At 41.6% G+C, this 72,089-nt stretch overlaps 1 protein-coding gene and 1 pseudogene across 1 annotated transcript; both read left to right on the top strand.

The window, feature by feature from the left end:
* The first annotated feature begins 32,914 nt into the window (after positions 1–32,914).
* LOC101838157 (40S ribosomal protein S4, X isoform-like) lies at positions 32,915–33,790 on the top strand. The gene has a single exon (XM_005080518.4). The coding sequence runs from the start codon at positions 32,915–32,917 to the stop codon at positions 33,704–33,706; it is 792 nt and encodes a 263-aa protein (XP_005080575.2). The 3' UTR covers positions 33,707–33,790.
* A 30,099-nt stretch (positions 33,791–63,889) lies between these two features.
* LOC121139425 lies at positions 63,890–65,663 on the top strand (annotated as a pseudogene).
* Positions 65,664–72,089: the final 6,426 nt, after the last annotated feature.

The raw sequence follows: 72,089 nt of genomic DNA, 5'->3' as shown, positions 1-72,089 counted from the left end.
AAGAAGCATTATACAGACTGAAAAGGTTATATTTAGTAATGTATATGTGCATATATATGCATATGTGCATGCAATAACAGTGAAAGTAGAGGTATAGAATTTGAAAGAGAGCAAGCAGGGGTATATGGGAAGATTCAGAAGAGGAAGGGGAAAGGAGAAATGTAATTACAATCTCAAAATTTTTTAAAGGTTTGAAAAGAATCGAACAAAATCTTTGCCTGTGACTGAATTAAGACATACTGTACAATCAATGGCAACATCAGACCAATGTATCATCATGCTGTTTTAATTCTGTGCATAATAAAGCAGGCAATGATTGTTTGATGCATCTTGTGGGCTGGGGATGATTCTAAATGTATTATCTATAGCATCTCATTTTACCCTCAGAATAGCTCTAGGAGGCAGGTGTTGCTGAGGGTGATGTAATGGGAGCCAGAAAGCTTGGAGAGCTGCCCTCCATCATGCACATAGTGGGTGGCAAAATCAAGTTCAGAAAAAGTAACATCTCCCAGTTGCCAGTTAGTTGTAGTCAAAGGTACCCTGGCTGAAACCTGAAGTGATGGTGATGCCTTGAGTTCATAAACTACAGGCAAGAGTGTCAATTGATACAACCTTTTTGGGAGAAACTTATTAATTTTTATCAAAAGCCTTATAATTGCAGAAATTGAACATGCATAGAAATGTGTGTTCAGCAATGACATTTGAAGCAATGTAAACAAAAAGCCAAAAACAAAATTATCTGTATCACAACATTGGAGACTTGATAAGGAAATAATGATTGTAAAATAATGGTGAAGTTACTGTGCAGTCAATCAAAACTATGATTTAATTTTTATAAACATAAAGGGCTAGCCTAGTTTACTAAAATGTGTTATGAAACAGTATCTAAAATACAATATTTTATAACATGTACACACACATACATTGATAGATACCTTTTAAAGCTCAGTACTATACAAACTAAAACAATATAAAAACAGTCAGCATTATTAAATTAATAATTGTTCTCCATTATAATTACCTGTAGTTTTTCATTTTTGACATGGACATGTATTGTTTGTACTAGAAAACAAATATTACTTCTTACATTTTTAGATTTATTGCATTTTAATTATGTATGTGCTAAAGGTACTGAGAGGTAACGGTGTGAGTGTCTGGGAACATGTGCCTATATAAGTGCAGTTTCCTCAAGAAGTCTCAAGGGGATGTTATTTCCTTTGGAGCTGGAATTTCAGGCAGTTATGAGCTGCTTAATGTGGGTGCTGGGAATCAAACTCAGGTTCTCTACAAAAGCAATATTCTGTCTTCACAGGCTTCACAGACAGGCCACCTTTCTAGCTGCCCAATTTGTCCTTTTTTTTTAGGTTAAAATTTGCTAGGCAATGGGGGTGCATGGCTTTAATCCCAGCACTTTGGCAGGCAGAGGCAGGTGGATTTCTGTGAGTTCAAAGCCAGCCTCTGCCCCTCTGGCTCTCACACTCTTTCTGCCTCCTCTTCCACAGGTTTCCCTGAGCTGTGAGGGAACAAAACTGATGGAGGTATCCAATTTAGGAGTGAATTTTCCAAGGTCTCTCACTCTTCACATTGTCTAGCTGTGGGTTTTTGTATTCGTTCCCATCTGTCGCAAGAGGAAGCATCTCTAGTGATGACTAAGACAGACATTGATCTATGAGTATAGCAGAAGTCATTGGAGTCATTTTGCTGCCTGACTACATTCCATTAGTGGAACAGTAGGATTTGGTTTGCCTCTATGTCCCTGGACTACCTAATCTCAGGTTCTTAGATACCTGAGCTGTTCCTTATCATGAACAAAGTCTTACATTCAACCAGATACTGGTTGGTTAGGTCACACAGGATTTGTACAACCATTGCACCAATAGATCATGCATGCAATTCACCATTGTAGATTGACAGGTATGTAGCTGGGTTGGGCTTTACCTTCCTCTAAGGCAGAGCACCTTCTAGTACCAGAAATATTAGTCACTAGGGTAAAGGCTGTATATAGGTATCACCTTGACTTGCTGCTCAATGAGTTAAGCAAGTGTTGACTTCAATATTAGAGCCTTACCATCAAGTTGTGGAGAGCTGTAACCTTGGCAAAAATCTAGGTGTTTTTGTTGTTGTTGTTTTGGTTTGGTTTGGTTTTTTAATTTTTTTCCTTTTCTTAATTAAATTCAAAACAAGCTTGTTTTACATGTCAATCCCAGTTCCCTCTCCCTCCCCTCCTCCCCTGCCCCCCACCAACCCCCAATTCCATCCCCTTTTTGCTTCCCAGGGAGAATGAAGCCTTCCATGGGTGATTTTCATAGTCTGTCACATTATTTGGAACAGGGCCTACACCCTCCCCTATGTGTCTAGGCTAAGAGAGTATCCCTCTATGTGGAGTGGGCTCCCAAAGGCCATTCTTGTACTAGGTATAAATAATGATCCACTACCAGAGGCCCCATAGATTAATCAGACCTCCAAACTGATATCCACGATCAGGAGGACTAGAGCAGTCCTATGCTGGTTTCCCAGTTAGCAGTCTGTGGTCCATGAGTTCCCCCTTATTCAAGTCAGCTATTTCTGTGGGTTTCTCCAGCCTGGTCTTGACTCCTTTGCTTATCACTCCTCCATCTCTGTAACTGGATTTCAGGAATTCAGCTCAGTGTTAAGCTGTGAGTGTCTGCTTCTGCTTCCATCGGTTACTAGATGAAGGTTATAGGACAGCATATAAGGTAGTCCTCAATCTCATTATCCGAGAAGGGCATTTAAAGTAGCCTCTCCACTAATGCTTAGATAGTTAGATAGAATCATTCTTGTAGATTTTGGGACATTTCCCTAGTGCCAGATTTCTCTTTAAACCTGTAATGGGTCACTCTATTGTGGTATCTCTTTTCTTGCCATTCTCTATTCTTCCCCTGACTCAAATGTCCTGCTCCCTCATGTCCTACTCTCCCTTCCTCCCATGCTCCCAATTAGCTCAAGAGTCCTTGTCCCTTTCAACTTCTCCAAGTAACCATGTATGTCTGTCTCTCTTAGGGTCCTCCTTGTTTCCTTGCTTCTCTGGTGGTGTGAATTGTAGGCTGGTACTCCTACATCCAAAATCCATATATGAGTGAGTACATACCATGTTTGTCTTTTTGTGACTGGGTTACCTCGCTCAGGATGGTTTCTTCCAGCTATCCATTTACCTGAGAATAAACTACCTTGGAGTAATACTAACCAAACAAGTGAAAGACCTGTATCAAAAGAACTTTGAGTCTTTAAAGAAAGAAATTAAAGAAGACACCAGAAAATGGAAAGATCTCTCATGTTCATGCATAGGTAGGATCAACATAGTAAAAATGGCAATCTTGCCAAGAGCAATCTACAGATTCAATGAAATCCCCATCAAAATCCCATCACAATTCTTCACATGCCTTGAAAGAAGAATTCTCAACTTTATATGGAAAAACAAAAGACCCAGGATAGCCAAAACAACCCTGTTCAACAAGGCAATGTCCGGAGGCATCACCATCCCTGACCTCAAGGTCTATTACAGAGCTATAGTCCTGAAAACAGCTTGATATTGGCACAAAAATAGACAGGTAGACCAATGGAATCGAATTGAAAACCCGGGTATTAACCCACACACGTACGAATATCTGATCTTTGACAAAGAAGCTAAAAATATACAATGGAATAAAGAAAACATCTTCAACAAATGGTGCTGGCATAATTGGAGACTGGCATGTAGAAGAATGCGGATCGATCCATGTTTATCGCCATGCACAAAACTTAAGTCCAAATGGATCAAAGACCTCAACATAAATCCAGCCACACTGAACCTCTTAGAAGAGAAAGTGGGTGGTACCCTTGAACGAATTGGTACAGGAGACAGCTTCCTGAACATAACACCAGTAGCACAGACAGTGAGCTCATCAATTAATAAATGGGACCTACTGAAACTGAAAAGCTTCTGTAAGGCAAAGGACACAGTCAGCAAGACAAAAAGGCAGCCCACAGAATGGGAAAAAATATTCACTAATCCCACATTTGACAGAGGGTTGATCTCCAAAATTTACAAAGAACTCAAGAAGCAAGTCTCCAAAACACCAAAGGACCCAATTAAAAAGTGGGCTGCAGAACTAAATAGAGAGTTTTCAATAGAGGAGTCTAAAATGGCTGAGAGGCACTTGAGAAAGTGCTCAACATCCTTAGCCATCCGGGAAATGCAAATCAAAACAACTCTGAGATACCATCTCACTCCTGTCAGAATGGCTAAAATCAAAAACACCAATGACAATTTATGCTGGAGAGGATGTGGTGAAAGGGGGACACTCCTCCATTGCTGGTGGGAGTGCCAACTGGTTCAGCCACTTTGGAAATCAATATGGAGATTCCTCAGAAAAATGGGAATAAACCTACCACAAGACCCAGCAACTCCACTCTTAGGCATATATCCAAAAGATGCCCATTCATACAACAAAGATGCCTGTTCCACTATGTTCATAGCAGCATTATTTGTAATAGGCAGAACTTGGAAGCAACCTAGATGCCCGTCAACCAAAGAGTGGATAGAGAAAATGTGGTACATTTACTCAATGGAGTACTATTCAGCAGAAAAAACAATGGAATCCTGAGATTCGCAGGCAAATGGATGACATTAGAAGAAACCATCCTGAGTGAGGTAACCCAGTCACAAAAAGAGAAGCATGGCATGTACTCTCTCATATATGGATTTTAGACATACATCTGGGGAGTGCCAGGCTATAATCCAATGGCCAGAGAGTCTGGGAAACAGAACCTTCATTCAGTGGCTGATGGAAGAAGAGGCAGACTCCCCTGGCTAAGCACTGAGCTGAACTCAAGGAAGCCAGTAACAGACAGGGAGGACTGATGACCAAAGGGATTAAGACTGGGCGGGTTTAACCCCCAGAAACAGCTGACCTGACAAGTGTTGACTCTTGAATCCCAGGCTGATGCCTGGGAATCCAGCATGGGACTGATCAAGACCCCCTGAATGGGGGTGTCAGTGAGGAGGCCTAGGTAATCTATTGAGCCTTGGGCAGTATTTATCCCCATGTATGCACATGGACTTTGGACTCCCATCCAACAATGTGAGATGCACTCTCACCCTGAACTCTTGGGGGAGGGTCTAGGCCCTGACCTGGATGAAATGACAGACTATGGACACACCCATGGAGGGCCTCACCCTCCCTGGGGAAATGAGGGGTTATTGGGGGGTTGGGGGGAGGGCCCGGAAGGAGGGGAGGGAAAGGGAGAGGGACCTGAACTGACTTGTGAAGCAACCTTGTTTCTAATCTAAATTTAAACTTAAAAATAAATAATAAAAAATAAAAATAGAAGATAAAATTCAAAAAATAACAATAATTTAATTCTGTAAAATGTTAATAGAATATATAGAAAATGGAGTTCAAAAATTAGAAATTTGGTTATTTTTACACTTTGTATGGACTTTGGATCTAGTTAATTTTGGTGTGTGCTATTGATTTTATTTGTAATGTTTTTATAAAAAGATTATAAAATTTAAAAACCAGAAATAGCATACAATGAAAGTCTGGAAAGTACAAAGAAGAGCCAATTCTAAGAGAAATGCCCACAAAAAGCCATGTGGTTCCTGATTTTATCCAGACTAGACAGAATAATCAATTCTTTCTAACCACTTGATTAAATGATTAGAGAACTAAAAATGTCCAGCTTTGCCCACATAAGATTAATGTGTCCCCTTACCAGAAGGAGACCATTTCCAAAATAAATGAGCAAAACAAACAGAGGCCATACAATACAGTGTCATTGCCATGTAAGCAAAGTAGAGAAGGACTTGAAGAAAAACCTTTGTGTTATGTAGTTTAGAACCTGAAACTACATTTTTTTACAAAGTGGGGGGGGAAGAGAGGGGAGGGATGGGAGGGGAGTGGAAGGGATGGGAGGAGACAAGAGAAGCAGAGAAGAAAAGAGGGGAGAAGAGGAGAGGAAAGGGGAGAGGAGAGGAGAGGGGAGAGGAGGGGAAGGAAGGGGAGAGGAGAGAAGAGGAGGGGAAGGGAGGGGAGAGGAGAGAAGGAGAGAGGAGAGGAGGGGAGGGGGGAGAGGAGAGGGGAAGAGAGGAGAGGAGAGGAGAGGAGGGGAGGGGAGGGGAGGGGAGGGGAGGGGCGGGGCGGGGAGGGGAGGGGAGGGGAGGAGAGGGGAGGGGAGGGGAGGAGAGGGGAGGGGAGGGGAGGAGAGGAGAGGAGAGGAGAGGAGAGGAGAGGAGAGGAGAGGAGAGGAGAGGAGAGGAGAGGAGAGGAGAGGAGAGGAGAGGAGAGGGGAGGAGAGGGGAAGAAGAAAAGGCAGGGTATGTCCCTGCAGAAATCCACAGGCGTGATGACACAAAACACAGTGTGTGTGCCTCTGGAGTCAATGGTGACGTGATTGTGAGCCAGGCTAGTCAGAGCTGATGAGAGCAGGGCCACTGACAGGGACAGAAACAACAGCAGACTGGTCGTGTTCCTGTCAGTGGCTGCAAAGTGATGTGCCTTATACCCACCAGGCTAAATATCACAATAAAAGTCACTGTAGGAAAAGTATGCTGTGTCCCTTTCCATATAAATGTTCTCCTGGACCTCTGTCTCATTAGCTGATTTCAGCTAGGAATTCTACTATATTAAGAGGTAATTGCAGAGACAATAGTGAGAGGGTTAGTTCTTCTCATGGCAGACAGCCATGGGTGAAGACTAAAGACTACTGAGTCCCACCAGTCTCTTCTATATGTGTATCATTAAAGTTACTCCACGGATACACTTCTTAGATGCTCGTAGTAAATACAAGTAGGAGAGGAGTTTCGTGTATACTACATGTGGAGGCAGACAACAACTTGCTAGTGCACGTGTGCACACACAGGCACACGCACAAGAACATACACACAAATCACAGATATACAATGAATAAATGTAAACTTTCCAAGTTCAAGTATGGGCCTGGAGAGAGGACTTGGTGGTTAAGAGCACTTGTTGCTTTTCCAGAGGATACCCCTGGTAGCTCACAATCAGCTGTAACTCCAATCTAGAGAATCTGGTGACCTCTTCTGCCCTCCTCGGGCACCAGGCACACATGTGATATACACATACACATGCAGGCAAAACACACATACACATATAATAAAAGTAATATGAAAACTATTTTCATAATAGCAAATAGGAGAAACTCAAGTTTTTCTCAGCTGAGACAGCATCCAGCTGCAAGGGTCAGATCCCTGACTCTCGGGAGAGGGAGCGGGATTAGCTGAAGTCCACTGCAGAGCTGGTGTGCCACCGATGAGCAGTCCCTTCTGTGCATACACTTTGCCTGTCTCGGTGTATGACTTTCTTCCTCACGGTCACAAAGTGCCCACTGCAAATTCTATCTGGTATTAACTGTAGTTATTTAACTACAGTGCTCCTAGGTTCCGAAACCTGTCTTTTTTGTTTCTTTGTTTGGTTCTGTTTTCTGAGGGGGTTGTTTGTTTGTTTGTTTGTATATACAGAGTTTCACTTTATAACTTAGACTGACCTCAAACTTAGTATCCTTCTACTTCAAACTCCCCTATTGAGATTGCAGGTGTAGAACATCGTGCCTCAGTCTATCTTTTAAAGCCTCCTCTTCCATTCTTCCAGAGCAAAATTAGGCCTAAATTTAATGCCAATGTTACTGATTATATTCATTTTCATCCACAGACATAGAATATCCACAGACATAGGACATATTTTCATCCTCATCTAACAGTGGCAACTTTTCAAAAACCACAGCTAGGAAGAGTGGAGCTAGGTTGACACCCAGATTATCTGAGGTTCAGACTCTCATGTTCTGGGTCCCTTCTTCGGATGGACTGTGGCAACAGGTCATGATTTTAGGGAAATGTCTGCGGCTCCTCAAAATGCTGAGACTATTTCCAACAGGGCTGGAAGGGTAGAGGAATAACACAGATTCAAATCAGTCTCTTAGGTTACAAAACTATACATGTAAAGTATTATTCATAAAAAGATGTGCTAAATGTTTCAGAAAGAACTAGAAAAGTTTCCTACCTCAACAAAATGAAAAATAGTCAAGGAAATGGAACTATCAATACCACTATTTGATCATTACATACTTTATGCATGTATGAAGTCACCACACTTGTGTCCCATGTATATGTATGACTATTTTATGTCCATTAAAAATAGTATTGCATAAAATAAAAACATTCTCTACAGTGTTATTCTCCAGATCCAGAAATCCTAAGCCATGGAGATGGAAAAACTTTAAAGAATAATGTTAATACCTAAATGCCTTTGTCTTAAGTGTTAGATCTTCCCATAGGCTAAGTGCAAATGAACAAACGTTTGTCATCATCTTAGTTTAAACACAGCACTTGTGTCACAACTTCAGAAAAGGCCTCTGATCACCACAGCAAAGCATGAATCACATGATTGCTAAACTGTCTTTTTCATAAATAAACATGTATTCATAACATTACAGAGGAAAGAATAAGCAAAGGCACAAATAGAGTCACTAGAGATTTTCGAGAGCTGATTGGATCTAAGGGTCCTAATCTCATACCTGAATAGGCTACTATTGTTCTACTTGGAGCAAGCGGGTCACTGGGTGTGAGATTTGGAAAGACATATCTTATCCCAAGGCAGACATTTTCACCCCCACCCCACCCCCTCACCACTCCTTCACTCCCTCTCTCCAACCTCTCTGCCTCCCTCCTTCTTTGCCACCATGAACTGACTAGTCTCATTTGTCATGAGGTTTGTGCCCTGCCACAGACCTAAGAATAATTTGGACAACCATGAGCTTATCTAACCGTGAGCTAAATGAGTCTTTCTTCCCTTCCCAAGATGGTTATTCGAAGGTGTTTTGTCACCACAGCTGAAAACTGATTAACATCATGCCACCATAAAGCAAGTTAAAGAGAATCCAGTAGTGTAATCAAATCTATCCCTATACAGATAAAAACATCTTTTAATAAGTTCAAGCAATCAGAGCACAAAAACAACACAGACAATGTTGAGAGGGCAGGATCATTGGCAGCACTGAGTTAGCAAAAGCTGGAATTCCTGAGGTCTCCAGCTCCTACTTGGGAGGGGAGGGTAACAAGTCAGGTGCTTGTGTAAAATAAATAGATATGCCTAGAGTTAGGAAGGTGAAAGGGAGACTATATAGATGGCTCAGAGGTTGAGAGCACTGGCTGCTCTTCCAAAAGACCCAGGTTCAATTCCCAGCACCCACATGGCAGCTCACAACTGTCTCTGACTCCAGTTCCAGAGGATCTGACACCTCCACACCAATGCATGTAAAAAAGGATAAGGTCTTTCTATCCATCATTGAAGGGTTTTCTGACCTGTGGTTTAAAACAAACGGAGTATTGTTTTGGTTTAGACCAAGGCTTAAGATGTTGGGACCTGAAAGTTACATCCTTGTTTGCTTTTTCTGAACGGAAGTGATTTTCACATAAAATCAATTATTTTAAAGGAACCAGCTTGGTGGTATTTAGCATGTCTACAGTGTGAACAACTACCACCATTAGACCCACTTGGTACTCTTTCCTCGGGACACCTCTCCCAGGCCCTGACAATCACACACCTGCCTTTTGTTTCAATAATATGTTCGCATGAGTTATCCCAAGAGCAAATATGTTAGCCCTTAATTTTGTGTCAACTAAGTAAGGAGAATAGCCAGACTTACGAAGTTGGGGAAATAATATTAGTTTAGACTCAGCATGTCTAGTGGAATTCCACTGCCTTTCTTTAATATATCTTAGGATTTTGCTCACAAGATGCACAGAGAACATGATATGCTCTGGATGTCAGTGGCTGGAGTAGAACGAGAGAAGGCCATCTGGGCCATAAGGACAACAAGAGTTCTCTACCCTTCCTTTCCATGCCTGCTGCCTCTGTAGCAGGTTCTAATAAGGATGCTATGTGGGCTTTTAGCAATATTCCTGGAACTATTTTGCTTTATAAATATCACTCCATCTCCCAAAACAACTGTGAGCTAAATTGTAACCCACAGTACTCTGTTGCAGAAAACTACCAAAATAAAAGTGCTCAATTCACCCCAGAGTGTGTGGGAAATTGTGGGCAACATGATACCTTCATTTGGTGGAGTTCCCATGTACAGATCATACTGTGACAGCAGACTGTGACAACAACCAAAAGGGAATCAGTCATTCAGCAGGTGCTATGATGTTCTAGCTAAGAGAACAAGCTGGTCGAGACACTTGGATATCAGAAAATAAACATTGTGTGTGTGTGTGTGTGTGTGTGTGTGTGTGTGTGTGTGTGTGTGTGTGTGTGGTTTTGGGAAGACAATCAGAGTAACAGTCTGCCTACTGAAGGAGTTAGCTATGTGCAGGGGCATTGTGGTATATTATGTCACAATTCCCTCACAAAACAGGTGATGTGCGGCAACGCTGGAGTCTGCTTTGTCAGTGTGGAGCACACACGAGAGATGCCATTTGGACTGACTCATGCCATGGTCTGGGAACAATCTTCAAGAATGATGGAAGGGTCTTTATTCTGTGTCTAAGACACAGGTTTAAACCTAGGAATTCTCAAAAATGTAAAAAGAAAGCAACAAATGCTAATAAGCTCCAAACACTGAGAAGAAGCCTGGAGGTCGATCACTACAACAAAACCTGAATCATGGGAGCAGTAAACCGAGGTTAAAAGCACTTGCTTTCCTTCCAGAGGACCTGAGTTCAGTCCCCAACCCAACTGCTTGTAAATCCAGCTCCAATGGATTGGTCACCCTACCCTCTTCCTGCTTCCACAGATACCCACACATTTGTACCACACATGCACACACACACACACACACACACACACACACACACACACACACACACACGAAAGCTTTTTTTTTCAAGTATACTGGAGGCTGACATGTAGAAGACTGCAGATAGATCCATGTCTATCACCATGAACAAAACTTAAATCCAAATGGATCAAAGACCTCAACATAAATCCAGCCACACTGAACCTCTTAGAAGAGAAAGTGGGAGATACCCTCGAACTAATTGGTACAGGAGACTCCTTCCTGAACATAACACCAGTAGCACAGACAGTGAGATCAACAATTAATAAATGGGACCTCCTGAAACTGAGAAGCTTCTGTAAGGCAAAGGACACAGTCAGCAAGACAAAAAGGCACCCCACAGATTGGGAAAAGATATTCACTAACTCCACATCTGACAGAGGGCTGATCTCCAAAATTTACAAAGAACTCAAGAAGCAAGTCTCAAAAACACCAAAGGATCCAATTAAAAAGTGGGCTGCAGAACTAAATAGAGAATTCTCAGTAAAGGAGTTTAAAATGGCGGAGAGACACTTAAGAAAGTGCTCAACATCCCTAGCCATCCAGGAAATGCAAATCAAAACAACTCTGAGATACCATCTTACTCCTGTCAGAATGACTAAAATCAAAAACTCCAGTGACAGTTTATACTGGAGAGGATGTGGAGAAAGGGGAACACTCTTTCACTGCTGGTGGGAGTGCAAACTCATACAGCCACTTTGGAAACCAGTATGGAGATTCTCAGGAAAATGGGAATCAGTTTACCACAAGACCCAGCAATTCCACTCTCAGGCATATACCCAAAAGATGCTCATTCATACAACAAGGATGTCTGTTCCACTATGTTCATAGCAGCTTTATTTGCAATAGCCAGAACCTGGAAGCAACCTAGATGCCCCTCATCTGAAGAGTGGATAGAGAAAATGTGGTACATTTACACAATGGAGTACTACTCAGTGGAAAAAAGCAATGGAATCTTGAAATTTGCAGACAAATGGATGGCACTAGAAGAACCCACCCTGAGTGAGGTAACTCAGTCACAAAAAGAGAAACATGATATGTACTCACTCATATATGGATTTTACACATGAATCAGGGGAGTGCCAGCATACAATCTAACTGCCAGAGAGTCTAGGAAACAGAACCTAAGATCCAGCGATTGATGGAAGCAGAGGCAGACATCCACATCTAAACACTGAACTGTACTCCTGGAATCCAGTGACAGAAAGGGAGAACTGATGAGCAAAGGAGTTAAGACTGGGATGGTTTTACCCACAGAAACATTTGACCTGAACAAGCAGGAGCTCATGGACCCCAAATTGATGAGTGTATGGAAAGCATGGTACTGACCCAGCCAGCCTCAATGTGGGTGTCAGTGAGGAGGCCTAGGTAATCTATGGAGCCTTGGGTAGCATTTATCCCTGTCATACAAATAGACTTTGAGTGCCCACCCCACAACAAGGGATGCTCTCTCAGCTTAGACTCTTGGTGGAGGGCCTAGGCCCTGCCCTGTATGAAATGACAGACTCTGAAGATCCACCAAGGAGGGCCCCACCTTCCCTGGGGAATCAGAGTGGAGATTGTGTGGGGGACTGCGGAGTTTGGTGAGGAGGGTGGGGGAGGAGTGGAAGGAAAGGGAGTTGGGATTGACATGTGAAACAAGATTGTTTCTACCTTAAATTAAGAAAAAGGGAAAAAACATAGGTGAGAATGTTAGCTTAGGCCTTAAAATAACGTACAGGTCTTGGTATGTAACCTAGTTGGTAAAATACTTGCCTAAAATTCACAGAACCATAGGTTTGATGTCATAAAACTAGGGGAGGTGGTGTATATCCATAATCCCTACATTAGGAGATAGAAACAAGGGCATCGGAAGTCAAAGTCATTCTCAACTTACAAGGTAATTTTTGGCCAGCGTGGTCTACATGGCACTCTGTCTCAAAAATTCAGTAGTAACAATATAGAAAAACTTTCTTATAAAATAAACATTGAAAATGTTCTGCTTTATTTCTATAATTTCTAACATTCCCTAGACAAAAGAAAAAAAGTAGCCGAGACCAGATTGATTTTGTGCTGTCAGTTCTGGGAAGCTATCTGTAGTTTCATCACTATCCATTAATATTAACTGTTGATAAGCATCACTAAGTGATTTTAGGGGCTTGCAGAGCAAGGGGTACCTTGGGAATTCCTGGGAATGCTGTGCTTGCACCAAGGATTGGCAGCAGTTCAGGAATGGGGTGGCCAAATCATCCACCTTCCCTCTGACTATGCAGTCAGAGTCCAGAGAGAGTGGTAACCAAAAAAGGCAGAAGCCAGGAATCCTTTATCTTTTTTCTCACAGATGGCATCATCCTCCAAACATTTACTGGCTGAAAAACAATCGTTTTGAAACAAAGCATGAAGAAGAGGGACAACTGCAGGTAGCCCTCAGAATGGCCTTCACCTCCACTGAGGGAGGTTAAAAGGACCAGAAGGCAATAACAGAGCACAGACTCCCGGCGTCTGTGTTCTTCTCCCTATTCCTACATTCTCAACTCCCTGTGTGCCGAGACCCTGTGGAGACTTCCACCCTCTGTGGAAAACATTGTGTTTCAACTCTGTCATCTTCTCCTGCTCCCACTGAGGAGTCAGCCTCCTATAGCAGCCCTCACTGCCACGGCAGGCTAAGGCTATTCATAGCTCCACAGGTTCCCAAGCCAAGGAGACTCCTTAAGTATCTTCTGTGTCATCAATCCACATCTTCAAATAAACAACTGGTCCTGTGAGGCCCAGGTCACTTCTGACTCAGTCATCTACCTACTTGCAAGACATGTCACCAGAGAAGACTTTGATACAAGAATCGCTGCATTCCCCTCTAACTGCCTGCAGAATGGTGCAGCAAAGAAATTTGATTCCGGGATGAAATCAACTGCTAGATCGATGCTGTGTCTGTGACTTCTGATCATCGCCTTGGATACCACTGTGAAGCACCTGTGACCTGGAGGGCTTTTAGCTTGCACAGGAGCCAACATACTGATGGCTGAGTTCCATGTGGACAGAGGGAGATCTCATGGAATGAAAACAGAAGAAGCAAGAATCTACATATCACAGACGAGCAAGGTTCCTCTACTGGGACATCAGCTTGAGCCAGCTGACTTGAGTTAAGGAGGCCAGTGATGACCAGAGGCGAACAGCATGTCCAGGTAACAAAGTAGCAGCAGGTGTTTCTTCTCTTCTGAGGGTGAGCTAACATTTGAGAATTGTACATTAGTCACAGCTACAGTTTCAAAAGATGTTCTTGTACATGAACTTCCTGGCCTTGTGCTTGGGGGGGGGGGGCCTCAACTTAATCCAGGGTCTGCTGAGCTATTCATCATCCTGCAGGACACTCCAGGCTCATGACTCAGCCTGAGCCTCATAATAAGGCCAAGAAGCTACAAGTGTTTGACCTGCAAAGGAAATGCAAGAGTGGAACAAAACACAGATCCACTCCAATGAGCAATGGGCCAAATTCATTCTTCATTATAATCTAGGATAAAACATTTCACAGATGATAGACATGTCTCCATGGATGGTTGAACAAAGTCTGACTCAAAGGCTGAAATAGTACAAGGGACAGACCCAATGTGAAGACAAAAAATTCCAAACCTTTCATTTCAGTTTAGTCATTCATCAAGCAGCAATGGGCTCCAGCAGAGTCAATGGTTTTAGCAAATGCAGCCTTCAAATTTAACCCACACATCAGAGGTATTAGTGAGAAACTAATAATGCATTGCTCAGCTATATGACCTTCAGAATATGTGATTTTTTTTAGGTCAACCAAGAGTAAATGCTGTGATTTTTGCTCTGAGTTTTTATCTGGCATCTGAGCTGATTATATTTTATAGGATGGATTTCCCTTGGTAATAATTCCCCCTTGAATTGTTTGTCATTTGTACAGCCATCGTCAACCCCAACTAGCTTTAGCTTGGCTCACTTACAGGGGCTTTTCATCTATAAACATTCTGGCCTTGTGGCCTAATATGTTGTTTTATGACAAAGCCATTGAGAGTACGAGGATGAGGCAGATAAACGCACACATCCTGCTTTAACAGGTAACAAGCTAAGGGCCCAGAGTTTGTTGACATTGCAGAATATTCATTTACACTGTGTGAAGATGTGTCACTATGATTGGTTTAACAAAGAGTTGAATGGGTAATATCTAGGTAGGAAGAGATTAGGGGAGACTTCTGGGGACAGAGAGGTCTCAGAAAAGAAAAAAGGCAGAGTTGTCAGGCAGACACAGAGGAAGCAGACAACATGGACAAAATGGAGATGAGGTAACGAATGTGTGTAAGAAGTACATTAAGAGATAATGGGTTACAGACTGATGGCTGGGAATCCAGCATGAGACCAATAGAGACCCCCTGAATGTGGGTGTCAGTGAGGAGGCCTGGGCGATCTATGGGGCCTTGAGTAGTAGATCAGCATTTATCCCTGGCATACAAATGGACTTTGGGTGCCCATCCCACAGTGAATGATGCACTCTCACCCTGGACTCTTGGGAGAGGGTCTAGGCCCTGCCCTGGATGAAATGACAGACTATGGACACCCCCATGGAGGGCCTCACCCTTCCTGGGGAAAGGAGGGGGTATTGAGGGTGTTGGTGGGAGGAGGGGAGGGAAGGGGAGAGGGACCTGGGATTGACATTTGAAGCAACCTTGTTTCTAATTTAAATTTAAAAATAAATAAATTTAAAAAGAGAGATATGGGTTAGTTAAAAGAACAAGATAGGAAAAAGTCTAAGCTAAGGCCAAGCATTCATAATTAATAAGAAGTCTCCATGTGGTTATTTGGGAACTGGCAGGCAGGACAAAGAAAGACTGGTTACAGGTTGGCCTTTTCTCTCCTTAATGTGGTTCCTGTGTGACTCTAACTGTACAGTGACAAAGTGTCCACATTTGACTACTTACCACTAATAAATTTGGAGGTCTGAGTTCAACTGAACCAAACAAAGTGTCGTTTGACGTACAGATGTAGTCCCAGCATGTGTGTGGTGGGGTGAGGATGATCAGGAGTTCAAAACCAGCTTCAGTTACATGTAAGTTTAAGACCAGCCTGAGTTACAGGAGATCCTGTCTCAGAAAGCCAAAACCTATGACCCAGCAACCAATGTGTTACCATATCAAGACTCAGGAAAGTGACAGAGTAGGTTATGAGCATGACAAAGGCTGGCAGACAACAGCAAAAGGCCGGAAAGAGGTTTCAAAATCTGTAGCACCCTTCTGGTGTGTTTTCTCAATTGATGTTCCCTATTCCCAGAGAACCTAGCTTGTGTCAACTTGACAAAAACTGTTCATCTCAGTTGTCTATGTAACTGTCCTTTTTCCCACTCAGGTCAATGTGACTTGGTGAAGACTGACCATATTACAGCACCAGGGGTGGCTTCTGCTTAGTCTTAATTGATAATGATAATCCAGCCCCTCCTCAGGGATTGGCTGAGAACCCAAGCTTAGATCTATCAGTGTGTGACAATGTTTTGCAGTTGCTGTTGACGCAGGTGGACCCTAACGCAACCCTGTCATGCAAAGTGAATCTTTCCTCCCTCAGCACTGAATGTGAACAAGGAAGCCTGAGACTCACAAGCAACTGGGATACATCTCTCCACCATGGGGAAAGCCATCGAAAGGTCAGCTAATACATGTAGGAAAATGGGGGAGGGTGGGATGGGGGGGAGTAAAGCAGCTGAGCCAGCCTTGGGCACAGTGGGGGCACTCTGCCTTCAGACTTCCTATTCTGAGCTAACAAATGCGCCCATGAACTAAGCTGGGCTAAATCAACGTTTCTCCCACTTGTAGCTAAATGCATTTTGATTGACAGTATTTTATACAGCACAGATGTTTTATGAGTAAAGGCAGCTATATACTTAAAGTAAATATCTGAAGGTGACCTACAAAACTGAGTTCACATTAACCTCTAGTAAATGATGATAGTCACTGTGGGAGCCAGCACAGCCAGAATAGAGTGCCATGTTCCACGGTATGCATTTCTGATCTTTTATTCTCACAGTAAGTATGTACAGGTTCTTTAAAGGTTTTCTTAAGGACTTTTTTCAGATTTTTAGATTTTATTTTATACTTTACTTTTAGATTTTATTTTATTTTATCTGTGTGTATGTACACCCATGCCTGGTGCCTACAGAGTCTAGAAAAGGGCACCTGATTCCCTGAACCTGGAGTGACAGGAGGTTGTAAGCTGCCATATGGGTACTGGGAACTGAACCCTTTTCTCAGCAAGAGCAACCAGAGCTCTTAACTGCTGGGTCATCTCTCCAGCCCCAGTATGTGAACGCTTTTAATAAGTATACTCTAATAAAAATGGGGGCTGGAGAAATGGCTCAGGGGTTAGGAGCACTGGCTGTTCTTCCAAAGGACCTGGGTTCAATTCCTAGCACCCACATGGCAGCTCACAACTGTCTGTAACTCCTGTTCCAGAGGATCCAACACCCTCACACAGAAATATATGCAAGCAAAACATCAATGTACATAAAATACAAATAAATTTAATTTTAAAAAGTATGGTGAGGAGACTGACTAGTGGACCTTTCAAGAATATCTTCACATTCTATTAAGAGTTCATTATTATTACTATTATTAAAGTAGTTTGAGTCACTAATTTTGAGACAAAGCCATCACAGACAGGCGCTTACAGCAGCTTCCAAACGTAAGCATATTTCAGTGAGAACTATTCCACCTTAACATCTTCTCCTCATCTATCTCCTTTTCCTACTCACCCATACCCTGCTCCAAGAGGGACGCCTACCCAAGACTCCCGGTATCCACATTTATACTACAAACCTTGCTCTCCTGGCCAGAGCTTCCTAGCCTAGTGATAGGCACTTAACCAGACATGCTTCCTGCCCTCCCCCACTGAAAACTTACTCTTTCTACTAATAATAAGATAGAAAAAGACCTTTTTGAATATCAGCAGCAAGAATTTAAGTTAGATGTTAGAATTCCTATCAAGTACACAGACCTAGAAACTGTAGTGTGCTCACCTTGGGGTAGAGTTTCCATGTCCTTCCCATTCTTCCCAAGGATGCTCAGTGATCATCACAAAGAAAAAGGCAGAAACAGTATAAGAGACAGGGGTCATGGAGGACTATCACAAAATAGTGTTTCCTGGACATGACCAGGCTTTGGAACAGATGAACTCACAGAATTCATTAAGTCCCATGCCCCGTAAGTATTGTTTTGATGGCTACCTGGAGAGGGAGTTTTCTTCAGGGATGCTGCCCCTAACAGACTGTCTGTGCTCCAGGGGTGGCCCTGTACCCACGTACATAGAGGTGGCAGTCAGTGGACTAGGTGAGTTTAGAAAGGAGCACATGGAGCTGGGAAGGAAAAAGGTGGGGGTACATAAGGGAAGCTGGAGAGGACAAACTAGTGGTGCATTAGATCAAACCATAGTGTGTGCATGTACTAAATTCTCAAACCATAAACTTTTTAAAAATTCAAGTCTAATTGCTATTGAATTCTATCATTGACTAACCTTGATAAGTATACATTTTACCCCCTGGTTTCTGTCTACTACGTTTCTCCTTCATTTCTAGAAGCATGTGTCATCCTAACACTATTTGACTCTTTCTAGAGAATTGCTTACTTAGAATTAGAGGTGTGTTGCTGGCTGTGGCAATCAAGAATGTCTACTAAGACAACTGAGGAGCATAAAACTAGGTGCCTGTTCATCCTCATAAGCAGTACTTGGATTGTGAAGCTCCAGAGAGAGGAACTTCATCTTCCATTTACTAGGACAGCAAAAACTGACTGTAGGCTCCACATGACTCTTTTGTCCCAATGGCATAGTGCTGGAGCTAAACAGAGAAAAGACACTGCTAAGTGTTTTTTAAATATTAAGTAACTCAAAGAAAAAATCAGATCTTCCTTCCCATTCAGTTTCTATCTTGCTTCAAGTTCAAGAAAATCCTGAAGTGGTATTCTAGTTTGATGTCTGCTGCTGTGATGAAATATCCTGGCCAAAGAAACTTAAAGAAATAAATTATTTATTTTCTCTTGCAGGCTGTCACAGTGCATCATTAAGGGAAATCAGGACAGAAATTCAAGCAGGAACTTCAAACACAAACCATGGAGGAACACTTCTTGCTGGTTCATTCCCAGGTTCATGCTTGGGTAACTTTCTTGTACAGCCCAGGCCTACCTGCCTAGTGGATGATATCACCTACAATGGACTGTACCCTCCCCCAACAATTAACAGTTAAAACATTCCCCCACAGACATGCTCATAGGCCAATTTGATCTAGTCAGTTTCTTAATTGAAACTCTCAGATGACTCTAGGCTGTGCCAAGTTTACAGTTAAAGCTAACTATGACAGAGAGATACAAAAATGCATAAGGTGTTTTACTGGTTAGCCTTACATACCAGTTGGAATGGGTTATGATACCAGGTTATTTGGTCAAACATCTTTCTAGATGTATCTATGAAGATATTTAAGATGCAATCAATGTTTAAAATAATATTTTTCATGGGTGCATATGTGAGTGTTTGCATGTGGCATATGTACATGGAAGGGTGGATGTGCCTGTGTACACATCAGAGGCCAGAAAAGTGGTCCTCCTGCATCACTTTCCACCTGATTTCCTTGAGACAAGTTATCTCGATCCTACTTACCTCACCCTTCATAGCACTAGGATAATAAGCGTGTGCAGCTATGCCCAGAATTTTACATGGAATCTAGACTCAGAACCTCCTACTTATTCTTAACCACTGAGACCTCATTCTATCCCCATAAAATAGTAGACTTTGAGCAAAGCAGAAATGTCAGAGGGTTTCATCCAATCAGTGCAAGGCTTTAGTAGAAAAAAAACTAAGCTTTCCAGAGAAGAGAGAATTCTGCTGCTAGGCCCACCCCCACAGCATTAGCTCCATTCTGGTCCCTAGTCAGCATTCCCTGCACATCCTACATCTGGAAGTTTCCATGACTATATGAGTCTTAAGATGCATAGAGTCAGAAAGACAAAAGAACATTCTGTCGGTTTTATTTCTCAGAAGAATGCTGGTAATATAACAATCAAGAATATAATGGAATCTTAAAAAGGGTCCTTAGGGTTTGTACCAGTGATAGGATGATTGCCTCCATGAGACTCTGGTATCTACCTCCAGTCCCACTAAAAACAAGGAGAAAAACAATAAATCAGTATAGGTGAAAAGAAAAAGCCAAGCATAAAATTACCTTCCAAAATGAAGTCCACAGGTTTCTCATACTTTACTAGATATGAGCAATAATTTTAAATGGAAGCTTCCTTAATGAACTGCTCAGAGCAATAAGCCTACTAATGTACATCACCTCAGAATTACACACACACACACACACACACACACACACACACACACACACCTGACAAGAATTCTTCCCATAGATCTGAGCAATATAGCCAGACTGCTTTCTCAAAAACATTCTTTTTTTAAACAATCAGTTGAATTATCCATCCACATTCCACTATCTTTTTTCAGCCTTCATTGAAAAGGTTGATAAAGCCAAGGTGCCCACTGAAGTCCCAACATCAAACATCTCTCCCCACCACATTGCTCAAGCCACAGATGCACAGGAGTTACTACCACTGTGTTAGACCTTCCTTGGCAGTTTGGTAGACTTTCAGCTGTTCCTGAAATGTGAAACAGCTAAAGGAATAACTGACAAGGCAATCCAAAAGACCCTTAAGACAGAACCATGTGAGTTTTGATTCTACGCTGAAAACAATTTGCTAGGGCTATGTCACAAAGTCTAGAAACATCAAAATTCCAGGATCATAGCTACAATCAATTGGAGATTGGGGTTTTTCCCCTTAATTTCTGTAATTGTTTGAATAGGAATGGCCCCCAGAAACTCGTGTGTTTGAGTACTTGGTCCATGGAGAGTGGTACTATTAGGAAGTGTGGCCTTGTTGGAGTAGATGTGGCTTTGGTGGAGGAAGTGTGTCAGTAGGGAGTGGGCTTTGAGGCCTCAGAAGCTCAAGCCAATTCACTTTCTGCTGCCCATGACTCCAGATGTATAATTCTCAGCTCCTTCTCAAGCACCATGTCTGCCTGCATGTTGCCATGCTTCACACCATGACAAACATGGACTAAACCTCTGAAACCATAAGCCAGCCCCTGTTAAATGTTTCTCTGTATAAAAGTTCCATCATAGTGTCTCTTCACAGCAATAAAAAAGACAGTTTCCTTTTTCTTTAGTTTACAATGACTATTAGGTCCCTTCATAATTCTTCCTACCCAGACAATAATGAAAACTGCATTGCTTGCAGAAGTTGAGCTAAGGTTACGTCATAACTAGTTTAAGGAATGACAAGTCATAGATAATCAGAAAATAGTCAAAATAGGAAGTATGTCGTCTAGACAGTGAAAACATTCAAAAGACTAGAAACAAACTTGTAATCAGAGTCCTTAGTTGGCCATGTAAACATTTTCCTGGCTTGTTTTTTATCCAGTAGTTTAACATGGTATAGAATAAAACTGCCAAGTGTAAAAGCTCTAGACATGTCTGCTGAGCAAGGACAGTCTTTTGTAGTAGCAGTAAGCATGGCACTATAAAAACATAATTTTTATACATTTATTTATTAGGAAGAAAGCATGTGAACACAGTTGGAGGAAGTCGCTTCTCTCCTTTCTATACTGTCCCTAAGATGAAGCTCAGGTAATCAAGTTTGTCACCAAGTGCACCTACCCACTTAGCCATCTTGCTAACCCAAAATAGTAAATTTTGTTGTATCTGTATCACCGAAGAATGCTATGCTATCATTGAGAACTAAAAGGACTTCTTTATGGTATTCAGAAAACATTGCTAACTCCAACATATAAATTTATATCCCAACAAACTGTTTTATCAACTCTAAATGATGCTTAAAATATATGTAAGAGGACCTGTGAGCAAAAATGCTTTGTAGAACAAGCCTGATGACTTGAATTTGATCTCCAAAGCTCACAAGAAGTTGGAAGGACAGAACTAACTCTACCAAAGGTGTTCTCTGACCTCTGTATGCATGTACCATGGCACACTTCCAACTGCACTCAATAATAATATGTATAAGAATTTCCCCCACTCAATTCCATCACCATCATTTCTTATTAATTGCATTTGTTTATTTGAATTACTTATTCAAAACAGCACTTGATTATTCAAAATAGTGTTGCTCTGTCTCTAATTGAATCCTTGCAGCAAGCCAGCATGCAGCTTCTCAGCTTGCATAGTAATTTATCAATATACTTATTATGCATTTGTTATGGGAAGGACATAGAATAACATGGCAGATTTGGTTAAAGCTATGTCTGTTTTTCTTTCGTCGGGACAGAGGTGAAGAAACAATTGAATGTATAAAGGGAATTTTTCCTAAAAACTTTAAATACGTTATCACATCATGTCAACTGTGTTTAACATTATGAGGCATCTTTATTGTAGGGAAGCAAAAATACACCTCCATCTACAACCCCAGTAGTGACATTTTTATATTCAACCAAGACTGAATGAATTGAAGACAGCAACAACTAGTTACTTGACTGAGTCACAGATGGATCAATGGAAGAGAATCTTCCAGAACCCCATGGACCAAATTCCTTTCTCACCCAGCACATTTTCTGTCTTAAACTAAACATGCTGAAGTATAAAAACACAATGAGCAACAGAAAAACCAAATGTCACCCCAAAAGTCCAGAGACCCTACTCCAACAAGAATGGAACACCCCAACACAAATGAACTGGAAGAGAATGACATAAAAAACAACTTCATGGAAATGATAGAGGCCCTCAAAGAGGATATGAGAAAATCCCACAAAGAGATGGAAGAAAAAAACAATTCAAAAAATGTAAGAAATGGAGCAAAAGACAAAACAAAAATTGCAAGAAACAATTCAAACAGTGCAAGGGGTGAAATCTGAAATAGAAACAAAAAAACACAGTCTTAAGGAATGCTTGGAATAGAAAAGTTGGGAAAATGGTCAGGTACTACAGATGCAAGCATAACCAACAGAATACAAGAGATGGAAGAGAGACTTTCAGGTGTCAAAGATACTCTAGGAGAATTAGATTCACCGACCAAAGAAAATCTCAAGTCCAACAAATCCCTAACACAAAAAATCCAGGAAATATGGGACACCATGAAAAGAAGAAACTTAAGAATAATAGGTATAGAAGAAAGTGAAAAAAACCCACCTCAAAGGGCCAGAAAATATTCAACAAAGTCATAGAAGAAAACTTTCCCAACCTAAAGAAAGACGTGCCAATGAAGATGAAAGAAGCTTACAGAATACCAAATAGAGTGGACCAAAAAAAATCCCCTCAACACATAATAATCTAGACCACAAACATACAGAATAAGAAAGAATATTAAGAGCAGCTAGGGAAAAAAGCCAAGTTACATATAAAGGCAAACCTATCAAAATTATACCTGACTCCTCAGTGGAAACTACGGAAGCCAGAAGGTCCTGGATAGATATTCTACCAACATTAAGAGTGAATGGATGGAGCCCTTCCAGGCCCCAACTTCTGGTGACCCCAGCTTCAGGTGGGCTTGGGTCTCCCTGGGGCCACGCTCCATTCCCCGCCCAACACGTATCCCCTCAATCTTCCAGGGGCCAGCTTCTGGCATCTAGAGGACCTGCCCACACAGCAAAGGCATCAGCCCTTCCAGGCCCCAACCTCCAGTGACCCCAACTTCAGGTGAGCTTGGGTCTCCCTGGGGCCACTCTTACATCCCCCACCCAACACCCATCTTCTCAATCTTTGGGGGGACACTCCTGGCATCCAGAAGACCCGCCCACACAGGAAAGGCATCAGCCCTCCCAGGCCCAAACCTCCAGCAACACCAGCTTCAGCTCCTGGCATCCAGAGGACCCGCCCACACTGCAAAGACATCAGTCCTTCCAGACACCAACCTCCAGTGACCCCAGCTTCAGCTTCAGGAAAGAAGGAGACCAGTGGAGACAGAAAGATGCCCACCTGCACCCACTGGAAGAAGAGATGGGAAGAAGACAGAATAAGAGCTCACTCAGCAATACAAAGACCAACATGACTCCATCAGAATCTAGAAACCCAACGCCACCAAGACCTGAAAATCACTACATAGATGAAGCAGAGGAGACAGACCTTAAAAATTATTTTATGAAGATGATAGAGAACCTCAAAGAAGGAGGAAATCCCTTAAAGAAATATAAGAAAAATACAAACAAAAAAATCAACAAAAATGGGGGGAAAGTGAACCAAAAAATTCAAGAAATAAACAAATCTCTCAAAGAATCTAAAGAGTACCAAGAAAAAAACAACTAAACAAATGAAAGAAACAACTCAAACAGTTGAAGGATTTAAAGCTGAAATAGAAACAAAGAAAACACAGAATGAGGGGATGCTGGAAATAGAAAAGCTGGGTAAATGATCAGGAACTAAAGATGCAAGTGTCACCAATAGAATACAAGAGATAGAAGAGAGCAGTGACTGGGGAAGGCCACAGAACTTCTCATCCTTGCAAGAGCCAAACACTCCAGATCCTAGGTCTTCTCTTCCAACAAGGAGGCCAGCAGACCAGGTAAATAAAACAGGCCCTGCACCCGGTTCTGCATTCCAGTTCCTGGGAACTGGACAGAGCTTCCAATCCCAGCAGGAGCCAAGCACCCCAGACTCCAGGTTTTCTCTTCCACCAACGAGACCAGGAAACCAGTAGATCCAGGTAAAGAAGGGTCCGGCATCCTGGCTTGCTTCCTGTAATTAGGGATAGCCACAGAACTTCAAATCCCAGCAGGAGCACCACAGATCCCAAGTATTTTGTTCCAGCAAAGGGACCAGGGGACCAGGTGGGAGGCTAAGCACCCCAGATTCCTGATCTTCTTCTCCACCCACAGGACCAGAATGAGGATGACAAATAGAAGAACTACCAGATTATTGGACTTGCTAGCACCCACCGAAAGGAAACTCTGGTCCCCTAACCACCAGATCAGTAAGGGGCTTTTTCTGCACCCACTAGAAGAAGAGATGGGAAAGAGACAATACAAAAACACACTCAGCAACAGAAAAACAAATATGACACCGCCAGATTCTAGAGACTCCACTACAGCAATACTCCAACATTCCAGTACAAATGAATCAGAAGAGAATGACCTTTAAAACACCTTCATGAAAATGATACAGGCCCTAAAAGAGGATATAGGAAAATCCCTCAAAGAAATGGAAGAAAAAAACAAACCATAAAATGCAAGAAAATGGAAGAAAAAAACAAACCAAAAATGCAATAAATGGAAGAAAAACCAAAGCAAAAAATGCAAGAAATAGAAGAAAGAACAAGCCAAAAAATTCATAAAAGGCAACAAATGGACGAAAAGATAAACCGAAAATTGCAAGAAGCAATGCAAACACTGCAAGGGTTGAAAACTGAAATAGAGACAATAAAAAAAACACAATCTGAAGAAAGGCTGGAAATAGAAAAGCTTGGCAAATGGTCAGGTACTTCCGATACAAGCCTTACCAACAATACAAGAGATGGAAGAGAGAATCTCAAGTGTTGAGGATACACTAGGAGAAATGGATTTATCAACCAAAGAAAATCTTAAGTCCAACAAATCCTTAACACAAAATATCAAGGAAATATGGGACACCATGAAAAGACCAAACCTAAGAATAATAGGTATAGAAGAAGGAGAAGAAAACCACCTCAAAGGGGCAGAAAACATAATCAACAAAATCATAGAAGAAAACTTCCCCAACCTTAAGAAGGACATGCCAATGAAGGTACAAGAAGCTTACAGATCACCAAATAGAGTGGATCACAAAAAAAGTCCCCTCGCCACATAATAATCAAGACGCCAAATATACAGAATAAAGAAAGAATATTAAGAGCAGCTAAGGAAAAAGACCAAGTAACATATAAAGGCAAACCTATCAGAATTACACCTGACTTCTCCATGGAAACTCTGAAAGCCAGAAGGTCCTGGATAGATATTATACCAACACCAAGAGACCATGGATGCCAGCAAAGACTACTATACCATGCCAGCAAAGACTACTATACCTGACAAAGCTCTCAATCACTATAGATGGAGAAAACAAGATATTCCATGACAAAACTAGATTCAAGCAATATGTATCCACTAACCCAGGCTACAGAAAGTTTTGGAAGGAAAATTCCAACCCAAGGAAGTTAACTACAACCAGAAAAACATAGGCATTAGAGAATCCCACTCAACCAACAGCCAAAAGAAGAAAGGGGTGGAATTCCACGCATAATTCCACCAACAAAAACAATTCCAAATCAAAGAAGAATGAGCAATAAATGGTCATTAATATCCCTCAATATTAATGGCCTTAAATCACCCATAAAAAGACACAGGCTAGCAGAATGGATTCGAAGACAGAACCCATCCTTCTGCTGCATACAAAAAACACACCTCATCCTGATTTTAACCCATACACCTATGAGCACTTGATTTTTGACAAAGAAGCTAAAACTATACAATGGAAAAAAGATAGCATCTTCAACAAATGGTGCTGGCATAACTGGGTATTGGCATGCAGAAGACTGCAGATAGATTCATGTCTATTGCCTTGCACAAAACTTAAGTCCAAATAGATCAAAGACCTCAACATAAATCCAACCACACTGAAACTCTTGCAAGAGAAAGTGAAATACTCTTCAACGGTTAGTACAGGAAACTGCTTCCTGAACATAACACCAGTAGCACAGACACTGAGATTGACAATTAACAAATGGGACCTCCTGAAACTAAGAAGCTTCTGTAAGGCATAGGACACAGTCAATAAGACAAAAAGGCAGCCCACAGAATGGGAAAAGATATTCACTAACCACACATATGACAGAGGGCTGATCTCCAAAATTTACAAAGAACCCAAGAAGCAAGTCTCCAAAACATCAAAGGATACAATTAAAAGGTGGGGCACCGAACTAAATAGAAAAATCTCAATAGAGGAGGCTAAAATGGCCAAGAGACACTTAAGAAAGTGCTCAACATCCTTACCAATCAGGAAAATGCAAATGAAAACAACTTTGAGATACCATCTTACTCCTGTCAGAATGGCTAAAATCAAAAACACCGAAGACAATTTATGCTGGAGAGGATGTGGAGAAAGGGGAAAACTCCTCCACTGCTGGTGGGAGTGCCAATTCATACAGCCACTTTGGAAATCAGTATGGAGATTCCTCAGGAAAATGGGAATCAATCTACAACATGACCCAGCAATTCTACTTTTAGGCATATATCCAAAAGAGACAAATTCATACAACAAGGGCATCAGCTCCACTACGTTCATAGCAGCATTATTTTTAATAGCCAGAACCTGGAAGCAACCTAGATGTCCATCAATGAAGAGTGGATAGGGAAAATGTGGTACATTTGCAAAATGGAGTATTACTCAGCATAAAAAAAATGGAATCTTGAAATTCGCAAGTAAATGGATTGCACTAGAAGAAACCATCCTGAGTGAGGTAACCCAGTCACAAAAAGACAAACATGGTATGTACTCACTCATATATGGATTTTAGACATGGATCAGGATAGTGCCAGTCTGCACTTCCACTGATTGAGAGTCTGGGAAACAGGAAAGAACCTCAAAGATATGCATGGTACCCCAGAAAAGAGAAATGAGGCAAGATCCTCTGAACAGATGGGGAACACGGAGAGGGATGGGGGGGAGTGGGAGCTGGGAAGAAGAGAGGGGGAGAAGAGGAAGAGAGAGTAGGTCATGGGGGAACAGGAAGGTTGAGGGGGGTAGAATTGGGGGAAAGGGGAATCATAGGTTAGAAGACAGATCAGGCACCAGTGTGACCTCTAGTGATCTAAAGGGATGACACCAACTGGCAAGCTAAGCAATAGTGGAGAAACCACCTCGAATACCCATTCCTGATAATGAACTTGATGTCTATAACCATCCTAGAACCTTCATCCAGTGACTGATGAAAGCAGAAGCAAACACCCACAGTTAAACACTGAACTAAACCCATGGGACCCAGTGACAGAGAGAGAGGAGCAATGAGCAAATTGGCAAAGAATGGGCTGGTAAAACCAGCAGAGACAGCTGATCTGAACAGGGGAGAGCTCTTGGACCCCAGAGTGACAGCTGGGAGGCCAGCATGGGACTGATTCAGACCCCCTAGTGTGAGAGTCAGTGAGGAGGCCTGGGCAACCTTTGGGGCCCTAGGCAGTGGATCAGTGTTTATCCCTGGAATACAAACAGACTTCGTGTGTCCATCACACAAAGAGGGATGCTCTCTCAGCCTGGACTCTCAGGGGAGTGCGTGGACCCTACCCAGAGTGAAATGACAGACTCTAGATATCCCCTATGTGGAAGTGGCAACAGGATTGGAGGCTGGGGGGGAAGGTGGGGAGTGCAGGAGGAGGGGAGGGAGAGGGAACTGGGATTGACATGTGAGGCAAGCTATTTAAAATTAAAATAATAAAAGAAAAAATGAGAGATGCACTCTCACCCTGGACTCTTGGGGGAGGGTCTAGGCCCTGCCCTGGATGAAATGACAGACTATGGACACACCCATGGAGGGCCTTACCCTCCCTGGGGAAATGAGGGGATATTGGGAGGGTTGGTGGGAGGGCGTGGGAGGAGGAGAGGGAAAGGAAGAGGGACCTGGAATTGACATGTGAAGCAACCTTGTTTCTAATTTAAATTTAAATTTAAAAACTAAAAAAATGAAAAAAAGAAAGAAATTAAAGACACCAGGAAATGGAAAGATCTTCCATGCTCTTGGTTAGGTAAGATCAATGTAGTAAAAATGGCAATCTACAGACTCAGTGCAATCCCCATCAAAATCTCAGCACAATTCTTCACAGACCTTGAAAGAACAATTCTCAACTTTATATGGAAAAACAAAAAAAACAGTATAGCCAAGACAACCCTGCTCAACAAAGCAACGTCTGGAGGTATCACCATCCCTGACTTCAAGCTCTATTATAGAGCTATAGTCCTGAAAACAGCTTAGTATTGGCACAAAAATAGACAGGTAGACCAATGGAATAGAATTGAAAACCTTGAGATTAATCCACAAACATATGAACACATGATTTTCGACAAAAAGCTAAAATTATACAATGGAAAAAAGATAGCATCTTCAACAAATGGTGCTGGCATAACTGGATATTTGGCATGTAGAAGACTGAAGATAGATCCATGTCTATTGCCTTGCACAAAACTTAAGTCCAAATGGATCAAAGACCTCAACATAAATCCAGCCACAATGAACCTGTTAGAAGAGAAAGTAGGAGGTACCCTTGAACAAATTGGTACTATAGACCACTTCCTGAACATAACACCAGTAGCACAAACACTGAAATTGACAATTGACAAATGGGACCTCCTGAAACTGAGAAGCTTCTGTAAGGCAAAGGACACAGTCAGCAAGACAAAAAGGCACCCCACAGATTGGGAAAAGATATTCACTAACTCCACATCTGACAGAGAGCTGATCTCCAAAATGTACAAAGAACTCAAGAAGCAAGTCTCAAAAACACCAATTAAAAAGTGGGGGACTGAACTAAATACAGAATTCTCAATAGAAGAGTATAAAGTGGCTGAGAAATACTTAAGAAAGTGCTCAACATCCTTAGCCATTAGGGGAATGCAAATCAAAACAACTCTGAGATATCATCTTACTCCTGTCAGAATGGCTAAAACCAAAAACACCAATGACAGCTTATGCTGGAGAGGATGTGGAGAAAGGGGAACACTCATCCATTGCTGGTGGAAGTGCAAAATTCGTACAGCCACTTTGGAAATCAGTATGGAGATTCCTGAGGAAAATGGGAATCAGTCTACCACAAGACCCAGCAATTCCACTCTTAGGCATATACCCAAAAGTTGCACATTCATGCAACATGAATATCTGTCCCACTATGTTCATAGCAGCATTATTTGCAATAGCCTGAACGTGGAAGCAACCTAAATGCCCCTCAACTGAAGAGTAGATAGAGAAAATGTGGTATATTTACACAATGAAGTACTACATAGCAGAAAAATTAATGGAATCCTGAAATTTGCAGGCAAATGGATGGCACTAGAAGAAACCATCCTGAGTGAGGTAACCCAGTCACAAAAAGACAAACATGGTATATACTTACTCATATATGGATTTTAGATATGGATCAGGGGAGTGTCAGCCTATAATCCCAGTGCCAGTGAGTCTGGGAAACAGGGAAGTTCCCAAGAGAGATGCATGATACCCCAGAGTAATGGAATGAGGCAAGATCTCCTGAGCAGATTGGGAACATAGGGGGAGGGTAGAGGGAATCTGGAATAAGAGAGGGGGAGAAGAGGAAGGGAGAAGAAGATATGGGGGAGCAGGAAGGTTGAGTCGAGGTAATAATAGAGGAGAGCAGGATGAGAGATACCATAATAGATCGAGTCATTATAGACTTGAGGAGAGAGCTGACACTAGTGAGATCTCCAGAGATCTACAAGGATAATACCAATGGGCAAACTGAGCAATAGTGGAGAGACTACATTAATAGCCCCTCCTTGCTAATAGGGTTGATGACTACCCTATATACCATCCTAGAACTTTTATCCAGTGACTGATGGATGCCGAGACAGATACCCACAGCTAAACACTGAACTGAACTCCTGGAAACTAGTAACAGAGATGGAGGAGTGATGAGCAAAGGGGTCAAGACCATGATGGTGAAACCCACAAAGACAGCTGACCGGACAAGGTGGAGCTCTTGAATCCCAAATTGATGGCTGACAGACCAACAGGGGACTGATCCAGACTCCATCAATGTAGTGTCAGGGAGGAGGCCACAGAAATCACTGGGGCATTGGGTAGTAGATCAGTGTTTACCATGGCATATGAATGAACTTTGGGAGCCCATTCCAAATAGAGGGATGCTTTCTCAACCTAGACACATGGATAGGGACCTAGGTCCTGCCCTGGATGAAATGAGAGACTCTAGAGATCCCCCCAAGGAGGGCCTTACCCTCCCTGGGGAATGATGTGGGGATGGGGTGGGTGCTGGAGGGGAGCTCATGGAGGGACAAGGGAGAGGGAGCTGGGATTGACATGTGAAGAATTCATATTTCTAATTTAAATAAAAACACATATTGAGAGGAAAAAAGATAAGCTTTCTGGAAGAGGCACACATAAGTAAGTGTTAGCCTGCCTATGGGACAGGGGAGGGTTTCTGGAAGGTCTCTGTTGGGATAGGAGTGTTGCACAGCATGTGAATGAGAAGGCATGGGTCACAGGCATTAGTAGGAGAACTACAATGGAGACGGGCCTGATACACCGGGAGAAAGGCAGGTGTAGGAAACTAGGTTGAAAGGAGTGAGCAAACATCACTTCATACCTGGTCTTCCATGCCATACCAGAGATGCTGAACTTTTTCCAAGTGTAATAAAAGCTGTTAACGATTCTTATGCTAGGGAATAACATAATGTCAATTTATACTTCTAAAAATTGAATCTTGGTCCCATATTTAGAATACAGGGTAAAATGGGCCAAAATAGATGAAGATGACACAGATGATAAGGATTTGGTGTTGTAAAGTCCTCAGTACTAACAGTTCAAGCATGAACCACACTTTGTAGCAGGAGCTAAGAAGTGGTCATTTGGGAGGCATTTGCTGGAGGCAGGAGTTACAGAATTTGTTGATGATGTGCAGTTTAAAAGTATATTAGTGGATTCTCAAGAGAAACCTGTAGGCACTGTGGATAAGAATGAGTTGCTAAATTATTGTCCTACATACAATCTGTGGTTCACAACCTGGGGATCCAGTACATTAGTCGGGGTTCTCTGGATGAACAGAATAAATATATTACAGTAATAGAGAGCTTATTAGATCAGCTGACGTGTCAGGGACTAGATGATCCCACCATGATCATCACCTTCAAGCTGGAGGGGCAGCAAAACCAGTAGTTACTAGGTCCTAGAGGCTGGAGCAAGAGGACCTAACGATACAACCCCAGGGCCAGGCAAGAAGCCTGGCAGCACTCTGGTCATCCAGGAAAGACCACGTCATGTTCAAAGGCTGATGATACTACAGCCTATTATCCACGGGTGACAGCAGAAGAAGAAATTGCACCACTAGAGAAAATAAGGCTTGCACAGGTTCCCACTTGTGTTTTTTTGTTCCACCAGACTTTCAGCATTTCCATTCGAGATAATTCTACAGATAATGCCAGTCATCTGTAGAAACATCCTAACAGGGGCTGGAGAGACGGCTCAATGGTTAAGAGCACTAGCTGCTCTTCCAGAGGACCTGAGTTCAATTCCCAGCAACCCCATGGTGGCTCACAACCATCTGTAATGAGATCTGGTGCCCTCTTCTGACTTGGAGGCATACATGCAGGAAGAACACTGTATACATAATAAATAAAATTGTTTTAAAAATCCTAACAGATACACCCAGAAATGTGCTTTACTAATTTTCTAGGTCTCTCCAATCCAGTAAAATTTACAACCAAGATTAACAATCATTCCCAGGAAGGCCATGGTGTAATGCCAATCTTGAGTCTGAAGACATAAGAACCACAAGAGCTAATGCTATAAATCCAAGGATAAGGAAAGGGTAGAAGAAAACTAATGCTCCAGCTCAAACAATCAAAGAGATAGAAAGAAGGAGAGGAAGAAAGAGATGAGAGGAGAGAAAGAACTGAGAGTATTGAGAGTATTCTCCTCAGGGTGCCAGAGTATGCCCCACCCATATTGGGAAGTACAATCTGCTTATCTTTGTCTACAAAGCTGAATGCACTGAACTCAATAACATCTGGAACCATTATGATGGACATTCCTTATGTCCCAGATGCATAAATTGAATATCACAAAGATTAAAAGACAAGTAAGGGTGAATTTAAGGTATTCTGGTTGAGCAACTACACAATTGTGTTGATTCCTAAAGTAAAGAATGCTAAGAGAAGATTGTAGAATAAAATCAAGAGGTAAATTTTCATCAAGCAGATAATGAGATGCTTATTTTACACTTAAATAGAAATAGCTTATAGGAAATTAAGTATACAGTTCCAAGATTTAAGGGAGGAGAGTTATTTGTGTCTATCTGAGAATATAAGTAAAACATCTATGTAATGTCATGAGAAGGGAAAGAAACATCAAGGAACCAAGTGTACATAGAAAAAAGGTCTAAACTCTCTGTTCCCAGCGTGGCCATGGCTCGTGGTCCCATGAAACATCTGAAGCATGTAGCCACTCCAAAACACTGGATGCTGGATAAATTGACTGCTGTGTTTGCTCCTCGTCCATCCACTGGCCCTCACAAGCTGAGGGAATGTCTGCCTCTGATCATTTTCCTAAGGAACAGACTTAAGTATGCCTTGACTGGAGATGAAGTCAAAAAGATCTGCATGCAGTGCTTCATTAAGATTAATGGCAAAGTTAGGACTGACATAACCTACCCTGCTGGATTTATGGATGTCATCAGCATTGACAAGACTGGAGAGAACTTCTGCCTGATCTATGGCACCAAGGATCACTTTGCTGTTCATCATATTACACCTGAGGAGGCCAAGTACAAGTTATTCAAAGTGAGAAAGATCTTTGTGGGCACAAAAGGAATCCCACATCTGGTGACCCATGATGCTCGCACTATTCGATACTCTGATCCCCTCATCAAGGTAAATGACACCATTCAGATTGATTTGCAGACAGGCAAAATAACTGACTTCATCAAGTTTGACACGGGTAACCTGTGTATGGTGACTGGAGGTGCTAACTTGGGAAGAATTGGTGTGATCACCAACAGAGAGAGACATCCTGGCTCTTTTGATGTGGTTCATGTGAAAGATGCCAATGGCAACAGCTTTGCCACCTGGCTTTCCAACAGTTTTGTTATTGGCAAGGGCAACAAACCATGGACTTCTCTTCCCCGAGGAAAAGGAATCCACCTCACCATTGCTGAAGAGAGAGACGAGAGGCTAACAGCCAAACAGAGCAGTGGGTGACATGGTCTCTAGGAGACATGCTGGAGAAATATTTGTAATCTTGCCTTTCTAGGCAACTGTGCTCAATTAAACAGCATGATAAAATTTTTAAAAAAAGAAAAGAGGTCTAAGAAGTAAGAAATAGGGATAAATGACACCACCTAACATTAAGTGTGGCACTGGAGTTATTGTTATTATTACTATTGATGTCATTGCTGCTGATGCTGTTGCTATGGTTGTCATTGTATTTGTTGTTGTTGTCTTCATCATCATTGTTGTCATTATTGTCGTTGTTGTCATTGCTGTCACTATTGTTGTCATTGTTGTTGTTCCACCAGGTCCCCAGACTATTAAACAATGTGACCTCAGAGTAGGTCTTCCGACTCTGAGAATGTCATACCCTGAAAACCAAGTGAAGACTAAGGCGCAGTTGAGAGAAGAGAAAACCAACCTCAACTGGGAACGTCTCTGACTCCACCTCAGAAGACACAGTAAGGGACAGTATGTAGGTTAGATTTTTAGGTTCTTTACAATTAGTTGGAATAAGTGTAATAATACAAGTTAAAAGCTGATGGATATGCCTCAAAAACATGACGAAAAAAGTCAGAAACTTTTCTGATTTTTTTAGCCCATTCTGAACTAAACAAAGTCTTTTAGACAGGGGTTCTGCACAGATCCTGCAGTAAATGACATTTTATTGAGATTTGTAATTCTAAGGAAAATGAAAGGCAGGACTAAATGGCAACAGAGATTCTTTTTTGCAGATCTAACCTTTATGATTCTATTTATGAGTTCCTCTACTTCATCATTTCCAAAGAGTTCCTTTAAGTATTCATTGCTACTTTGTTACTTCTGCTTCTCTCCATTATGGAAGAATAACTGTCAAATCAGGTGGGTAATAGTTGATTTTTTTTCAGTAATCTCACAATAGCCAGTCCTGTGTCCACATTCCTGCAGCAATCAACCTGGAACAACACTCACCATTGCTCTGGATGCTTTGTAACTTCAGTGCAATTTTTTTAACTAACATAATACCTTAAATACACACACCAAAAATAATAGATAGGAAAGTAGATAGGCAGAGGATAGACAGACAGGCAGGCAGGCAGGCAGGCAGGCAGACAGACAGACAGACAGACAGACAGACAGACAGACAGATAGATAGATAGATAAATAGATGATACATTCATATATCACGTTGACCCCCAAAAATAAAACTGCAGTAAACACCACATTAGCTAAATCTGATGAGACAAGCATTTCTGTAGCGATGGCCATTTTTCTCAAGGGATTTAATGATATATGAAGACTAATATACCCATGGGATGGAAACTGTACCTTCTATTTCCAAGTTCACTTGACACAATCCAAAATCAATTTTCCCCTCTTTCTGAAGTTAGTTCCAATCTGTCAAGACCCATCCATTTTTGGCCTCATCTCCAACTACATCCATTTTTCCATCATCTTATTTAATGACTACCATTGCAGATCACAGAGATGAAGATTCAATGAAAGATAAAATGTTGCTGAAAAGTCCAGTATTATCCACATTGATGTTGCCTTACTGGAAGCTCGCAAGCTTATTCCAGAAATAACTCCAAAGGAGATTTCAAGAATCACAGAGATCTGAAATGAAACAAAGCAACAAAGCTGAAGTTATTAAAACCTTTCCTCCTTAAACTTGCTTAGAGCTATGCCTCTGGACGGACTGTGTTAGGGATACCCAGTGGCTTATCCCACTTCCGGATAAAGAATTAAAGGATGAAAGCTGTGGAGAAAATAGAATGATTCACCACACTGGAAGCCCAAGTTCTTTTCCTCTTGCATCCTGACAAATTTGTGCCCTGGCAAATGATCTTTTTAAAGGCAGTGCCAGGATGTAGTAGATATAACTTCTTGTTTTTAAAAAAAAATCCTCCCGGTGAACATGATCAAAGTACACTGTGTGAAATTCTAAAAGAATTAATGAAGAACAGCAGTTTATTTTTTAATCCCCAGGTTAAAAAGTGTCATCACCAAACCTATGAATTGTTTCATGGATCTGTGCTTACTAGCTTCAAGGGTGGGAGAGGAGAGCATATAGAAGAAATTTGAAAGCTAGCAAGTTGCTTGATAAGGGTAATGTCAAAACAAACATCACAAACTATAAAATCCAGCACTTGTGTATCTGCTACAATGGCCATAGAGCTCAGAGTATGTGTGGTGAGTAACAAAGATGGGGTCTTTCTTAGCTTACTATATCCTCAGTTTAGGATAGGTGGACAGGATAGTTCTTTGAGGGGTAGGTCAGATTTCTAACTAGAACATCATAGATGTTAAAAGTGCTAATATTCTGCAGGTACCCTCTGTGTCCCTGTCACTTCTGCCACCTAGCTGGATTTGACACCTGCTCCCTCTGACATCTGCCACATCCTCTTTTCTGCTTTCACCTTGTGCCCCCAAATCCACCGATTGGGCTGGCCCACTTTAGTTCCTAGAACATGCCAAGGACCTACAGCTGCATTGCCCTTGTCTGCTGTTTTCATATTTACAATGTCTACCACATAGTAGCTGACCAATAAACATACGTTCATTCAGTTCGTTGTTTTTCCTCTCCTGATTCGTATGGCTATCGAGGGAACCAGGGGAGGAAGGGAGGAAGGAAGAAAGGATAGATGAGAGGGAGAGAGGAATGGAGGGGAAGGGAAAAACAAGCCAAATCCACTGCTTAAATCATAATAAATTTTTCAGTTACACCAAAGCATTATCTATAGTACCTACTGTTTTTCTGGGTGATAACTAATAATTAAATATGTGTTTCCTTAAACAGTAGAAGCTCTTGTTAACATCCACATAAGGCATTTTGAGTCTTATAGAATAAGCACACATGCTCAGGGAAATACAATGTATACACATGCTCAGAAAAATACAATTTCTTTATGCTGAGGGTAATATTACATCAGTTAAGCTAGCAACATGAATTGACCTTTTTAAAGATTTATTTCTATTTTATGTATATGAGTATTTTGCTTGCATATATGTTTATGCACCTCATAGCTACCTGGTGTCCATAAAGGCCAGAAGAGGGTATCAGACATCCTCTAACTGGAGTTACAGAAGGCTATAAGCCAATATGTGGATTCTGGGAATTGAACACAAGTCCTCTAAGAAAGCAACAAGTACTCTTAACCACTGAGTCATCTTCCCAGCCCCTGGTATGTACTTTGTAATATTTAGCACAATGTCATATTTAGTACACCATGTGATGTATTCTAAACAGAATATTGTTTGTCACCCTTTCCTATAAGTTCTTATTTTCTCTCCTTTTGTTTTTTTTTAAGAATTTTTTAAGCAGCACTTCACAAGAACAGGAAGGTACATGTAACCTGAACAAAAGTAGTACTTTGCCAGTCTGTCAGAAACTGGAACACAGACAATGGAGGGAGGGGAGATTTTTACTCAACAAAGTTGCAAGGATTTCCCTTGGATAAGGTCTGCAATGTACAAATTTGGCTTCATTCAGCACAATAAAACTTTGTTCTCATATAAAACTCCATCTACAATCTTTCTCTAATAATGAAAAATAATATCTTAAGTAGAAAATAAATGCAATTTTAAAAACTTATTTATATTTATATTTGCATGAGTTGTGGGGCAGAAGCACTAATGTGGAGGTCAGAAGACAACTTGTGGAAGTTGGTTCTCTCTCTCTGTCCACCACATGGGTGCTGGGGAATCAAACTCAGGTCACTGGGCTTGGTGGTAAGCCCCTTTACCCACGGAGTCATCTTATCGGCCCAGTAAATGCAATTTTAATAAATAAAGTGAAAATAAAGTTGCCTAAAATTTAACTTACAATTTTTTTTCTAAATCTTTAAGAGACAAGATTTCTCCAAGCACAACACATTGACATCACAGGAGTCATTTCTCTAGGACTACAGCTAACCTTGATAATTCTGTCAGCACTCTTTGTAGCACACACCTGTAATCCCAGCACTTGGAAAGCTGAGACAAGGTGATAATGAGTTCATGACCAGTCAGACTACATAGCAAGACTTCGTGTTTAAAACAAATTCTTTTTCCTGTCAATTTTTTCCTTTTTTTCCCCCTGGCATTATTTATACTGAATTCTTCTCTTCCCGATGTGTTAGCAACAATCCTCTTCTACAGCAAACTAACCAGCTTCATTTTTTCCTCTTCTTACTGAGCATCAAAGATAACACCATGTACCCAACTTTTTAAAATTCAGTGAGTTTACAAATTAAGCTTCTATACTATTCTTAATCAGTGCCTTCTATACAGAGAGAAAATTAGAAAAAAAATTTAAAGATTCAAAATGGCACCATAATTCTGCCTTCAGAAGTTAATCACTGATATTATTTCTGCATGTTCTTTTCTAATTAAGGTATTTCAAGAGATCATTCATGCAGTTAATCAACAAATATTTGTAATTTACCTTGCAAGTGTTATTCATTCCTCTACATATTAGTAACACCATGATAAACAAAACAAAGATGGCTGCAGTAGCAATAGGTAATGAGCAAATTTATAATATAGGAAGACAAATACTGAGAAGTAGAGATATTTAATCTAACTAGTGTCATTTGTAGCAATGGGGGACAATAGAAAAAGAGCACATTAAAGAAAATCGAGAGTCTGGTTGAGACATGTTCAGTTTACACGGTACATTAGTTGTCTGATGGTATGTACTGTTTCTAATGGTTCGTGTGCTGTTTCTCCATTTGACATTTAATGAGTACTTTTCCACTCAAAAATATACAAGGGGCTAGAGAAATGGCTGATCCATAAAGAGCACTTACTGTTCTTGCATAAGACCCAGGTTGGCTTTCCAGAACCCACATGGTGGCTCATAACATCTACAGCTTCAGTTTCAGGATACCCTATGCCTTCTTGTGACCTCTGTAGCTACCACATGCATGTGATGCACAGAAAAATATGCAGGAAAACCACTCATGCACATAAAAAATAAAATGAAAATGAAAATGTGTATTCTGCACAAGTATAATGGCCCATGCCTATAATTCCAACATGCAGCACGGGTAGACTGACATGAGTTCAAATCTATCCTGTGCTGCAAAGTGAGAGCCTGCTTCAAAAAACCAAAAACAACAACAAAAGTATATATGTTCGTGTGTGTGTGTGTGTGTGTGTGTGTATGTGTCTATATTGTGTTCTAAAAAATAGACACATAGCTAAAAATTCACAAAATTGTTGTAACTGATTGCCTATTGCTGAATATTCATTTGTGTTTTGTATAATTACAAGGAACTGTCAGAATAAATTCTCTTCATACATATTTATTAAACCCCTGATTATTTTATTATAGTAATTCCTAAATGTGGAAATACTCGATCAAAGCATATGTATATTTTAATGCTTTTGATTAACACTGCCAATGTTTTTCTCCAGAAAGAGTATACCAATTTTCATAGCCACAACTTGCCATTTTGTATGTTTTTCTTTTGTAGTAAAATAAAGCAGTTTTTCCTCTTTTTAATACAATACAAAACTGGTGGCTAACTTCAAGTGAAAAATTACTACATAAAAAGCCCTATGCTCCAGCAAACATTATTTGAAAATTTCACATCATTTTTGAAAGCTAAGAAATCCAAGCTTATAAAGAGCTAAGTTTGCCAAATGACTCTCAGATATTAATTCAGAACTAAGATTTCAATCCAGGTTATCCAGGTTTCACACCCTTTCCCCACTAAGTCACACCACTATAGGTGATTTACTTAATTGATGACTAATCACTAATGTTTGGTAGTTGTGTTTTTCTTTAAATGTTATATTTGATTTTTTTGCTATAATAACATACTATGACCAAAAGCAACTTACATAAGAAAAAGTTAATTTAGGCCTGTGGCTTCAGAGGGAAAATCCATAACAGCGGAGGAGGCATCAAAGCAGACACCTGGAAAGCTGGCCAATCATGTTTCCATCCACATATGTAGCAGAGAGAGTAAACTGAGTGACACGAGGCTGTAAGCCCACAAAGCCCGCCCCAGGGATGTACTACCTCCAACAAAGCTGTGCCTCATAAAAGTGCCATAGTCGAGAAGAGCCACCCACACAGGAAAGAGATCAGCCCCTCCAAGACGCCAACCCCAACGAGTCCAGCTTCAGGTGAGATTGGGTCTCCGGGTGGGACCGCCCGCCCATGGCCCATCCCCCTCCATCTTCGGGGCTGCTCCTGGCTTCCAGAAGAGCCGCCCACACAGGAAAGACATCAGCCCCTCCAAGACCCCAACACCAGCGAGTCCAGCTTCAGCATCCCCAGCTTCAGCTGCAGTAAGGAAGGAGACCAGTGGAGACGGAAAGACCCCACCAGCACCCACTGGAAGAAGACAGAATAAGAGACCACTCAGCAATAGAAACACCAACATGACCCCACCAGAATCCAGGGATCCAACACCAGCAAGACCCGAAAAGCACTACATAGATGAAGAAGAGGAGACAGACCTTAAAAATTATTTCATGAAGATGATGGAGAGCCTCAAAGAAGAAACGAGGAAATCCCTTAAAGAAATAGAAGAAAAAACAAACAAAAAATCCATGAAATGGGGGAAAAAATTCAAGAAGTAAACAAATCTCTCAAATAATCTAAAGAGCACCAAGAAAAAACAACCAAGAAAATTAAGGAAACAGCTCAAACAGTTGAAGGATTGAAAGCTGAAATAGAAACGATAAAGAAAACACAGAATGAAGGGATGCTGGAAATAGAAAAGCTCGGTAAACAGTCTGGAACTACAGATGCAAGTATCACCAATAGAATATAAGAGATAGAAGAGAGAATCTCAGGTGTTGAAGACTCATTAGAGGATATAGAGTCGTCAACCAAAGAAAATCTCAAAACCAACAAATCCTTAACACAAAATATCCAGGAAATATGGGACACCGTGAAGAAGCCAAACCTGAGAATAGTAGGTATAGAAGAAGGTGAAGAACTTCAACTTAAAGGTACAGAAAACATATTCAACAAAATCATAGAAGAAAACTTCCCTAACCTAAAGAAAGATATGCCTATGAAAGTACAAGAATCTTACAGAACACCAAATAGGCTTGACCAGAAAAAGAAGTCACCTCGCCATATAATAATCAAAACATCAAACCTACAGAGCAAAGAGAAAATATTAAGAGCAGCTAAAGAAAAAGGCCAAGTAACATACAAAGGCAGACCTATCCGAATTACACCTGACTTCTCAATGGAAACGATGAAAGCCAGAAGATCCTGGTCAGATGTCCTACAAACGCTAAGGGAACAAGGATGCCAGCCCAGACTACTATATCCAGCAAAGCTCTCAATTACCATAGATGGAGAAAACAAAATATTTCATGACAAAGCCAGATTTAAACAATACGTATCCATGAATCCAGCTCTACAGAAAATGCTAGAAGGAAAACCTAGAGCCAAGGAAGATAACTACATTCACAAAGACACAGGCAATATATAATCATACTTTACAAAACACTAAAAGAAAAAGGGAGGAGAAACTACACAAAATAACTTCACTAACAATAAATCAACCGCAAACAAGGATCACCAATCAATGGTCATTAATATCCCTCAATGTCAACAGCCTCAACTTGCCTTTAAAAAGACACAGACTAGCAGAATGGATACGAAGACAGAACCCTTCCTTCTGCCGCATACAAGAAACACATCTCAACTACAAAGACAGACGTTATCTCAGAGTAAAGGGCTGGGAAAAGATCTTCCAATCAAACGGCCCCAAGAAACAAGCAGGCGTAGCAATCCTAATATCTAACAAATTAGACTTCAAATTAAAATCAATCAAAAGAGATGAAGAAGGGCACTTCATATTAATCAAAGGAAAAATACATCAAGACGAAGTCTCGATTTTAAACATCTACGCCCCAAATACAAAGGCACCTACATTCATGAAAGAAACATTACTAAAGCTCAAAATGCACATAAAATCTCACACACTAATAGTAGGAGACTTCAACACTCCCCTCTCACCGCTAGACAGGACCTCCAGACAGAAACTTAACAAAGAAGCAAAAGAATTAATAGAAGTTATGACCCAACTGGGTTTAACAGACATCTATAGAACATTCCACCCAAATACAAAGGGATATACCTTCTTCTCGGCACCACATGGAACCTTCTCTAAAATTGACCACATAATAGGAAACATAGCAAATCTCCACAGATACAAAAAAATTGGAATAACCCCCTGCATCTTATCAGACCACCATGCATTAACATTAGAATTCAACAATAACACAAATTGCAGAAACCCTACAAACTCATGGAGATTGAACAATGCACAATTGCACCATCCCTGGGTAAAGGAACAAATAAAAAAAGAAATTAAAGACTTCCTCGATTTCAATGACAATGAAGACACAACATACACAAACTTATGGGACACTTTGAAAGCAGTGCTGAGAGGAAAGTTTATAGCACTAAGTGCCCACATGAAAAAACTGGAGAACAGTCATACTAGAGAATTAATAGCACAGCTGAATGTTCTAGAACAAAAAGAAGCAAACTCCCCAGGAGGAGCAGACGCCAGGAAATAATCAAATTGAGGGCTGAAATCAATCAAGTAGAAACCAGGAAAACACTGAGAAGAATCAATGAAACAAAGAGTTGGTTCTTTGAGAAAATCAACAAAATAGACAAACCTCTGTCCAAACTAACCAAAAGACAGAGAGAGAACATGCTAATTAACAAAATCAGGGATGAAAAAGGGGACATAACAACGGACTCTGAGGAAATCAAGAGAATCATCAGGGCATACTTTGAAAATCTGTACTCCACAAAATTTGAAAATTTAAAGGAAATGGAAAATTTCCTGGATAGATATCACTTGCCAAAACTAAATCAAGAACAGATAAATAATCTAAACAGACCTATAACCCCTAATGAAATAGAAGAAGTCATCAAAATCTCCCAAACAAAAAAAGCCCAGGCCCAGATGGCTTCAGTGCAGAATTCTACCAGAAATTCAAAGAAGAGCTCATTCCAATACTCGTCAAAGTATTCCACACAATAGAAGCAGGAGGCTCACTGCCAAACTCTTTCTATGAGGCTACAATTACCTTGATACCCAAGCCACACAAAGACACAACTAAGAAAGAGAACTATAGACCAATTTCCCTCATGAACATTGATGCAAAAATACTCAATAAAATACTTGCAAACCGGATTCAAGAACACATCAGAAAAATCATCCACCATGATCAAGTAGGCTTCATTCCAGGAATGCAGGGATGGTTCAACATTAGAAAATCTATCAATGTAATCCACCATATTAACAATCTGCGAAAGAAAAACCACATGATCATCTCACTAGATGCTGAAAAAGCCTTTGACAAAATCCAGCACCCCTTCATGATAAAGGTCCTAGAGAGTTCAGGGATAACAGGAACGTACCTGAATATAATAAAAGCAATATACAGTAAACCAGCAGCTAACATCAAACTAAATGGAGAGAAACTCAAAGCAATTCCTCTAAAATCAGGAACAAGACAAGGCTGTCCACTCTCTCCATATCTCTTCAATATTGTACTTGAAGTTCTAGCTACAGCAATAAGACAACAAAAGGAGATAAAGGGGATACAAATAGGAAAAGAAGAAGTCAAACTTTCATTATTTGCAGATGATATGATAGTTTACATAAGTGACCCAAAAAACTCTGCAAGGTTACTCCTAGAGCTGATAAACACCTTCAGCAATGTGGCAGGATACAAGGTAAACTCAAAAAAATCAGCGGCCCTATTATATACAGATGATGAAGTGACTGAGAAAGAAATCAGAGAAACATCACCTTTTACAATAGCCAAAAACAGCATCAAATATCTGGGGATAATGTTAACCAAGGAAGTGAAAGACCTGTATATCAATAACTTTGTGTCTTTGAAGAAAGAAATCAAAGAAGATACCAGAAAATGGAAAGATCTCCCATGCTCTTGGATTGGTAGGATCAACATAATAAAAATGGCAATCCTGCCAAAAGCAGTCTATAGATTCAATGCAATCCCTATCAAAATTCCATCACAATTCTTCAAGGACCTGGAAAGAACATTAATCAACTTTATATGGAAAAACAAAAGGCCCAGGATAGCCAAAACATCCCTATACAATAAAGGAACTTCAGGAGGCATCACCATACCTGACTTCAAGCTCTATTATAGAGCTATAGTCCTGAAAACAGCTTGGTATTGGCACAAAAATAGGCAGGTAGACCAATGGAACCGAATCGAAAGCCCTAATTTTAACCCACACACCTATGAACATCTGATTTTTGACAAAGAAGCTAAAACTGTACAGTGGAAAAAAGAAAGCATCTTCAACAAATGGTGCTGGCATAACTGGGTTCTGGTATGCAGAAGACTGCAGATAGATCCATGTTTATCGCCTTGTACAAAACTTAAGTCCAAATGGATCAAAGATCTCAACATACATCCAGCCACACTGAAACTTTTAGAAGAGAAAGTGGGAGATACTCTTCAACGAGTTGGTACAGGAGACCACTTCCTAAACATAACACCAGTGGCACAGGCACTGAGATCGACAATTAACAAATGGGACCTTCTGAAACTAAAAAGCTTCTGTAAGGCAAAGGACACAGTCAAAAAGACAAAAAGGCAGGCCACAGAATGGGAAAAGATATTCACTAACCCTACATCTGACAGAGGGCTAATCTCCAAAATTTACAAAGAACTCAAGAAACAAGTCTCCAAAACACCAAAGGATCCACTTGAAAGGTGGGGTACAGAGCTAAATAGAGAATTCTCAGTAGAGGAGGCTAAAATGGCCAAGAGACACTTAAGAAAGTGCTCAACATCCTTAGCCATCAGAGAAATGCAATTCAAAACAACTCTGAGATACCATCTTACTCCTGTCAGAATGGCTAGAATCAAAAACACCGAAGACAATTTATGCTGGAGAGGATGTGGAGAGAGAGGAACACTCCTCCACTGCTGGTGGGAATGCCGACTCATACAGCCTCTTTGGAAATCAGTATGGAGATTCCTCAGGAAAATGGGAATTAATCTACCACTAGACCCAGCAATTCCACTCTTAGGCATTTATCCAAAGGAGGCAGGTTCATACAACAAGGGCATCTGCTCCACTATGTTCATAGCAGCATTGTTTGTAATAGCCAGAACCTGGAAGCAACCTAGATGCCCCTCAACTGAAGAGTGGATAGAGAAAATGTGGTACATTTACACAATGGAGTATTACTCAGCAGAAAAAAACAATGGAATCTTGAAATTCGCAGGGAAATGGATAGCACTGGAAGAAACCATCCTGAGTGAGGTAACCCAGTCGCAAAAAGACAAACATGGTATGTACTCACTCATATATGGATTTTAGATATGGATCAGGATAGTGCCAGTCTGCACTTCCACAGATAGAGAGTCTGGGAAACAGGAAAGAACCTAAAAGATATGCATATATGCATAGTACCCAAGAGAAGAGGATGGAGACAAGATCCTCTGAATGGATGGGGAACATGGCGAGGGGTGGGGGAGTGGGACCTGGGAAGAATAGAGGGGGTAAAGAGGAAGGGAGTTGGTCATGGGGGAACAGGAAGTTGAGGGGTGGGGGTAGAATAGGGGGAAGAGGGAATCATAGGATCGAAGACAGATCAGGCACCAGAGTGACCTCGAGTGATCTAAAGGTATAACATCAATTGGCAAGCTAAGCAATAGTGGAGGGACCACCTCGAATGCCCATTCCTGATAATGAACTTGATGTCTATAACCATCCTAGAACCTTCATCCAGTGACTGATGAAAGCAGAGGCAAACACCCACAGTTAAACACTGAACTAAACCCATGGGACCCAGTGACAGAGAGAGAGGAGTGATGAGCAAATTGGCAAAGAATGTGCTGGCAAAACCAGCAGAGACAGCTGATCTGAACAGGGGAGTGCTCTTGGACCCCAGACCGACAGTGGGGAGGCCAGCATGGGACTGATCTGGACCCCCCAAATGTGAGTGTCAGTGAGAAGGCCTGGGCAACCTATGGGGCCCTGAGCTGTGGATCAGTGTCTATCCCTGGTATACAAACTGTCTTCATGTGCCTATAGCACAAAGAGAGATGCTCTCTCAGCCTGGACTCTTAGGGGAGTGACTTGACCCTACCAAGAGTAAAATGACAGACTCTAGATATCCCCTATGTGGAAGGATTTGGCAATAGGGTGGGAGGGAGGGGGGGAAGGGGAGTGCGGGAAGAGGGGAGGGAGAGGGAACTGGGATTGACATGTAAAACAAGCTATTTAAAATTAAAATAAAAAATGATTTAAAAAAAAAGTGCCATTGTCTCCCGAAACACAAGTGTAAACTGGGGACCAAGTGTTCAAATATCTGAGCCTCTGGGGTACGTTTCTCATTAAAACCTTGACACACATGTTTGTCAGTCACTTGTGCTTGGGGTTAACCATTCATTCATGCATCTGTTCTACACCATGACAGATCCATTGAGATAGCACTGAGTGAAAACAGACATGGGCACTCATCTACTGGATATTATGATCCAAAGCAGGAGAGGTAGCAAATTCAGGTTACAGAAAGAAATTTAGGCAAAACCAAGGGAGGATTTGTTTGGTTTTTAGTTTTTTGTTTTGGTGGTGGTGGTGGTGGGTTTGTTTTTTTTTGTTTGTTTGTTTGGTTGGTTGGTTGGTTGGTTGGTTGGTTGATTTGGTTTTTGGTTTTTGGTTTTTGGTTTTCTGCATACATTCCTGGTATTGGCAGTTTTGGAAATTAAATCAGTACTACAGCTTGAAAAGGCCCAATTCTGTGCCCTATGATAGGTTGAGTAGTCTTTATGTAAACCTATGGTTCAACTAAAAACCTCATCCCTGTGACCTAACAATCAAGCATAAATTTGGGGGCTGTCACAGGATAGTGTACTCTTGTGAGGCAGAACACAATGCTATGGTTTCCTATACTGGAAGAAGATTAAAATATAAGAATGAGAATTCCTCTAGCTTCTCTCCTTGGTTGAACCTTCATTTGTTGTGAGGGTAGGGAAGGCTCAGAGTTGACCAACTACCTCACAAAAAAAAAAGAAGAAAAAAATCCTTTGTCCTCTTTGGACAAGGACCCTCTCCAGCACGATCTTGAGTTTCTACACCCTAAATGGGCAGCATCCTGCAGAGAGAAAATTTGATAGGGTTATGGGAAAAGTGACCCTTGATTTATTCCATCATCAGGGGCCTACTGTAATATGCGACTAAGAAAGATGAGTACAGAAGACGTTAGCTGGAAAGCAACTGGGAAGAAACATCCACAGCTGAGCTAAATGTTCCATTTCTGAGAATATCTATCTGCTCAGATATGCTGATGTGTTACTCTTGACAGACACACAGTGTAAGAAGCTACAGTTTCACTGGAACACTCTTCCCTGTGTACTGTTTGTGCTGTTGTCAGCAAATGTAGACTTGGGTGTATAGAAGCTCATTAAAAGCATGGATTCCATCATTCTCAATGAACACTCTGTCATCTTCCTACAATTCAAGCTAAGGACCCTCCCCAAACCATTATTTTACATAGATTCCCCAACAATCAAGTAAAGATTTTGGCTCCCAGAATAAACACAAACACAAACAGATGCATAACCTTTTGTTTTGGTTTGGTTTGGTTTGTTTGTTTTTCAAGACAGGGTTTCTCTGTATTGTCTTGGAGGCTGTCCTGGAACTTGCTCCGTAAACCAGATCTGCAACTCACAGAGATCTGTCTGCCTCTGCCTCCCGAGTGCTGGAATTAAAGCCATGCGCCACCAACGCCCAGCTGATGCATAACCTTTTACCAAATACTAGAAGGTATATTTTTTCTGAGCATGCTCCATCATTCTTTCTTATTTGTGCCTGTACTTCTTCACTACAGTAGTCTTGGGATTATTGAGGAAATAGCTTCAAAATGGATGGCCTGGATAAGGACTTAGAATCAGTGAGTAAGGCCCATGACTCAGACTCCGACTTCTATCCAACTTCTAATCCAGTCTTTTTTTATTTCATCAAACTCTCATACATTCTCACTCAAATATATATGTATATATATATATATATATATATATATTTCACTTCAATAAGCTTATCACAGAACTTGCTCTTCAACGTGGAGGAACCAGTGTGTGCTGGCTATAAAACCCTCCCACAACTTTGGGAGCTTTGTTTACTGCTCATTGATCGTCATGACAATGCTACCATAAATAACCCCAGATAGATTGCTGTGTATAATCACAGAAGACATCCATATGCATGAGTCACCTGTCAGCTCTCCAATCCCATCATTTCCAATACCTGTCAACATGTCATCAAGGACTCTCTCAGCTGTGACACAAACTAAAATTTACTCTTAGGAAGTTGAAAATAACGCAGTGCTACACAAGTTTGTGGTTAGAGGACGCAAGATAATGAATGTCCACTCTTTAGGATAAATGTGCAGAGACTGGCCAGGTCACTCAGACTTGTTCTTTTTCTCACCTCCATGATGTAAGGACAGTCTTGAGGGCAGAAATTCATATCCACTTTTTCCTTATGCTTAAGCAATCTTCTCTCGCTCACTTTGTATGACTCACAGGAGCAAAGCGTGGAATTCTCTCCTGGTGGGTGTCTTCTATGTCAAAGAGCAACTCGCCCTGACATGTGCATAATGACCACAAAACCCTTCCAGGACAGGACAAGATCATGTGATTAGGATGAGTTTTGAGTGACCAAGAATATGTTTAGAGTGAGGTATCGAATAGTAATATGAAGTTAGGAAGCAATCTGAACTCAGACGAAGAGCCAGCCTTTCAAATGGCAGGCCAAACAGGATGTAATTACACTGCAAAACAGGGGAGAGATGGAATTTGAGCATGCAAGAGCCAGTCAACGAGAGAGAGAGAGAGAGAGAGAGAGAGAGAGAGAGAGAGAGAGAGAGAGAGAGAAGCAGAAACCTACCTAGATAATCCATGGGTAGGAGGAATCAAGCAGGAAATGTCTCGGCATGTAAAAATGTCAAAATCAAGACAAATGATGCAAATTTGACTCTAATAAAAGCTTTGTGTCACCCAAGAACCTGTAGCTACTAGCTACCAAGTACAGTACACAGCTGCTGAGACAAGTGGGTTCAACTGTCTCAGACAGCTTCTGGTGGTTCTTAAAAAAATGCGAGCTAAAAATAAAAATTCAAATAAATTTACATTTTAAGTTATCTAATACATGCAAATAATAATAATAGTAAGATCTAATGTTGCCACACATCTGGCAGGTCTCATGAATAATAAGTGTGCTGGCTAGTTTTATATCAACTTGACACACCCAGAGTCATCTTAGAGAAGGGAACCTCAATTGAGAAAATGCCTGCATAAGATCAGGCTGTAGGGAAGCCCGTGGGGCATTTTCTTAATTAGTGATTGATGGGGAAAGGCCCAGCATATCATGGGTGGAGCCAAACCTAGGCTGGTGGACTTCGGTTCTATAAGAAAGCAGACTGAGCAAGCCACAAGGAGTGAACCAGTAAACAACACCCCTCCATAACCTCCGCATCAGTTTCTGCTCCAGGTTCCCTCCCAGTCTGAGTTCCTGCCTTGGCTTCTGTGGTAGTTTGAATGTAATTGGCTCCCTTAAACTCATAGGAAGTGGCACTATTAGGAGGTGTGTTCTTGTTATAATGTATACGGCCTTGTTGGAGGAAGTGTGTCACTGTGCAGGCAGGCTTTGAGGTCTCATATATGCTCATGCCACACTCAATGTCCCAGACTATTTCCTGTTGCCTGCAGGTCAAGGTATTGGAATCTCAGCTCATTCTCCACACCATGTCTACATGCACATGCCACCATGTTGCACCATGATGACAATGAACTAAGCCCCTGAAAATGCAGACCACACCAATTAAATATTTTTCCTGTGTAACAGTTGCTGTGGTCATGGTATCTCTTCACAGCAATAGAAACCCAAACTAAGGCAACTTCCCTCAATGGACTGTGGTTCAGGAAATGTAAGTCAAATAAACCCTTTTGTCCTCAACTAGCTTTGGCTATAGTGTTCCATTACAACAATAATAACACAAAACTAATAAGGAAATAGGAGTAACAACAGAAGAGATACTTTTACTAAACACTGGTTAGCCAACAGCTGTTTCCAGAGGCTTTATTTGTGGTGTTTTTCACTGCTCTCAGCAACTCTCAGCAAGATTCTGTTACTACAGTAGTCCCTACTTGTCCCCAGCTTTGCTTTTGGTTTTGCTAACCTGAAATCAACCACTGTCCAAAATTATAAAATGAAAATTATAGGAAATGTATGATAATGAAATTTCATGTTGCTCCGCTCTGTCCTTCCTGGAGCACGTCCTTTCTTTACCCAACATATCCAGGGACATACTCACTTAGAAGTCACTTTGCTAAAGGCCAGATGGTATTACAGCACTTGCCTTAGGGTAGAAGGTTCAACACTAAGTCACCTGTGTTTTCCTTGCTCACTTCATCTCATTATATGGACATTTAACATCTCATATCACCGTAAGAATGGTGTAAGGGGTGGGGCTTTTAGCATACAAATTGACAGGGACCCAATTCAATCTGTAAAATTCAGACACTATCCCCTGCCCCAAGGTGCTTCTCTCTTCTCCACTGAGATATCCCTTTCAGGCTTCCAGACCCTACCCAAGTATTTCCCTCTTATTAAGGAGCCCATCAGGTATCGCCCATGCCATTAAATGCAGCACTTAGAATGGAGGCCGAGGAACTCAGGTCTTGAGAGATATCAACTCAACATTTTTAGACCCCCAGTGACTAGCCCATCACAGAGTGACTTGCCCTTCTGCCCTCTCCTGAGACACCAGAGACCTCAAGATAAACTTAAAAGATAACCCTCCCTTATCCAGGAACTAGCTCACCACATTCCTGCTCAATGTTTAACTGTACAATGCCTAAAGAATGCTTGCTTGAGATAACCTTCCTGTTAAGACATAAGCTATCGTTTAGCTTCTCATCCTTTATGATGTTTGCCTAACTCCCCAATTCGGTTTCTCCCTTCTAAAAATCCCCGACTGCAGTTACTAGGGGTCAAACTCCTCTGCCCCTGCGAGGGTCATAAGCTCAGCCCCAGTGCACTGATTCCCCGAATAAACCTCGTGTGCTTGCAGCAAGAACGGTCTCTCTTGAATTATTGGGGCATCGGCTTATCCCGAGACTTGAGTGAGGGCTCCCCACTCTGGGGGTCTTTCAGTCTCTATGAGTCTGATGCTAACCTGGTCTACATAGCAAGCTCCAGGCTAGTCAAGGCTACATAATTCGATCCTGTCAAGGAAAGAAGGGAAGAAAAGAAGGTGGAAGATGAAGGAAGGGGAAGTGAGGGAGGGGAAGAGGGAATCAGGGAGGGAAGGAAGGAAGGAGGGAGTGAACTGGAATGATGGCTCAGCTGTTGAGAACACTTGCTGCTCTTCCAGAGGACTGGAGTTCACTTCCTAGCACCCACAGTGGGAAGTCCATGAGATCCTATAACTGCAGCTTCTGGGGAGCTATCACCATCTTCTGGCCTCTGTAAGCACCATCATACACATACACATAAACTTTTTTTAATTTTGAAACTCCAAAAAGAAAATAAAAAACCTTCCACTTGAGAGGCCAAAATGGATGGATCATGAACTCAGACCAGCCTTGGTTACATAGGAAGGAATTTGTCTCAAAAAACACCCTCACCAAATATAATAAAGTTTATCCTTGGAACCACCATGGTGAAAGGAGAAAGCCAATCCTTGTAAATTGTCTTATGACTCACTTTCATGCTGTGACATTATTGCACACATACACACACACACACTGAAATAGAAAAGTCTTCCTTAATCCCAGCCTTATTCCCTTATTGTATGTCTCTGTCCACTAACACACTGTGAACACCTAGAACCAGCACTGCCTCTAAGACCTGAAGAATCCTATTCATCATATTTGTTGTTTCTATCACTATTCAACGCATGAGAATAAACTAATCTCCTTTTTCTGCTAATGACATTTCATCATTCCCCATTACTAACTTCCTCATTCCTCCTAAACTCTTGTCCTTTCTTTTTTGCCTTTTCCTTATCATCAATTAGCATTTCTCTCTCTTTCCCTTACTTTTTCTTGTTTCTGTATTCTTTGAAAACATTGAAAGCTTGAAGTTGAAGTGTCAGGTCTCTATTTATTTTTGTGTGTGTGAATGTAGTGTGTGTGTGTGTGTGTGTGTGTGTGTGTGTGTGTGTGTGTGTGTGTGTGTATGCAAGTGGAAGCCAGAAGGTGACGTTGGGTATCTGGGTATCTTCCTCTCTCCCTTTCTTTCTCATGTTCTGATGCAGGGTCTCCTACTGAACCTAAAACTCATTGTTTTGGCTATGCTGGAGGCCAACAAGACCCCAAGACTCATCTGTCTCTGTCCCCAACCCAGCCTTGGGATTACAGACACCACCACCACACCCAAATTTTACATGGATACTTGGGATCTTAATTCAGGTCATCATGCAAATACAGAAGGCACTTGCCCACTGAGCCACCTCCCATCGTCTGAAGTTATATCTTCATTGTAAGAACCCTGAAGTCTGTCTTCAGCACATATCTCCCTGCTGTGTGTCAGTTCTAAACAAAGCCCAAAAATAGCCACCTATCAAAATATAACCTGCTCCACATCAAATCAGCCTTCTGAGTTAGAGGGCTCGCAGCTATCTTCAACTCCAGGGAATATGGTGTACTCTTCTTGCATCCAGGGGCACCTGTACTCACATACATATACACATAATTTAAAATGAAATACTTTTAATTAGATTAAACCAAGGCCTCCGGTAGGAAGACTTCTGGAAGACTCCAATCCAGAGGCACAGGAATGTATCTTGCACTATACTTGTCTTGGGATACAATTTGGAACACTAAACTAAGGATTTCTTCTTCCTCTCAGCTTTCTTGAATTTTTCTTTTTCACAGTTGAACCAATGGTCTTTCCTTTCACCAGAAAGATAACATACACATACCCACACAGGCATGCGCGCGCGTGTGCGTGCACACACACACACACACTGAACTGAGAAATCATTTACCCTTATAAAGAGAAAATAGATATAGTATTGCTTTCCCCGATCACTAGTCCAAGGTATTTAGAGTTCATGATAATACACCTTCAATGTTTAAGATGCAAAATTGCATACTCAGTCATATTAGGTGTCATTATTTTATGAAGAATTAGTACCGGGAATCTTATATAACACTTTCTGAGGAGAATGTTGAAATGAATGACTCTCACATTAACTATTTTACCGCACTGAGATGTTCTCCAGACTGTCAGAGCACAGCTAATTTTGAAGTAAATTTGAAAGCAATAAAACAGCTAATAGAGTTGCAAGGTGCTAGGGTTCTGGTTATATCCTGCAGACCAAACCAATTATGTACAAACTATAGTGCGATTGGGAGGTCTGTCATGGCCACTGGTGACTCATGAGCTCTTGAACAGCTTCATCAATGTTGCTAAATACCCAAGAATGGAACAGATCACCAATATCCAGGACCTGAAACATAATCAATACAACAACACAGAAGCTGGGTTTATTACATTTCAAAGTAGCAGAGTTTAAACAGATTACCGGAGAATACCAAATAGTTCTTTATGAATGGACACAGAAGAAACCCTTAACAAATGGGGCGAAACACTGCCTCACCAGCAAGAACAGATTTTGATTAAACTGCCTCTCCAACTCAAGGATTTCCCAAGACCTAAGAACTGAGATTTACTTTCTAGACAGAGCAGCCCAGACTGGGGAGAAATTGGCAGATGTAGGTTCTCTTTGACTAAGATTCCAAGCTGACCAGTCACACAAACAGCTTGATTACAAATACCCCCCCAAATCGCTATACAATTGTGGGGGGTGATATGGTTTTATAATCATCTCCCAACTTATTCTGTAAACAGTTATTTACTAACAGACTAACAACTGGGTTTTTACAACTTAATTCTACGAACTGCTTTCAAAATTGTGTTTGATTGCATCTATCCTACATTATATTTACAAACTAATTTTCTAAGGCAGAAGAAAACTAAGAGGCTGCATTGCAAAGAACAACAGACTACAATTGTGATGTGGCTAGCAGGCCAAAATATAACCCCTCTGGGAGCAGAGCATGTAAATGTTCCCACAGCCTTCATGCGCAGACAGTATATGCTGTACAACACCTTCCCACACAGAGCAAATACATATACATACATCCAGGAGAGGCAGGTATAAAAATGATGAAATTTATATTCTTACACAACTTACAGTAAGCCTTCTGGCTTTAGAATTAAAATAGATAAGCCTTGAGTCATAAATGCTAATACCAAATAACCTTAATTTGCATCATGAGCTAGAGATTATCAGGAATCTCCATGCATATCATCTTGAGTGAACCTTATCATATTACCCAAAAATACTATTATATCTAATTTTAGCTGAAGAAGCTGAAGTTCAAAACTTAAGTGGCTTGTTCAAGGTCATTCAACCAGTAAGAAATGAGTCAGAGCTTGGCTACTAAATCTCTCAAATCTAGCAGTTTTCCTAAAGTACGTATTTCTAACATATATCTGTGATTCTCTAGCTACATCTATATCCTATCAACCCATTTATTCAATAAACATTCATTAAACTTCCACTAGGTTCTTAGCACAATGTTACATACTGCATACTCAAAAACAAATCAGATAACTATATTGACCCAGGAAGCAGTAACATCATTATCAATAGAGCAATTTTTATGTACCTTGTGCCAGGCACCATTATAATCTGTTACAGAACTAACTCAACTTAATCTCATAAAAACTCTGGGATGAGTTGCAGAGAGGGAGGAGTGATGAGCAAAGGGGTCAACACCAGGCTGAAGAAACCCACAGAAACAGCTGACCTGAACAAGGGTTGTTCATGGACCTCAGACTGATAGCTGGAAAACCAGCATAGGACTGTTCCAGACCCCCTCAACAAGGATATCAGTTTGGAAGCCTGGTTAATCTACAGGGTCTCTGGTATTTATCCCTAGTACACGAATGAACTTTAGGAGCCCAATTCACATAGAGGAATAGTCTCTCAGCCTAGACACACAGGGGAGGGTCTAGGCCCTGCTCCAAATGATATAACAGACTTTGAAGATCTCCCATGGAAGGCCTCACCCTCCCTGGGGAGCAGAAAGGGAATGGGATAGGGGGTTGGTGTGGAGCAGAGGAGGAGGGGAGGGGGAGGGAACTGAGATTGACATGTTAAAGAAGTTTGTTTCTAATTTAAATTAAAAAGAATAAATATTAAAAAAGAAAGAAAAAACTCTTGGATGTTGGGCAGCACTGATATTGTCCTTCTTATTTGTGGGACTGAAGGTTGTAAAACAAATTTTCATTGTTCTTAATAATAAAAACTCAGTGACAGCTATCAGAGCTAAAGCTGAAGATCAGAGAAGCAAAGAAGCGAATCACTAGAGAGTTCTCACCTCTACCAATGCTCATACAGAAAGGGAGATCCTGACCTCAGACTGCATCTCCAGAAGCTCTTGCTCCTCAGACTGCACTGAGTTCCTATCTCCTCCCACCTTATATTCCTCTCCAGTGCTGGGATTTAAGGCATGGGATCCCAAGTGCTGAGATAACCTTTGTGTGAGCTCTGTTTCTCTTTTAGATTGGATAAATTTCATGTAGCTCAGGGTGACCTTGAATTAACAGAAAGCTGTCTGCCTCTGTCGCCCAAGTACTGGGATTAAAGGTGTGTGCCACCACTGCCAGGCCTCTATGGATAACTAACATGGCTAGCTTTGCACTCTGATCTGCAGGCAAACTTTATTAGATCATAAACAAAATATCACCACAGAAGGTTAAACCAAACTATTCTACAGACTGAGAAGTAGTAAAGATAGTTTATGGATTGATGAATTTTTTAACAGAGTTGGTGATGTTTCAGTTGGGGTCTAAAACATGAACTGAACTGTAAAAAGTGGGAATGAAAGTAAAAGTTTCCTCTCTGTAATAACTTGAATGGTCCCCCATGGACTTATATATTTGAATGCTCATTGATGGGGGGGGTGCTTCTTGAGAGGGATTTGGAGGTGTGGTCTTGTTGGAAGTAGCATGTCACTGAAGATGGCCTTTACAATTTCAAAAATCCAAGCCAGGTCTAGTTTCTTTCTCTCTCTTTCTGCCTATGATTTACATGTAGTTATCAACTACTGCTTCCATCATTGCCTGCAAATGGCTGAGCTTCCTACCACCATGGTGATAACGGACTAAATCTCTGAAACTGTAAGCTAGCCCCAATTAAATGTTTTCCCTTATGAAAGATGCCTTGTTCATGATATCTCTTCATAGCAATAGAACAGTGACTAAGATATTCTCTAAATACAGACCATGAAGAAAGACAGCAGGGCTAAAGAGCCCCCCAAATGCATATTACGTGTTGTTGCTTAGTCTGCCTATCTTTGTGTTGTTCTTCTTAGCCAACCTAACGTATCAGTCAAAGTTTGGTTGGTTAATTGGATGTGACTGGAAAGAATAGCGAAGTCAAGAATGATTCCAAAATGTCTGAGAAGACCAGGAAAGATGGAAAAGCTGCTCAGTGAAACAGAAGAGAGTGGATGTCACTCTTTGAAGAGGAACTTTAAGTAAGCTGTGCATGTTGGTGCACGCGTGTCCAGTCAAGGTTGTGCACCTCGCATGGGCCCTAAGACTGATTTGCATTAAAATAAATGCCATGGAAACGCCTAAGAAAGTGTTTGGTTGCAGGCATGGTAAGGGATTTACTAAACAGTCAAGCAATTTGTCAAATCAGCAGTTGAATAAACAAATCTGGTCATCCTTGAACAGTTCCAGAAAGACATTTGGGAAGTTGCCAGCCTCATTAGACTATTTAAAATCATGAGACTAGATGAGCTCATCAGTGGAGAAGGAGGGAAAGGAGTGCCAAGGCCTGAGGTCTGAAGCGCCCACTATTAAGAGTTCAGATTGATGAGGAATAGCCAGCAAAGCCAACCAAGAAAGAATGGCTAGCAATAAGCAATTCAGAATACATTGTGGAGAATAAAATTAGAGGGGTAAGGTCAAGTTCAGATGATAGATGGGTTTAAAAAAAAACAACTGAAATGTGACCTTTGGAGTTAGTAATGCAACAAACACTGGCCACTCTAACAAGAGTAATTCTAATGAAATAATGACAAAGAACACAGAGCTGAACACCAAGGGAAAATGGGAGTCCAACTGGAGACAGGAAGATGAGAACTCAGATAGTTCTGGTGTGAAGAAACACCAGGGAATGGAGCACTTGTTAGTAGTCCTAGGAACTGGTATTTGCTGTGTTTTAAGTTGGGGCACATACATGCATGCCTGGATGCCAGTGAAAATGACCCAGTAGAGAGGACAATGATAATGCAGAATCGAGAGCAGAGAATTAGTAGAGCAATAATCTTGAGTCGATATTACAAGATGGAATCCACACAAGTGAAATGACTGACCTTGGCTAACAGTACAAACAGTTCCTCCACAGCAATAGGAAAGGCAGAGTCCAAAGGCAGGCAGGAGTAGTGATGGGACTTGGAACATGTCTGTCATTATTTTATCAGAGAATGGAAAGGTAACTCAGCCTCTGAAAAAAACAGACTGAAAAATACTCTAAAGAAGGGTTGGTAAAAATTGTCTGACAAATACACACACAAAAAAATAGAATGAGTTGCCAAGGATGTGGAGCTATGAATTCAGTCATACACTACTGCCAGGTATGGAAACTGGTAGGAACACTTGAAAAACGATGCCTTTATTTTGCGAAGGCAAACATTCACACACCCTATAACCCAGCAAAGCTATCTCTAGGGATTAATGTTAGAAAACTGTGTCTGTGTGAGCATGTCCTTCACAAGACTCATCATCCTATGATTACTCTGACAGCAGGTGGTTTAAAAACTACTAACAAAATAATGCCTTCAATGTATGAATGAGTAAGAAAATAACAAAATGATGGCTACTACAAGAAAAAGGGGTGATTGAGAAATGGGGGAATCTGAAACACTAGCACGACCATCTCTTGAGCTTGATTTGTTAGTTATACAAATATGTTGTGTCAACCTTCCTTTAAACATTTTAATGTTCAATTATGATGTGTGATGGGGCGGTCCTTCTGTGTATATGTTTCTCTTATTGGTTGATGAATAAAACACAGTTTGGCCAATGATACAGGAAGATAGGTGGGGCGAGGAGACCAGGAGAATTCTGGGAAAGGTAGGCAGAGGAAGACCTCGAAACAGTTGCCATGTAAGGACCAGGAAGCAAGGAAATACATAGATTAGTAGTTATGGGTTAATAATTAAGAGAGAGCTAGCCAGTAAGAAGCCCTAGCCATTCGGCCAACAGCATAGTAATTAATACAGCATCTGTGTGTTTATTTGGGGCTGAGAAGGAGTGCAGGACAAGAGAAAACTCCACAACGGATGTGTTTTCATTCTCTTAGTCTCCCTGCTTAATGTTAATCCACTCACTTTTGATTTATAACCCTTGAATAAACTCCATCAGTTCAAGATCCTTTCACTCACTTCCACCTGTCCTTCTTCTCTGACTATGACATAATTTCCCTTGGGATTCCATGAAATCCCTGATTGCTAAAGGAGGTTAAATGGTCCACAGGTAATTATCTGTAATGACTAGTAGCTCATCTCCCCTAGTCTTAGACGACGTGCTCTGGTGTTTGGTACACGGTGTGCTCACTTTGAGCCTCTGTTCTGTGCTGATCTTGGAGGTAGACTGCCCTGAATCTTCTCTTATGAGACCTAGGCTACCTGTAACCCACCAGTCCTCTCAGCAGTCATACATGGCTCTTACATGTTTCTTACTGGCTCAGGAACTCTCAGTTACTTCCTATGGGCTGCCCTGCTAAGCATGAGGCACCAATGATGCTGCCTCTGCCTTGTTTATCTTTTGCTTCCCATATCTTCCAGCCCCAAGTCACAGAAAGCTCTCTGTGCTCTAGGACAGTCCCAAATCTGGCATGCTTCTCTAGTTTCACCCACCCCTCCCCCAGTCTGCCCCTCAGACAGCCACATCCTAATCTCCTCTACGTTTGGGTCCATTTTGTAAACTTTATCCTCGGAGTGCATCAGATTCTGACTTTTAAGATTTAACCAACCACTGAGCATCTGGAAAATTCTGATATACTATGTGTCATTATCTTTGATCCTGTCATTTTGCTTCATGTATTTCAAGATTCCATCAGGTTTGCATTTGCTGTGGCTGCAACTCCTTTATATACTGACATCATTTGTTTGTTTGCTTGCTTAGGTTTCTGGTCATGGGGGTGCTTTGTTTTTTATCTGTTTGCTTGCTTGCTTTGTTGTGGTGCTGTGGTTTGTGTTTGGAGGGGGTTTTGCTTGTTTGTTTGTTTCTTAACTCTCGATATGTAGCCCAGATCCTCCTGCTTCAGCGTCCTGACTGCAGAGGTATACAACACCTCCCAGCTGTACCTGCTTAATGTAATGACATGTCCTTTGTGTCTTAATGTAATTTTTGTCTCCGTGTTCTAGCTGCTGTTGCATAGTTTACTCAGCCCTCTTATGTTTATCATCTGTGTGCTGCATTTTTTCCACCCACTTATTTGTAACCTAAATAAGGTTCTGTTCATTTTTCTCTTCTATTTTTTTCTCTTTGTCTTTTATATTAATTTCAATTGATCTACCTTAAAGTTCCGTTAAAGGTGTATTTGTCAGTTCCAAAGTTTCCATTTTGCTGTCTTTGTAGTTTCGATCTTACTGGGGAATGAGGAAGTGTGTGTGTGTGTGTGTGTGTGTGTGTGTGTGTGTGTGTGTGTGTGTGTGTAAAATGTCACAGTGCAATCTATTGTTTGGCCAGGTATTGGTGGTGCACGCCTTTAACCCCAGCACTTGGGAAGCAGAGGCAGGCGGATCTCTGTGAATTCGCGGCCAGCCTGGTCTACAAGAGCTAGTTCCAGGACAGCCTCCAAAACCACAAAGAAACCCTGTCTCAAAAAACCAAAGAAAAGCCGGGAGGTGATGGTGCACGCCTTTAATCCCAGCACTCGGGAGGCAGAGGCAGGCGGATCTCTGTGAGTTCAAGGCCGGGCTGGACCGATAGCCTCCAAAACAATACAGAGAAACCCTGTCACATAAAAAACCAAAAACAAACAAACAAACAAACAAACAAAGAAAAAAAGAATTCCATAGTTTGTATGCTAACAAAAGTAATATTTTAAAATGAAAATAATAGAAAAGCATTTTCCTTGCATCCATTTCTAGCATCCCAATCCTATTCTTTTGGCCCTAAAATGAGAAGCTTGAAATTTTGTTTCATATGGATAGTTCAGGGTTCAGACAGAAATCCAAGAAGAAGATACATAGAATTTGGGGCTCCCTTTTGTGTCTCTATTTGCCAAGACCCCTCCTCCCTTTCAGTCATTGTGGTTGCTTCAAATTCTCTTCTCAGGAAGACTGTGAGATTTCTACCCATGTTTGGCATCTTAGTTTACCAGTTATGACTTCCTTTCAGGTTAAAGTGTGTAAGAAATAGGGGTGAGACATTTTCTTTAGCCCCGTAGCCACTAGGAAAGTATCTGTGCTCCTGTAAACAAACTCCAACCTACACTCTTGTAAGCAATCCTAGTGAAACTCATTAGATCGCACACACACACACACACACACACACACGCACGCACGCACGCACGCACGCACACAGGGATGGAGGTGGGAGCTAGTTAGGAAAAGGAAGAGTATTGACAGGAGTGGGAGGCAGCGGAGAGAAAAGAAAATGAGCAAGATGAAAATGCATTGTGCACGTATACAAAAATACCATGGAACCCATTACTATATATAAACTACATTTGCTAAAACTAAAATTAAATATCTCTAAGAGATTAGAGCTTGTCAGTGCTGTTCCTTCCTTCCAAATGTCCATGAGAAATTCACAGGCCCACATTTGTTCAGGTTGATGCTCTGATGCCTCCAGATCAGGGTTTGTATTACTGCAGGATTTTGTCTATTTGAGAAAGTTCTCTGATAGGCATTATATGTCATTGCTAAAGCAGAATCAAGTACCTGCCATTAAAACCAACAATTTTTCTCTTACCTTTAGACTTCGGATTGTTTCTTTTATTTTGTTGCTGTTTTACTTTATTTTTATTTTGTTTGTTTATTTTTTCCTTTTCTCCTCCTCATTCTCATCCCCCTTCATTTTCTAAAAGACTGGGTCTCACGTAGTCCAAGCTGGCTTCTGACTTGCTTTGTTGCTGAGGAAGACCTTGAACTTCTGGTCCTCCTGCCTCTACCTCCTGAGTGTTGGAATTGGAAGGGTGTGTGCTGCCACCATGTTCAGTCTGTGTGATGCTAAGGACTGAACCCAGGACTTTATGCATGCTAGCCAAGCACTCACACAACTGAACTTCATCTCAGCCCTCTTTTCTTAATTAGAAACACATGGAGCCGGGAAGATGGCTCGGTGAGTAAAGGTACTTGTCACCAAGCCTAAGGTCCTCAGTTGATCCCTGGACCCACAAGGTTGAGAACCAACTCCTGAGAGTTGGCTGCAGACCTACACGCTGTGACATGCGGGCACCCACTCACAAACAAAAATAATTAATTATTAATTAATTAGAGATAAATTAAAAACCAAAAACCTACTTAGAGCAGGAAGAACTCTATCCTTCTTCCTGTGATTCGTCGTGTCCTTCCTTTCCTGGGGCAGTAAGATTCGAGCTTGCTGTGGAACATTAAAAGCAGAGAAGCTAAAGGAAATAAGAGGGGCAAGTAGAGATGATTTTAAGCGTCACTCTGTAAAGACTGTGGATATATTGTGATGGAGACATATTTCAGAGCATCTCAAACTTTGAAAATCACTTGAACCAATTAGGCTTCTGATCAGAGACCCTGCAAAGGTCTGAACTCCAGCACACACACCTAGGAGAGTGGCAGACCCCGGTGAAGCCTCTCAGGGCAGATGGGGGGATGGGGGAAACTAGAAATCTAATGGAAGAAGGAAGTGCTCAGAGACATAGCCCAAGAAAACAGAGACATCCTCCATTTTCACCCATAGCTTCAGGATATTTTAAACTAAAAGATACCGAATAGACTACCCTGGATCCAAAGATTTTATTTTAGAGGCAAGGGAACTGAGTCCCACACTTGCAGACTTCCTAACTTAGCCAATCAAAGGTCTTCTCCCCAAGCACAGGCTTGACACTATCATAGCCTGTGCTACAGCAGCAGGGTGCCTGCCCTGTTTAAGCCATGCTAAAGCATGATGGAGAATTCTAATACAGAACATTTTATTCATTCTCTGTTTAAAAGTTTCAACCACAGCAGAGTGAATTGAGGCTTCTTTGCAATCTTGTAAGATAAGGGATGTCCCAACTGTCTATTCTAATTATAATAAAGCCATATGTCCTCCCGTAGATTGTTTGGCATAGTGTCCAAGTATTGATGGCTCATGGGATTTGACGAAGATTAATTCAGATGAGCTCATAAGTGTGTTGGTGTAGCTATCTAGTGGGTGTTCCTGTCTGTGTGCAACTGCTATTGAGGATAATACAATGATACAAAGTTGAGGCTTCCCTGCCCAGTGCCGCCTTCAGATTCAATCATTAGTCAGAATCTGCATATTCCCGGAGCATCTTTTTATCATCTCAAATGAGACTGACAAGCCGAGATCAATGAATTTCAGAAATGCTACTTTCAAGTTTGCTTCTACGTCCATGGGTTTATCCTCTCAACTTCAAGTTATATAACAAGCGCTAGCATCTTCTGGACAAATCAATATACATCAAGGGAAGAATAACTGTGTTTCTCTACAGAAGACAGCACATGCTTCCAATGACAACAGTGCTCGAATGAAAAGAAAGCCAACCACTCACATTACAAGATTAAGAATTCTTACAAATGTCAGCAAAGTACAATGGTTTACATTCATGAAGATGTATTCATGGAACCTGTTATTTGGAATAATGGGTTCCATTTCTTTGAACTAAAGAAATTAACTTAAAAATGAAGGGAGAAATGTCTTTTAAAATGATTCACCGAGGGCTAGGTTAGTTCCACAGTAGAGCACTTGAAGACATGTACAAGGCTCTAGGTTTGATCCCCGGCACTACAAAATAAATAAAGTAAAATAGCATAACTCTTTGTTCTGCTTAACAACTGCACCCACTCAGATTACCCAAAGAGAAACTTAACAAGTAACCCCAAATGCCCAGTGTAACTGAAAATCAATCTAGCTTTGATGAAAAATAGATATAAGCGTTTGGGATTTATTTTTAATTCCTTCCCCTTATAAAGTAAATGTCAATAGTTTAAATGTTTACTTTTTTATGTGCATGGGTGTTTTACCTGCATGTATGACCATACACCGTGATCATGCAGTACCCTCAAGACCAAAAGACTATAATAGGTCCCCAGGGACTGTAAATACAGATGAGTTCAAGTTCATGTGGGTGCTGGGAATTAAGATGATTCCTCTGGGAAAGCAGCCAATGCTCTGAATCACTGAACCACCTCTCCAAGATCTGGGGGGAGTTGGGGGAAGGGAAACTGTAATCATAATATAATATATAAAAATCTATTTTCAATAAAAATGTCTTTAAATATTTTTTAATTATTTAAAAAATTATTTGAGGCTGCAATTGTATATCTGAAAAAGAATGTAAAATGTAACGAAGTCAGATGTGGTAAGTCACACCCATAATCCCAGCATTCAGGAGGCTGGGACAGGAGGATTGCCATGAGTTTGACACCAGCCTGAGCTACAGAGCACTATCCTAATTCAAAAAAAAAAAAAAGGAACTTGGCACCTGAAGGTAAAAACGCTTGACATCTCTTCAGCATTGAGTTTGTGAGGAGAGGAATGCACGTGTATATGTAACTCAGTGAAGACTTTAGGCCTCACTCATACCCTAAAGATTGTCTCCTTTCTCTTTTTAGATTTTTGGGTTTAATAGTAGAACCCTCACTAAGGAACTCTTCTCCAGTTCCTAGACTGCTGCCATTCACTTTAGTAGCAAGCCAGTGACTTCTACATTACATAATCACAAACCACATGGGTCACAAATAAAATGCTGATCATTTTCAAACAGAACACTAATCCTGACCTAAACTAGAAATAACCAGGGAAGGCTGTAAAGAGCAATGATAGTGGAATTGGAGAGATGGCTCTTTTGGTAATGGGGACATGGCCTCTAGACCCAGAACGCACACATAGTGATGAGCACTTGTAATCCTAGCACTGGAAAGATGGAGACGGGGTACCCGGAGCTGCTGTGCAGACGGCCTAGCAAACTTGGCAAACTCCAGGCGAGTGAGAGACCCTGTGTCAAAAACAAAAAATAAAAAGTGGGCTAGTGCCTGAGGAACAATACCTGAGGCTATCCTCTCACCTCCATAGACTTGTGTGCACGTGCGCACGCGCACACACACGCACACACACACACACACACACACACACACTCACACATGCACATGGATAATGATGTTTATATGTGAACAACAGACAAGTACAATGTGAATATACATCTCAATTTATGGGTATGTCCAAATAGGTCAAAGAAAGGGGGGATTTAAAAGCCAAGAGAGCAATGAAGAGGATTAGATCAGATATTTAGAAACTGATCTTTTACCAAGGTAACTGACACTAACTCTAGTCTGAGGTTGAGGTTGCTGAATCTTTATTTTGTAGCTTTTGTGTGTGAGGCTGTGGGGGCCTCTGAACGTGCATACATAATTCTGGGAGGCTTTTCCAGTAAGTGACCATGCATAGGAACCCTTCCTTCATAGCCTCTTAGCTTCATTAACATTTTTCAATTAAGGTTGACACAGCAACTCCGTGTTTATTCTGAACATGGTGATGTGAATGAGAAAGTTGCCCCTAGGCTCAGACATTTGGACACTTGGTCTCCAGGGGGCGATGCTCTTTGAGTAGGTGGTACATGCTGGAAATGGGCTGTAGGAGTATATAATGTCTCTCCATTTTCGGTTCTCTCTTTCTCTGCTTCCTGTTTGTGGTTGAGGATGTGACCTCTCAACCTCCTGCCCCTGTCTGCCACTTGCGGCCACCCCTACCCACCATGATGGACTCTTGCTCTTCTGGAACTATAAGCCAATTTAAATTCTTTTGTGAGTTGCCTTGACAAGTCATGATATTTTATCACAGAAACAGAAGAGTAACTGTACACTGGCAATTTCCATTTTTTTCTAAGTACTATTTTTAAATAACTACCTATACTACAGAATTAATATTTTATTAAGAAAATTCACAGCCCTGTAGTCCCTACAGCCATAGCACCAACTTGGGCCTATCCCAGCAGAGGCTGTGGTGTGAGCCTAGCTGACTTTCAACAAGCCCTGTCCACCCCGATATTGTGAGGGAGTTAGACCTTCCCAGGCCTTAGTGATGGTGACCGATTTCTGGACCAGAGCATGCTCTAAGTTTGTGGGACCAAATGTTCACTGCCGTGTGACAATGACACCTCTAGCAAACATAGCTTCACTGAATATACAGTGCACCAGGAGGTGGCCCCTGACTGGAATCTTCTGTCCCAGATTCTTGACCAAGACCAACAGGATGGGCAGCCTGGGCAGATCAAGCATTCCTGCCAATGTTGCTCACTGGTGTACATCCTGCAGGACTCTATTGTGGGGACACAGAATCACATGAGTACCTTCACCGGGAACATCAACCGAACTCAGATGGTGGCATAAAGGAAGGATGTGCTCACTGTGTGAACTCTGAAAGCAGCTGCTAGACCAAAACCCACAGGAAGCTTTGGTCTCAGCTAGCTTATTTGGCATCCCTAGAGCTGTCCAAGAATTTGGTCTTGCCCATTTCAAAAGCAATGTAACCAAGACAGTGAAGGACTTTGATTGCGTCTTGGCAGAGCTACAAGGTGAGGCTTGTTGAGACAGCAAAAGAGGCCAAAGAGAGAAAGAAAGGGAAAGGACACTGGCGACTGCAGAGGAGGCCAAGGATCTGGTCAACAAGGCTGCCACCAAGCAACAACAGCAGCAGTAACAGTCTGTGTAGCCCACTGGTCAGTGCAACTCCACTCCCTCTCCCTCTCCCCCATTGTACTTTATTAGTAAAAGTCTGCTGCCAGGGCTGAAGAGTTGGCTCGGTGGGTACAAGCACTGGTTGCTCTCTCAGAGGACTTAAGCTCAGTTCCCAGCATCCACATGGTAACTCACAACTGTCTGTAACTCTAGTTCCAGGGATCCGAAGCCCTCTCTGGCACCATATTCTTTCTACAGCACCAGGCATGCACATGGTGCACATACATACACTCACATGAATGATAAATAAATCTACAAAATGAAATTTAAGTCTATTTCCAGCCCTTTCTGCTGCCTGGATGATGGGTTGGAGTCTTGCTGCTCATTTGTGGTACACCAGGCTCAGTGTCAGGTCTGATCCTGACCTCACCCTCTTGGGCAGCTGATGACAGGTGCAGAGGGGTGTAGTGGCTTTCCTAAGGTCACAAGCAGTATATAAATGAGGTAGTAATAAATGATAGACTGTACAGTCCATTGGGGCAAGGTTCCTTGCTTTATTATCTGATGTATCCCAAGTACATGGAACATTGTGTAGCTCATAACCAGTGCTCCATAACACTTGATTTGATTGACTCACTCTAGGAGGGAAAAAGGAAGGAATGGAGGGAGGGAGGGAGGGAGGGAGGGAGGGAGGGAGGGAGGGAGGGAGGGAGGCACCACTGTACACAAAAGAAAGGGGAAGGAGGGGAGAGAGATTCTCGTGACTTGTTCCCAACATCTCCCTGACTCTGCTGGATTTCCTACCACATCCCTGAACATCACTGAACACCATGGCCCTTAGCCTTGACAAAGCCAATAAGTGCCAGCTCCCTCTAGCCTAGGGACAACCTCATCCTGTGTAGATATAGTTGGTATGGACATTAATGGGACACACAGCAACATTTTGTCGTTGTTGTGAGAGTCCTGAGGTCAATTTGGCAACTTTCTGTTTAATGAGCTCAGTGAACAGATACCTGGAGTTCTGTAAGATGTCAGACAACACAGAAAACCCAGGAAGCACTGAAAAAAAGGGGATGGGTGCAGGGAGGGAGCGCGAGGAGAGGAAGGAGGGGGAACTGCAGTTGGGATGTGAAATAAAGGAATAATTTTTAAAAGATTTTTTAAAAGAGGGGATGAGTGAGTGATCCAGGGAGAGCATCTGTTCTTATGCCAGTCATGAGGATCTTTGCCTCCAGCCTTTCAGCAGTGAGCAGCTGACTGAGCCTTACCTCTGCTGATCGTAATCCATCCCCTCATGTAAGAACGCAGGACTTTAGTGTTTTATTTCTAATTCAGCCCCCATTACTAATCTTTACAAATTAACCCTCCATAATTGCAGCTTTTTGCATTTTTACCTAATGCCATTGCTTCTTGTCACAAAACCTTTTCTGACTGAGAAAATTAACCCCTTGTTTATTTCCAAGGAAAAAGGTAACAGCTTCCTATTATATAATGACTAGATAATTGGCAGCATAAAAAAACAGATTTTCACATGGAAACTACATTTTACATACATGTATTAGTGGGCTGATAGTATAAATTTCAGATAAATAAAGTGTAAGTGGCAGTTAAGAACAGTCATATTGAGCTGGACAGAGGGTTTCATGGCTAAGAGCAATTGTTATTTTGGCAAGGGACCCCTGGGTTTGGGTTACAGCACCCCTGTGGTTGTTCACAACTGTCTGCAACTCCAGAAGATCTGATGCCCTAGGAAACACACACACACACACACAAATAAATCTAAAATTTTTTAAAGAACAGTGGTATTGCTATGACCTTTAGAATAAATTAGGCTATTTCATTTTGAAAGTTCTCTTTAAAGTCTCTAATATCTTCTGGCTAACCTGCCTGAGTTAATGCATTTTCTTCACTAAGATATATGTTCTGGCATTTTGATGCTTTTGCACAAAACAAAAATATGTTTTTTATACATTATAATTCTTTGGAATGTTTACAGAACTAATCCATGTTATGTAAACCTAACTGAGCAGTAGATTTAGTGTGACTGGAACAATTACACTTACAGTAATTACAATACGTAATTACTGAAATTATATATTGGGGGAGGCAACCATTTATTTACAAACATTATAAACTCAAGATACTTTAGAGGTTTAAACAGTTAACACAAGAAGAACACTGACAGTTCATAGCACTAAATTCAACAGTTTGTGATACAAAGTGTCTTACAAAGCAAATGTAGAATGAATTCCCTTACAACTTCTGGCATCTGGGTAAGTTTTTTCCTCTTTGTGTTTGTTCTAATTTATTCTTTCAATATATGCGTCTGAACCAGAAAAGTGACTTTAAAAACTCTTTGACAAGCCAAGGCTTTTGAGACGAAGTTGATGTCTGTGAAATCCAGTCACAGGGACTGGCTCCTGCCACCCTCTCTCACTCCTTAAGGAAAGCGAACAGACCCTTCTTCTTGTCCAGGTGACCTTCATCCCTAACTAGTCCTCAGGGGTGCCCTTAACCAGAACAGGCCCAGGCTCTGGGCTGTTGGGAGTTCTAGGGCCTAGATGCAGCCTAGAAGGCTATTTCCCCTCTCATCTGTAGATGTGTGAAAGCCAAAGTTACATTTCACGTTTCAATTACTATGCCTAAGAGATCCATGACATAAAAATGCCTCTGATCTGCAAGCCCTGCCCAAGGACAGATAGCTCCTGAAATGCCGGAAACTATGGTTTATGGGAGATAACAAGCCTCATGTTTTCATTCCCCGAAACAAGTTTCTTTGACTCATCTGCACCAGATGTGCTTGACCACATGTGGGTGGGATGGTCACAGGCAGGAAATATATCAGGATGTATGCTTGCCCCTGACGGCATGTTGGCTGGAGGTATATCAGAATATGTGCTTACTCCTGACTGGACCTGATAGGAAATCCTTAAGCCACTGCAAAACTTGATTCAGGGCCATTTTTTCTGGGAAACCAGAGATGCACCTGACCAGTATTTAATTAAAGCTTGCTTCAATTTGGGCTTTAAACTGTGGTAGTGGTATTATTCACAACCGGTGGGATTAACAATGGGATATTCTCTCAGAGATGTCCCTGGGGTCTGGATATCAGGGGTGGTGAACACACGAGGTGAACTTTGAAGTGCATGCCCTGATAGTTCCCACAGCTCTGGGGACTGAGCAGTAGGTAAAGCCTTTTGGGGAGGGACCTAGTCTGAGTGACAGGAGTGGAGGTCGAGGGGGCCTCTCTTTTTAGGATATCTCCCGTGTCACTGACCAGGAAGACTGTGTAGTCTCAAAGGTTGGCCATGGAAACCTGCCAGGAGATTTTCTAGGTAAGAGTCTTGCCTGGTCTCTGATGAATGACGTAATAACCCTAAAGTGATTATCTCCTAGAAATGGGCTTACAGGGCAGCTGTGGTTCATTGGCAGCAGTAGAGATGCAAAATGGTGCCTGAGGCCCTCCAGTGGCTGTTGGTGAAATAGCAGCAGGGCTTTCTGGGACTGTGCGTTTTCTTCCTGAGGCAACAATAAGTAACAAACACTATGCAAGTCTGGGTCAAGCTCCAGTTGCAAACCATGCCTGGGGAGAAGAAACTGAAGAGTTCCAATGTGCAGTCCTCTGTGTTAGGGAAGTCATGGCAGCAGGAGCGCAAAAGTAGCCGTTCCCATCGCATCATCAGAAAGCACAAAGAGGCTGAAATCATAGGCTTTAAAAACAGGGTATTTGACCAGCACATCCATCAGTGGTGGTGCACGCCTTTAATCCCAGCACTTAGGAGGTAGAGGTGGTCAGATCCCTGTGAGTTCGTGGCCAGCCTGGTCTACAGAGTGAGTTCCAGGACAGTCAGGACTACACAGAAACCCTGTCTCAAAAGAAAAAAACAAAACAAAACAGGGTACGACCCTGAGGGTCTCACTTCAGAAATCATGTGAATCTTCCTCGTGACATTAATACATATAAATATACTTGTTTGCGGTTAATACATTATTATTATATAAACATAATGCCTTAACTTTAAACAAATTTCCTTACCACCATTTAAAATGTGTCTTGTATTAGCTCTCAAAATAGCATAAGTGCAATATCTAGCATTAAAGCTGAAAATAGAAACTACCTCAAAATCATCTCCTTAAAGTAAAATTAAAAGGCAAAGAAATGTCTATGTAGATCAGGGATAGAGTTTGCTAACATGTACAAGGCCCTGGGCTCAATTCTCAGCACTGGGGGAAAAAAGATTTCCCAGGTGAACCTAATAAAACTCCAGTGTTCCGCACCGGGGTGTATGGGATGCCGCTCAATTGGCAGAGTGCCTGCAGCACACACAGAGCCCTGATTTGGACCCCCAACACCACAAGTAACTAGGCATTACGGTGCACACTGTAAGCCTAGCATCTTTAAAGTAGAGACAGGAAGATCAGAAGTAAAAAGTCATCTCTATATAGTGAGTTCGAAGATAGCCTGAGTGAGCTACAGGAGAGCCTGCACACACACACACACACACACACACACACACACACACGCTCCTCCAGGGACAGGCGTGCTGTCCACTAGTGATTCATGCCCATAACCCTCACCCTTGGGAGACGATGAGTGGAAGACCAGAAGTTAAATGCCATCTTTCCCACATAGAAAGTTTATGACCAATTTGGGTGACATGCGACCCTGACTCAAGGGGAGGGAGAAGGCAGAGGACGACGGGGAAGGTCAATTAGTGAGATATTAACTAAGACTGAGATTATTGTAGACTAAATAAGGAGTTCTACCTTATTCCCAATGGGGGAAAAATGTTCTGAGTTTTTTTCCCCGGGGATATACACAAGCTGTGCACTGGGCCCTGGGACTCCCCAAAAGAACAAACCATATATGCTTCCTTCTCTCCTGGAATTTATGTGTGAGAGAAAGACAGACTTGAGAAAACCCCATATCACAAGCTGTAATGTAACAGTGAGCACACGGGATGCGGGGGGCCTCCATGTCGGGTTAGGACATCGCCCTGCTCCCCACAGCATGTATGCAGAGTTTCACTCTAAGATTTTTATTGTTAATTACTATAGAAGACGACAAAAGTAAATTAAATGAAACCTTACCTAAGTCCATTTCAAAGGAGTCTTCAGTGTGACGGGACCACCAAAAATAAATAAATCAATAAATAAATGAAGTAAGCCTCTGCTCAGTCAGTGTGAAAAATATGAAGGGCATCTGCAGTATTGTTACAGAATTCAGTCTGGTCTTTTAACCACAATTTCAGCTCCATGAAGCCCGTTCAGCAGGAACTCATGCTATCAGTCATAAAGACAGTTGAAGCAAAGGGGTCGGCTCCGACCATCCCTTCTGGTTCTCCCAGGGGCACCTCGAGGTCAGCTTTGTTCTGTAAATCTCCATTAGGCAGCAGAGTTGTGCTGAAAGGGGGCTTTCCAGGTGCCCTTGAGGGAAGAGAGGTACTAGAGGATTCGGTGAGTTATTCATACGCTGTCCTGAAACAATAAGTAGATAATGTGAGGGAAAGGCCCAAGTAAGTGACACAGGAAAGTGAGTGTGGATTGGGGCTAATTTGAGGAAGTACTGGAAATCCACCTGTGTGTATGTGAGATGTATAAAATGGAATCATTACAGCAGTTCAGAAGGCAGCTGCGGGGAGCTTGAGAGGAACTGTCAGGAAGTGACTGAGGAAGAGCAGAGTTACAATGGTAGCACAATCAGGATTAATGGCAAGAAGCAATATGGGAAGGAAAGAGAGCTGAGGTCACTCCTAAGTGCCTGTGGCTTCACTAAAAGAATTCCCTGAGGGTCAGCAACAAGAGTGACCGGTTCATAACAAGCAAAGGGAGCAGGGCATAAACTTAGTGTTAGGCATCTTCCAAATGAGGAGACTGAAATGCAGAGAGGTTAAAGTATTTGAGATTTCCAGAGATCTACAAGGAGGACACCAACTGGCAATCCAAGCAATAGTGGAGAGGCTGCCTTAAATGCCCTTCCCCAATAATGAGACTGATGACTACCTTATATGCCATCCTAGAGCCTGCATCCAGTAGCTAATGGAAGCAGAAGCAGAGATCCACAGCTAAGCACTGAATTGAACTCCTGGAAACCAGTTGCAGGGAGGGAGTAGTGGTGAGCAAAGGAGTCAAGACCTGGCTGGTGAAACTCACAGAGGCAGCTGACCTGAACAAGGGGGAGCTCATGGACCCCAGACTGATGGTTGAGAGACCAGCATGGGACTGATTCAGAACTCCTGTAAACGTGGGTGTCAGAGAAAAGGCCTCGGCAATCTATGGGGCCTTGGGTAGTAAATCAGTATTTATCCCTGGCATACAAATGGACTGGGAGCCCATTCCACATGGAGGGATGCTCTCTCAGCCTGGACACATGGGGGAGGGCCTAGGCCCTACCCTGAATGAAGTGACAGACTTTGAAGATTCCCCATGGAGGGCCTCACCCTCCCTG

The sequence above is a fragment of the Mesocricetus auratus genome, unplaced genomic scaffold (assembly GCF_017639785.1).
Source record: "Mesocricetus auratus isolate SY011 unplaced genomic scaffold, BCM_Maur_2.0 Super-Scaffold_15014, whole genome shotgun sequence".
Classification (NCBI taxonomy): Eukaryota; Metazoa; Chordata; class Mammalia; order Rodentia; family Cricetidae; genus Mesocricetus; species Mesocricetus auratus.
This window is presented reverse-complemented; position numbering and strand designations above follow the sequence as displayed.

Bases quoted from the DNA above. Each gene is read 5' to 3' on its own strand.
- LOC101838157 (XM_005080518.4), top strand. From the start codon at position 32,915: ATGGCTCGTGGTCCCATGAAACATCTGAAGCATGTAGCCACTCCAAAA.